Source organism: Pristiophorus japonicus, chromosome 4 (assembly GCF_044704955.1).
Source record: "Pristiophorus japonicus isolate sPriJap1 chromosome 4, sPriJap1.hap1, whole genome shotgun sequence".
In the NCBI taxonomy this organism is placed as follows: domain Eukaryota; kingdom Metazoa; phylum Chordata; class Chondrichthyes; family Pristiophoridae; genus Pristiophorus; species Pristiophorus japonicus.
In genome coordinates, this window is record NC_091980.1 from 198730975 (window position 1) to 198803063 (window position 72089).

Sequence of the window (72089 nt, forward strand, 5' to 3'; positions counted from 1 at the left end):
TATTGCACAAGATAAACGTTCACGGGGTTGGGGGTAATATATTAGCATGGAGAGAGGATTGGCTAACCAACAGAAAACAGAGAGTCAGGATAAATGGTTCATTCTCAGGTTGGCAATCAGTAACTAGTGGGGTGCTGCAGTGTTCAGTGCTGGACCCCAACTATTTACAATCTATATTAATGACTTGGAAGAAGGGACCGAGTGTAACATAGCCAAGTTTGCTGACGATACAAAGATGGGAGGAAAAGCAATGTATGAGGACACAAAAAGTCTGCAAAAGGACATAGACAGGCTAAGTGAGTGGGCAAAAATTTGGCAGATGGAGTATAATGTTGGAAAGTGTGAGGTCATGCACTTTGGCAGAAAAAAAATCAAACAGCAAGTTATTATTTAAATGGAGAAAAATTGCAAAGTGCTGCAGTACAGCACGACCTTGGGGTACTTGTGCATGAAACACAAAAGGATAGTATGCAGGTACATCAAGTGATCAGGAAGGCTAATGGAATCTTGGCCTTTATTGCAAAGGGGATGGAGTATAAAAGCAGGGAAGCCTTTCCAAAGCTATACAGGGTATTGGTGAGGCCACACCTGGAATACTGCATGCAGTTTTGGTTTCCATATTTACGAAAGGATATACATGCTTTGGAGGCAGTTCAAAGAGGGTTCACTAGATTGATTCCGGGGATGAGGGGGTTGATTTATGAGGAAAGGTCGAGTAGTTTGGGCCTCTACTCATTGGAATTCAGAAGAATGAGGTGTGATCTTATCGAAACATGCAAAATTATGAGGGGGCGTGACAAGGTGGATGCAGAGAGGATGTTTCCACTGATGGTGGAGACTAGAACTAGAGGGCATGATCTTAGAATAAAGGACCACCCATTTAAAACTGAGATGAGGAGAAATTTATTTTCTCAGAGGGTTGTAAATCTGTGGAATTCGCTGCCTCAGAGAGCTGGGACATTGAATAAACTTAAGACAGAAATAGACAGTCTGTAACCGATAAGGGAATATGGGGTTATGGAGAGTGGGCAGGGAAGTGGACCTGAGTCCATGATCAGATCAGTTATGATCGTACTAAACGGCAGAGCAGGCTCGAGGGCCGTATGGCCAACTCCTGCTCCTATTTCTTATGTTCTTATGGATTGCTATCTATCATCATGCCCACTTTTTTCTGTGCCAGAGCATTCCTACTTACAGCCTGGCCAGAACTGGAGTAAATACCATTGTGTGAATGGTAGGCAGACAAAAATGATAAATTCCTTTGGAATCAAAACACTTGACCAGTACAATGTGAGGTAACTTTCATAACTGTTGTGCTACCAAAGCACTTGGAATTTAACTGATTCATCCATCTACGTCTAAACCTGAAAACAAAAATCATACAGAATCGAAGTAATTCTTTATTTCATTTTTATTCACTACATGTCCAAAATTTTTATATTAAAAAATTCTCAACTGGTCACAGCTCTTCATAAACTTCCAACGTTTGCACAGTAAAATAATTTTAATAATCACATTCTCATAAAAAAGAAAGTTGCAACAATGAACTTTTTCAATGAACTTGTAAAAAATGATTTTTTTCCCCCGTAGTAAACAACATATATCATCTTAGTTCTTGTATGCATAAGCAGTTATTAAAAAAAAAATCATTTAATTAACATTTATGTACCTTAAATGACAACAGTATGTTGCATTCTTTCTGAACTTGTGTAGGTAAAATAATCATTTACAGTTTCAGGTGAAATCTTCACACATTGTTGCATTAACTGTAATGAGTATAACTAGAAGAGTCCATACTATATACAGTATTTGTAAAAGATTGTAATATCCATTCATTACCATCTAGAACCTCCTCTTCCGCCAAAGCCACCCATGTCTCCATAGCCACCTCTTCCTCCATAGCCACCTCTCCCTCCATAGCCACCCCCCCCTCCATAGCCACCCCCCCCTCCATAGCCGCCACCACCACTTCCTTGGCCTCCTGCGCCACCCCAGCCACCTCCTCCACGGCCACCTCTCCCTCCACCTCCACCACCCCTGCCACCCGCACCTCCTTGGCCACCACCCCAACCACCTCCACCACGACCACCTCTCCCCCCATCTTGTCTCTTCATCCACGGCGGCATCTCTGGTGGTGGTGCTTCTATTTCAGATGGTCTACCTCCTCGATCAGGCACTCTCCCCATCAGGACCTGCCAAAGAAGACACATATTTAAATGTGTGATGAAAACAGCAAAGAGTGGGTCTTTTTAATTTAAAGGATCCAAAGCAAGGCATTACAGTACTGATCAGATACATTATCACTGTGTATCATTAAAACTATGTTCCCATAAGGATTTATTAACTTGGAGCAAGGGAATATAAATCGGAGGCAAAAGGTTGCTGGTAGCTTCAGTGAAGCCTTCAATAGGGAAATAGGGAGGAGAGATTTAAAAAAAAAAGACAAGTGAAGAACCTCCATTCTGGCTCTGGCACAGAAGTTACGGCAGAGACTTATTTAATTGTTACATGATAGTTGCATGCTTTAGCACCCTTATGATGTAGCGACTTGGAGAACTAATTATCTACTAATTGTACAATTATCAAACCTCACAAAGTAACTTTAAAGGCATACAAGGCAGAAGAGTTTTACTAGAATTTAATTCCTTGCAGTCAAATAGCTTCACCTCTATTCTTGCTTTATATGCATTAAAAAGAATCAAGTGCCAAAAGAAATTACAGTCATTATATACTTTCGATCCCAAGTAGAGGGAACACAATTAACAGTGTAAAGAATATGCACTTTAGGTGCCATGGAGGAGGTAAATCGCCAGTTTGAAAATTCCATATCTGCTTAACACAGTAAAAACACAACTAGCTAAGCTATCAATCACACTCATACGTGGGACACATTAATTTAGACTTTGTTTATCAGTACACTAGCACATCAAAGCACTTAATTGATAGTCAGCCCACTGTCAAATACTTGCACATATATAGAGCTTTATCAAGTGGCAGTGTTTCAAAGTGCTGCACATAATAATTTCCTTCAAAGTGCAGTGACCTAAATATAGCAGCATTCTGCACCAATCTCAAACAATAATGAGATGAATCACCAGTTAATATTATTAGTGATATTAATTGAGGTGAAATGTTGATCAGGACACTGGGCAAGGTCCCTGATGCTCGTTGAATGGGACCATCCATCTAAACATGTTTAAAACAAGTTAAACTGAGATCTTATCTGCCAGTTCTGGTGGTGCTGGTTTTATCCTGGTGAAATTACCATAACTGAAAAATGTCTCACTCTCATGACAATGTTTAGCCCCGGTGACATTGCCGATCACAAACTTAATCCCATTTAATCATTTTAGTTAATGTTCCAAATTGGGGAAAAGTGCTGATCCAGTCTCATGGAATACATTTTTTCTGCTTGTAATTCTCCAATCATTTGGATTCGATAGTCATAAAACATAGCTGGGAGAAGAGGCAAGGGGAGGACAAATTGTGCAAGAACGTAGGAAGCTGAACACATATGAAATTTAACACTTAGCTTAAACATATCAGATGATCATAGATTTCAATACAAATCGCAAACCCATCCAGTTATACGTTTATTGTCATGGAACATAGCTGTACAACGAGCACCAATGCATTCTTCATCTTTGGCGGTTAAAGTGGAAATTTTTTTTTTTAAAAAAGGTATCATGTTGGCACGCTACACCATACGGTCTGCTTGCAGACTTTGATGTCCAACATGCTTTCTCCAAGATTCTGCACATAAATTTTGCCAAAAGGCATTCATCAGTTCTAGTAGTTATAAAGTAATCTATTGCACTAAACATGAACACATGTTTACAAAATGCTAACAAAAAGTTCACCAGAAACACGAACCAGTATTTTCTCTTTTCTATTTTTATTTTGCACTTGTACATTTGAAATTTGATATGCAAGATTATATCCCAAATGTCTTGCATAGGTGATCTTTTATATTGTAAATTTATTCCATTACACCAGAAACATTTCTTTAGATCCCAAAAAAGAGTCAGTTCAAGCTGGTCACTCCTCAGCTGCAAGTTTTTTCTCAAGTACGCAGAGGAGCAACTCAGAAGATTAGGATGCAAGAAAGTAGTTAGAAGTTATTTTGTTTAAGTCAAACAAGATGATCCAGAGGTGGGGAAGCATAGCATATTCATCATTTTGTATTTTTATGAAAAGACAAGTTGCACTGATTAAGTTAAATGAGTTGATCATAACTGCTGCTCTGTACGTTCACTTGCTGTCTGAGGAGTAAAGCAACTTAAAATATTTTGTTCTAGCTTCTTTTCAAGTACAAACAACCAATGCTCCCTCTAATATTTTTCCATGCGAGGTCCCTTTAAATTTGCTGCGCGGTTGCTATGCAGCATCCCTTTCAGTGGCAGGAGCTGGTGAACGGCCTGCGCAGAATCACGTGAGTGGTGCTCGGCAGCAGACCATTGCAGAACCCCATATACTGAAAGATTAGAGAAGCACAAGAGGGCACTTCTGAAAGACATACTATCCAGTTCATGTGTCAAAGAGTTCACACATTGCCAAATCCCCAGGGTTCTGCGACCACACAGAGATATTGGGATGTCTGAGACAATGCCAGAATACAAGGTATGTGGCCGACACCATCGAAACAGAGAAGATCTGCAGGAGGCTGAAACTTGTAATCCAGTTATTCTCAAACCTCTCTGAACTTTGCTCTTCACAGCAAATGTTTTGAGACCAGGCCCACCAATATATTTTCATACTATTTCACATCTGACCACCTATAGGGCCCAAGTTTCCACATGATTTGCGCCTGATTTTTAGGAGCAACTGGTGGAGAACGGACTATCTTAGAAATCGCAATTCTCCACATTTTTTTTCCTGCAGTTCTAGTCAGTTAGAACAGTTTCACTTTGAAACAGAATTTTTTCTTCAAAAGGGGGCGTGTCTGGCCACTGACGCCTGATTTCAAAGTTTCCACAGTGAAAACGTACTCCAAGCTAACTTAGAATGGAGCAAGTGAAGATTTTTGTAGAACTGAAAATACCTGTCTACACATTAAAAAATCAGGCGCAGGTTACAAATTTGGCGTCCAGAACGAGGTGGGGGGGCAAGGGAAGTAATTAAATTCTATAATAAATCCTTATTTATACTTATACAAATAAATCCAACCTGAATAAACATTTATAAGTAAAGAAAAGATTAAATAAACCATCTTCCTACCTGTGTGAAAGTGCTTCAGCCAGGGAGAATGCTGCAGGAAGCCTCACAAGCTGAGGCAGCCATTCGTTCCCACGGGGGGGGGGGGGGGGGGGGGGAAGGAGGCAGCCGTTCGTTCCCGCGGGTGGGTAGGAGGAGGCCGTTCCCGATGGCGGACGGGGGGACGGCTGCCTCAACTTTCTGCAGCCTTCTCACTGCTGCAAGAAGCATCAGTACTGATGGCAATGTGCTTTTATTAAAAAAATGTTCAAAAATTAAACATCTACAAAGAACTACAAAAATGGCCGCTTGCCAATGTTTCCTTCACACTGCGCGTGCGCGAACGCTCCAATGCGCACGCGCAGGGTTGCCGGCAGGAAAAAAACTAATTTAAATGGTACCCGCCCCCTCCCACTTACAAAATCGGCGAGAGTGGTAGGCTCCGCCCCCTGGGCGCCGCGCCAAGCAAACATGGAGCTGCAGGGCGCTCCAGAATCGCGCGTTTTTTTCCGGCGCGAAAAATGGGCGCCCAGCTCGGAGGGGCGCCCGTTTTTTATCGTGTGGAAACTTGGGCCCATAGAAACTGGTAGAACTGGGAAAAAAAACTGCTGCAGTAACTGTCTGGAAGTTGAATGGACTACTAATGAGGCCCTTCTCGGTGCTGCACAAGCTGCAGTGCAAAGATGACGGTGTCAGAACCACAAGAAATTGGTCCAAGCGACCTCATTTGTGGCCCCTAAAACAGCTCACCAGTCCTGGGAGACATAAAAATCTGCCAGCTCTCCATGGTTGCAATGAGTATGGTGGGGTGTGAAGCAGTGGGTGGCAGCGTTCCTCCAATTTTATGTGGAGCCAGGAGGAACACTTCTACTACACAATCAGGCAAGTGGAAAAAAATAATTACCTTTCAGCGGTCCTCCAGCTGGTTTAGCTGCCAAGCGCCCGGGAATACTGACCGCAGTATACACTATGCAAATAGGGGCCCAACATCCATTTCAGATGTGCGCCGTTGACATCTATGCAGGAGCCTTTCAAATATGGTGGGTGGCACATTTCCATTATAGAATGAGCCACACATGCCATCTACCATATTGGACAAATTAGGCACATTTTTACACCTGTTAAACAGGTGTGGTGCGATCCAATTTCTAGGCCAGCGATTATTTCGCTGCTCATCCCTCCCCGCTTCTTTCACAATCACTTTTCTTTATTTACTGCTCTGCCTCTAATGCTTCCAGTTCTCACTCTTGAGCCCATCAGTTTCTCTCTTGCTTATCCTTGATATTTTTTTTTCTTGCTGATTCTTTGTCCTCTGTTGCTCATTTGGAGCATTTTACAAGTTGGCTCCCAATGTCCCTTCTTGAGTATATTATGCAATTGCCTTTTTATACAGATATTCAGTCTGTCTATTTTGCCCTGCTCAAAAGACAAATGATACTGGGGAGGATTTGGGTGACCCAATATCCTGCAGAAAAGCAGAGATGGAGATGTAGAGTCCTAGCTAACATTTATGCACTTGCTTTTTAGCTACATGGAACCTCATAAGTGTTCCTTACTGATAAATAATAATCAAAATACCTTTATCTTCAAAAAATATTATGTTGCAAGTATGTAGTGAAATTCTACACATTGATAATTCAACTGCAATCATATTACGTGTTGAATCTTTGAACTTGGCTGAATGCATCAAATGAATTGTCCATGGCATCCTGAGAATAGTGGGCTCTGGATAGCACAATGCATTTAAGATGTCACTCAAATTGTTTTATCACATCAGCAAGTTCTATGGAAAATGTCTCATCCCTGTCTACCTGTAATTAGCAGCTTTAAAATCATGAAACTCAACACAAAGGGGTGATTGAAAGATGCCAATTATACAGGTATCTTCATTTTATGACATTCAGATTCTGTAACTTTAGTACAGTATCCTTTCCATCTTGCATATGAGCTCAAACATCAATTGGGTTTCAAATGTTCAGTCGGTCACAATTACTGATGCACATATAAAAGGTGATTTATTGACCATAACACTGAAATAAAACTGAATATGGTGATTTTATTGGTGTTGTGATTTGAGATTTAAAAAAAAATATCTTTCTATTCAGAAAGAATGTCCCTAAATTCTCCAATGATTTTCCTCTCCCTGTGAGAAAAGCAACTGGCATGTGCTCATTACCTTCTCTGACAATGCAAAAGTCATATGTGAAATTACAAGTGCGAAACTGCCTCTTGTATTTACTGGTTCCACTCCACCACCTGCAGTAATGCATCACTTCAGTGAGTGCTGTCCAAATCTAAAAGTAAGTGTGTGCTCAAATGCAACCAACCCTACCTTATTAACAGCACAGGATGTTCCTTCTCGTAAGGAGCCACTGCTGGTCTTTATGATCTTGGACAAGTCCTCACGAGCAGCCAGGAGATGTGCTAGAGTTACAGTAGATATCAGGGACAAAGTGTGCCTTTTTGGTTGATAGACCTTTGCCAAAAGGTCTGTATTTGCCTAAAAAAAACAAAACTCTAAGTTTTATTTTTCTGTTATTGTGAATTACAATGGTTTGTTTACTGAGTGCCAACATCATTAAACGTATTACTGAAAAATAATGTGTTCGTTCCCGATTAGAATGGTTTCTTGACATTTTGAACGCTGTTGGCTTATGTTTCCTCTCTAATAATCAAAACAATAGCGCTGCTGATTTGAAAGGCTGGTTAGTTAAACTGGAACCAATTTAGCTAAATTTACAGGAAATAAGCATTTTATTGGCCATAGCGAATGCATGGCTCTGGTCTCCATTTTTCCTGAGCTAGAGGTGTAATTTTAATTCATAGAATGGATCCCAGCATCGGAGGATGTGCCTTTTATGAATGCGCAGCATAAAACTGGAAAAAAAGGCCTAATGTTTTAACGGTGAAGTTACAACATGGATAGCTAAAGGATATATAGCATAGAATAGTCAAGTGAACGTTTCTCAGACTGGTGAGATAAAGTCAGTAGTGCACCCCAAGGATCCAAGTTGGGATCTTTCTTCCCCCATATATATAGAAATGATTTGAACATGGAAAAAAATTGGCTGATGATACCAAATTAGGAACAAGACAAACTGTGAGGGAAAACACAAGAAGATATAGAGAATAAAGGAGGAGGCATATGCAGCTCATTAGATAAGTTGAAAATAACACATTCTGGGAAAAGGAACAGCAAATTGAAACACACCAAATCCTCAATGAAATCTTGAAGTGCAGATGTAGAGATTTCAAAACCAAGTATGCAAGAGGCAAATAGGATTTTTGATTTTAAATATGCAGGCAAGGAACAAAAAGTAAGGTGATAATAGGGCTCAGTTGGCCTACTGTGTGCAAGTTTAAGAACCAGAATGTAGAAAATATACTGGGTACAAGAAAAAAGTACAGCTTAGATTCACAAAAAGATAACAGGAATGGGAGGTAAGCGCTTCATTTAATGGAGAAAAGAAGTTTACGGGGAAGCAAATAAAAACAGAAAATGCTAAAAATACTCAGTAGGTCAGGCAGCATCTGCGAAGAGAGGAACAGATTTAATGTTCAGGTCGATGACCCTTTGTCAAAACTGGAAAAAGTAAGAGATATCAGGTTTTAAGCAAGTGCAGAGGAAGGGAAAGAGGGAGGGGAGGAAAGAACAAAGGAGAAGGTCTGCGATAGGATGGAAGACAGAAGCGATTAAAATGACAAAAGGTATAATTGTACAAAGCAAAAGGAGATGGCAATGGAATAAGTAAAGAAAAAGATGGTTCTAGATGAAGTGCAAATGGGAACAGTAGAATCATCCACAGCTGCTATCTGAGAAAATGGGGGCAGAGGTTATGATCAGAGTCTAGAAGGCTTTAAAGTGCCTAATCGAAAGATTAGGTCAGAGTGGAAGTGGAGCGGAGAATTAAAGTGACACACAACCGGATGCTCGGGGTCACGTTTGCGAACTGAACCGGGGTGTTCGGCAAAAGCAGTCGCCCAATCTGCGTTTGGTCTCCTTAATGTAGAGGAGACTGCATTGTGAACAGTGAATACAGTATACTAAATTGTAAGTACAAGTAAATCACTGTTCCACCTGGAAGGAGCGTTTGGGGCCCTGGATGGTGGGAAGGGCAGAGGTAAAAGGGCAGGTGTTGCATCTTCTGCCCATGCTTGCATGGGAAGGTGCTGTGGGAAGAGGAGGGGTTGTTGGGGGTGATTGAGGAGTGGACCAGGGTGTTAGCTGAGGGAACTAAGTTTATGGGGAAATTTGTGTTCAAAATTATGAAAAGGATGGAGAAGATATATAGTGGTAAAGGAGAACAAACCAAGGATTAATACTAAAAGCATAAAAGAGAGGAAGAAATGTTTCATGCACCTTCTGCATGGGAACCCAGAGGACGGGAGCACGCTACTCAGCGTGGGAAGAGCCGGCTCCTCCGGGACCACCACTTTCGGAAAAATTCTCTGGCTGGAGGAGTTCGTCTGAAAGAAGCCTCCGACTGGAATTTCAAGGCCATATTCTCGATCATCATGCCAATAAAAAAGCTATCATCTTCTGTTACTCATGCAGTACTGAAGGAGTGCAGCACCGTCGGAAGTACCGTCTTTCAGATGAGACGTTAAACCAAGGACCCGTCTGTCCTCTCAGGTGGACCTAAAAGATTCCAGGGCACTATTTCGAAGAGGGGAGTTTGTCCTGACCAATATTTATCCCTCAACCAACGCCACTAAAACGAATGATCTGGTCATTTATCTCATTGTTGTTTGCCATATAGGCCCTAATCTGTGGAATCCTCTCTCTAAACCTCTCTCTCTTCTCATTCAAGGCCTTCCTTAAAACCTACCTCATCAACCAAGCTTTTGGTCACCCATTCGAATATCTCCTTCTTTGGTTTGGTGTCAATTTTTGTCCGATTATGCTCCTGTGAAGCATCTTGGGATGTTTTTCTACAGTAAAGGCACTATATAAATTCAAGTTGTTGTTGAGTATTAATCTTTCAGACAAGTTTTGTCTAGGTCAACACCAACCTGTTACCCTACCTTTAAATATTGTAATAAGATTTAACGATTTACAAGATAGCCAGAGAAGGTTGAAACAAATAAAGTTACTTAATTAGATTTATGGTTGTAACATTAGGAATTTTGTACATAATGTGAACTCACTCAATTTAAAATGATCGAGTACAATGTTGCACAAGGCTCTCCTTCACCTACAATGAAGCCTCTATTATCCATTACTCCCATTATTCTTGGTCTCACCTTCTGAGGAATCAGTAGACCACTTAGAAACATAGAAATTTACAGCGCAGAAGGCCATTTCGGTCCATTGTGTCTGCGCCGGCCGACAAAGAGCCACACTTGACCACATTGCAGGGAAAAGCTTTACCTTGGTGCTGACAAAACACGTGGTTTAAGGCAACTCAGAAATACTGTTTTACTCCTGTTAACAGCCTAAGTGGGTTATAATTGAAATTACACTGGTCATAGCTATTTAGCTTTGATGCTTAAACTATGCAGCGACAATGGTCTTCCCTGCACTTGTTTTAAGTATGTTAGTGTAATCTGCATACATTAGCAATGCATGGAAATTAGGGCTATGATAATTGAAACAACTGTTTTAGTTAAAAGGCTATTAATGATGCGTGATCTTGGTTAAAGGCAGTTAAAGAAAATCCATGACACATTCTCCATGAAATTAAAGGATCAGTGTTGCCAAACACACCCCGTGCTCTGGAGGAAATGACCAGTTGGTACAGTAATACGCTATTTAAAATGGCAGTGTGTGGAGCACATTAACTCAAGTGGCAGCACAGCTCCTTCAATCTCAAGCAGCACATTGCAAATAATGGCCTGGAATTTGTGGTCCGGATGCCGGAGAACTGGCAGCGTTTGCAGTCATTCTGCCTTTGAAACTGACCGCAGCTTTAGGATTTGCCACAATGCACGTCCTGAAGTTTTGGTCCGTCATTCACTGTTCCGACACTGGCTGCGCTGTGCCACACCGCTGCCCACAACGAGCCGGCAATCAGCAAAATCTCTCAAATCAGGGAAACTGATGAAAGCTTTGTCTCTTCCGCAATAAATACGCGGTCCAACTATCTTTCATTATGTAAATAAAAATGACAAACATTTCATATATCTTCTCGTATCTGAAGGCAATTTTTGTACAAAACAGCCATTATTTAAATCCTTTTGAGTACTTAATTTTCTTTTCAAATTTTAAAATACATATTTCATTCACAGAATCATTGAATAGTACAGCACAGAAGGCCACCATTTGGCACATCGAGTCTGCGCAAAAAAAACTGTATTTTTGTTTTCAAACAAGGGCTGTCTTTAGAAATGTATTTCATTGGGTTTTCTCTAAATAAACTGAAAATTAATAGCATTGTTGCACCCAAGAAACATTTCACAGTTGATTTTTTTAAATCCCGATGCACATTTCACCCTCCATTTTTCTAACTTTTCCAGACAACATACAAGTGACCTGCACTTATGCCTTTACCAGGGCCGCTCTGAGCCAGTCACTAGGGGTTCAATTTTCCCCAGTGATTTGCGCTGTTTTTTTTTGTTGAGCAGGCTGCTTTTTTGGGCCCAAGTTAAAAAACCACAGTTTCCCCAATCAATTTACACCAATGTAACTCAAGTTAGTTACGATTTTTTCAGGTTAAGTTTTTTTTTCAGCCAAAGTGGGCGTAACCTGCCACCCGCACCAATTCTGGCCATTTAGGCAAGTTTGGCCAGATGGAGAGTTAAAAGAAAATCGGCACAGGTAAGTGCAGCAGATGCCCGGACAGCAGCAGCAGCAGGAAAGGTGTGAGAGATGGAGAGGTGGGAGGGGAGCCTTTCGGGTGTAGTTAGGTGCGGGGACTGGGAGGGAGGAGGCCATTCGGCCTGGGATAGGGATGGGGGAGCGGACCGGGAGGCCACTCGGCCTGGGATAGGGTTGGGGGAGAAGATCGGGAGGCCACTCGGCCTGGGATAGGGTTGGGGGAGCGGACTGGTAAGGTACTCGGGGCCAGGGTCGGACGGAGGAGCGGACCGGCAAGCCTTTTGGCCAGGGCTGGGGGACCAGGACTGGCAAGGCACTCGGAAGTTGGGGGGGGGGGGGGGGGGGGGGGGAGGGGGAGCTGGACTGGCACTGCAAAGGGGCTGGGGCGGTGGTAGAGGGACCGGCTTTAATAATTAGAGGTACGTTATATTTTAATGTGTTTTTAAGTTGATGCCAAGTGTTTTAATGGCCCTGAAATTTCGATGTCCCGTGTCCATACGAAATTCCTACGGACCCGGGAAGGCATTGGAAAAGTTGGGTTTCAGCGCGCAATGCGCATGCGCTGAAAACCGGCTTTTCCGATCTGTCAAGTTTCTGGCTTGACAGATCTCGCGCATATCGGGAGCGAGGACACTTGCAGGGCAAGATTTCCGATATTTACGAATATCTTGCCCTGCAAATGTCCTCAAAAATCTTGCGCCTGAAAAAGCAGGCGTATAGCCCACTTTTACAAGCACAAGTGTTTAAAAATACATGAAAACATTAAAATAAAATAAAATAAACACATATGAAGACATACTTTGTTAAAAACCCTCCCCACTACGGTAAGTTTATTTTAAGGCACCTTAAAAAAAGTCAGGAAAATATTATTTTTTTATAAGAATTTTAATTTAAATGATTCTTAAATATGCTATGTATTTTTCTATTTTTTGCGTATTTGGCTGGGGGGGATTCTCATTCATAATAATGGGAACGCCAACTTACGGAGTTCCCATTATGATGAATGAGAAAATACTGAACCTTGATTGGCTGCCCAGAGCCATGTGACTACAGCTCCAGCCCTGCGCACGTCCCAACGTACACACGCTCCGATGCATAGGAGTGAAGGCCTCAGGCTCGGAAGTTCGAGCGGGCACAGCAGCAACAAGCAAGTGCGCAGTTTTTTTTTACCTTTTTTCTTTAGTTTGCCTACGGGAAGACCTCTAGCGGAATTTCAGGCCCATTGTGTTTTTTAATTGATGCAATGAGTTTTAATGTGTTGGGAGCTGGCTGTATGTTTCACTTAGCAGTCTCAGCTCACATGGTGTCCCTGGTTACCATGACAACCCGATCTTTTTGGCGCATATCAAGGCTCCAGCCCCAAAACTAAAGGACAGGTTAGGCCATGCCAAAATGAAGAAATCCAACAGGGAAACTTAGAACATTTTTTTTTGGCGTACTTGGGCCCCCAAAAAACGGGTTTTGGGGAACATTGACCCTAGGATTGATGAGCAATGTAGCCAAGTAAGCAACTCCTTCCTTAAAATTTCCCGCCTCTCTTTTCCCCTGCCCCACCCCACTCAAAAGGAGGAATCCTGGCTTCTGCCTGTCACTTTAGACAGAAATTGTGAATTCATTGAAGGACTGAATCTGTACAGCAGGGAGCACAATTTAAATTAGTTTTTAAGTAAACAACCCCCTTCATACCTTTCTAGCTTACCCAGAAAGCACTTAAAATTTTCCATAACCACTCTCATGCTGACATGATAGGGCAAAAATATTAAGCATACTTGGGTTTATTTTAAAACACCCTACTTGTGAACATTTATTTAGTACTTATATACTACTTCAATCCACAGTGCATTCCACAGTACACAAAAAACAGGGTTCTCAATTTTAAGTTAGAACGCAGTCACAGATGTCGACTGTTACCTTTGCTTTGTCAGACCACCCGAATGACTGGACAGTCACATCTAAACGTTTGATCAACATTCTTCTGCGGCACTCGTACTCACTGGTGAGAGCAACATTAATTGCCATAATGTTCTCCTGAGCAGAAAAAAGATACAAATACAAGTTACTATCCATATTACACAGGCCCACTAAAGATAGAGGGTCCAACAGCAGTTGAGCTGAACTGTTAAAGCAGCCAAGCAATACTTAAATCTTCTTAAATAATTGGCTTTAAAAAAGATTGTTTCAGGATGCAAGTGATTCTGGCACAACTGTACTTAATACCCATCCATAGACCTCCGAGAAGATGGCCAGGGCTCCTCTTGAACAGCTGTAGTTCTTGTGGCGAAGGTATATCTCCGCAAAGCTTTTTATTTAATAAAGTCGCTCAAACTTGTCACACGTGAGTACAAGAGCTGGTTTTAAAGATATTACAAACTACTCAATCTAAAAATAAGTGATCACAAGATAATTGCAGATGAGGAAGATCATTTGACAATCTTAATTTATCCATCCAGTGAGATGCTAATGACAGCGCCCACCCCCCACCACCACACCACAACATCCAATTTTTAAAAAATGATTCCAAAGTTTTCATCTCCACGACTATCTGAAGTTTATCACACACATTGATTGATGCATGAAGAAGAATTTTCAAATATCATCCTAAAATTACCTTTTCACTAGCTTGAGCACCTGTCCCCTAATCTATGTCTACAATTTAATTTGAATTAATATCTTTGGTTAACTTTTTTTTTACACCCCTAACAACTCTACAAGATCACTTTTTCAGACTCATCCACACTAGGCTGAAAAGTCCAAGTTTCTCCAGTACTTCCTCAGAACTTAGGCCCCTGACACTGGGGATCAACTTAATGGCCAAGAATTTGCTGCAGTAATAATGGCGAGGCTGTCAGCGCCCAGTTATTACTGGGTTAAATTGACAGTAACTTCTGGCGTCCGCACATGCGCAGTTATAAGTGGAAATTTGGAAGTTGCTGTCAGTGATATCCTGCTCCTCCACAGACTGCGCTGTTGCAGTCTTTGCCAATGGAATCACTACAGAAATCATGATTAAGGCATGAACTTAAACTTAGTACCCAGTATTATCGCACTAAAGACTGATAAAAAACTTGAGCCTTGTTCATTACTGCTGAACAACTTTACTGGCCTGAACAATTAATTTTGCAAGTGTAGAGTCTAATTCCCTCAGAAGAAAATTAATTGTAGCAGATTTTCTAAAAAATATATTTTTTTAGTTTGTGTTTTTCTATTTAAGTTTCTCCCTTAATCCCATGTGTATATCCCAATCTTTATTTTGCTTTCTGTACCATAATTTAAAGGTTATTTATATTTCCTGATTTTTACTTCCTACTTTGCCATCTGTGAGGATTCTACAATCTGATTGGTTGAGCAGCCTCCCTGCTGCTTGCCCTGTTGACAGATACCACAGATCCCCTGTAGAAGGTATCAAATTGAAACTGGAAAAGAGGAAGTCTACGCTCTAGAGCCCGCTAAAATTTTGTGAACGGCAAGCCCCATTCCTTCGCCGCTGACCACAATAACATGGATGATAGCCTACTGACAGAGCTTGAAAGTCTCTTATTTCTTGGTGTTCAAAACCAGACACAGTACCCAATATACGGTCTGACCAGAGCATTAGAAAGTTTGCTGCAATTGTCAAGATGTTGGCGGACAATGTTCCCCCTAATTTTTGTTTGGGTGCGTGGTCCCCTTAACGGGCTGTGCAGCCCGTTATTCAAAATTTCGTACATGCAGTAAATCTCTCATTCAAAAGCCGGTAAGCGACCTCCAGACAGCGCGCAGCATAACGGGAACATTGTTGGTGGGTCATGAGCCAATGTAGGCAAATGGGCACATGGTTGATGGGTGAATGGGACGTGCTGCATGTTAGGATACATGCAGCAGAGGTTTGGATGAGCTCCAGTTCATTGAGGGTAGAAGATGGGACGCTGGTCAGGAGAACATTGAAAGAGTTGAGTCCACTAAATAACAACATAAATGTAATATTATGCATGTTGTAACGGCAACACAGAATACGCTCTCATTTAAAAAAAAATTTTATTGACCATCCCTAGATACCCTTCAAGAGAGGGTAGTGAGAAGGCTTTTTGAACCGCTGCTGTCTTGCGGGGGGGACGGGGACGGGACATGATGAAAGTGTAACGGGGGTGGGGGTGGAAGCAGTAGTGTTAGCATTGTGAACTCTGGAGCTGGACTGTCACAATGATGAATTAAATTACACATTGCATCTTAATTACCCTTGAGCAGGCAGGATTAAATGACATATTCCTGACAAACTGTTGAGTGTCTTGTCCTCCAAGGGGACCAATAAGAAATTTGGCCTTGTCCTTCAAGGGTCCAATCAGCAGTTTGCTGTTGAAAATAGACAGGGCCATTACCTCCTGACTTTTATTGTGTTAGCTATGCAGTTCAACATCCTATTGGCCTCATTGATTGCTGCTCTGCCATGGATGGAAATGTTTAGCATTGAATCTACCAAGACTACTCCTTTTAACTTCTTATTAGCTATTTCAACATCATTCACTAAGTATCTGCATTGTGTGTTTTTCACTTTACACATTAAATTTCACCCGCCAATTTTCTGCCCACTTACATATTTTGTCCAATTCATTGTCATCTCTGAGCTGCCTCTTACGATTTCATATTCTCTTTTAATTTGCTATCATTTGCAAATCTGACCACTTTCCATTGTTTTTCTGAATCCAAGTTGTTTATGTAAATGAGAAACAGTCCTCGCCCCAGCACCGAGCCCAGAGGTACTCCACTCTGTATTTCCCCCAACTACAATAGCAAGAACTCATTATTTCCTCTACTTCAGCCAATTTCTTATCATTTCACATAGCTTTGAATTTAATTCGCGTTTTGTGTGGATTATTTTTAAATCAAAACCCCATTGGAATGACATGTTGAACATGTACTTTTACTTTGGTGTGCATGTACTACTAATAATTTTGAACAATGTGATCTGTATATAGTTAGTGATTTACAATTGCTCTGGAAAAGGCAGCAACAAAGAGGATGAAATACAATGAGATGGCGAAAAGGAGACACGGAAACCTGAACTAAAAGATAAGGGAATTAAATTACGACGCCATAGATATAATAAATGGACCAGGTCAATAAATAATAAGACAAGTAGGAGAGAAGGCTGAAGCAAGGACACTGGTTAGATCAGTTTAAGTATTACTTTGTAACCCCACTTAGGTGTGCCATAATGGATATTTGGTACATTAAACAAATGCAATTTCTGCAATAAGGTGGTGCACTCCAATATAAAACTACTGCACGAGGTATTATAGACCAAGCACCATCATCGGCACAATTTTTTTTCCTATCCATTTTACTTTAAACACATTCTTTAATCAATCACTGCTAAATGATACAATTGGAGGGGAGGCAAAAATGGGAAGCAGAGAGAAGAGCAGCTGGTTTGGGAAATCTATTAATGCCACTATGAAAAAGGATTGTGCATGTTAATTTCTCTCTTGTACACCACTGGGTTCAGTAGCTAGTCGATGCCAACACAGATCAACAGTCAGGATTTTATCAAAAATCTTGAAAGAGTTTCATTTTTCATGAGGGAAGCCAGTACAAATACTCATTGTTTTAGCAGGAGTGCAGTGAGGGGGAGAAAATTGATGTCAGATGGTGCAAACTAGCTTGGCAGACAAAGCACATCCAGAATATTAAAAAAATACAGCTACCCCTTGTATCCAAAATAATGTAAAAGAATGCATTGAAACAAGGTTATTTTCCCTATAGAAGCACATTTTTTGTGATATTGCTCAATTGGAGAATATGTTGTTTCATGAAGACAAGGTCGTATGATTAACACAAATGGATGTTGCGTGTGTTCACGACTGAGTCGGAGGTTATGTAGTTTTATAATGACAGGAGAGTTACAGCATGTAACAATGTATAACGAGAACAAATTATACATCTTTCTGTAATTTTAGTCATTTCTTTCCCAATCTGAAGTTATTTTATTAGATGTCTTTGTTTGTTCACCTCTCTCTTATTGTTGTCACATTTATCTCCCTAGTATCTGCACCACTCTGCCTTAATTCCTGTTCTCAATTCCTTTGTCGCTGCTTCCTTTAGTCTCCTCTATTTTCTTCAGTGTCCATCTGGTTCTGTTACACATTGCTTTACTAATTTACTTGGAATTAGAGTTCAAAAGTAGCAGGAAAAAGCCACAGCCTGAGAGAGAGTGGACAGGACCTTGAGATAATAACGATGGTGAAGATGAAGTATAGGAGCATTGGGGCATGGGGAATACTTGGTGGAATTATAGCAGAGTACAGAGAGGCTGGGACTGCTGAATCAGTGCAGCTTCCGGGGGGCAGGGGATGTGCATGTGATTTGGTGCTGGAGGTGGATGAAAGCTGCAACCAGAGTAGTGGAGGTACTGAGGGCAGAGCAAAGAATTGAGCCAAGAGGACTAGAGCACTGATAGGGTCGAGGGAGATATGAAGGGGAGAAATCAAGCTGACACCAGTGAGGAACTGGAAGCACTGGGGAAGGGGAGTGGAATGTGGAGCTAGAAGCAATCGAGGATATGCATAAGCAACGGTGGGTAGGTGAGAAACAGAAAAGCGGGGTAACAGGTGCCACAAAAAGTTGTATTTGAAGAAGCCAAGTTCCGAATATGGCAAATAATTCAGAGTGTCAAGAGGACACCAGCTCGATTGATGTGTGGCCGCCACATGTCTTGAAGGTGCCAATAGTGGGCACGCTTAACTTGGTTGCAGCATTCTAAGTTTGGAGCAAAATAGTATGTATTTTTATGGCTTTCTTTCTTAATGGCTTTTTGTGCAGAATGAGAGAAAAAAAACTCATCTTCTTGTGCCACTCTAGCTACAAATATTAGTAATGTTAAAGCTGTAAAAAAAAGTTTCTATCTCAACTTCTTTTTGCCTCTTTCTCCCTTCCTTTCGAGCTCATGCCTTCAAACTATACCTGGTCAATAGAAGTGTATGCATTTAACAACTATAAATCATGGATAAGATGCATTCGCCCATAAACTCATTGCCAAAATTCCCTGGATTCTGGGGAGGTCCCAGCAGATTGGAAAACTGCAAATATAACGCCCCATTTTAAAAAAGGAGGCAGGCAAAAAACAAGAAACTATAGAGCAGTTAGCCTAACATATGTGGTTGGGAAAATGTTGGAGTCCATTATTAAAGAAGCAGTAGCAGGACATTTGGAAAAGCATAATTTGGTCAGGCAGAGTCAGCATGGATTTATGAAGGGGAAGTTATGTCTGACAAATTTGTTGGAATTCTTTGAGGATGTAACGAACAGGGTGGATAAAGGAGAACCAGTGGATGTGGTGTATTCGGACTTACAGAAGGCATTTGACAAGCTGCCACATAAAAGGTTACTGCACAAGACAAAAGTTCATGGGGTTGGGGGTAATATATTAGCATGGATAGAGGATTGGCTAACTAACAGAAAACAGAGAGTCAGGATAAATGGTTCATTCTCAGATTGGCAATCAGTAACTAGTGGGGTGCCGCAGGGATCAGTGCTGGGACCCCAACTATTTACGATCTATATTAAGAACATAAGAATTAGGAACAGGAGTAGGCCATCTAGCCCCTCGAGCCTGCTCCGCCATTCAATAAAATCATGGCTGATCTGGCCGTGGACTCAGCTCCACTTACCCGCCCGCTCCCCATAACCCTTAATTCCCTTATTGGTTAAAAATCTATCTATCTGTGATTTGAATACATTCAATGAGCTAGCCTCAGCTGCTTCCTTGGGCAGAGAATTCCAGATTCACAACCCTCTGGGAGAAGAAATTCCTTCTCAACTCGGTTTTAAATTGGCTCCCCCGTATTTTGAGGCTGTGCCCCCTAGTTCTAGTCTCCCCGACCAGTGGAAACAACCTCTCTGCCTCTATCTTGTCTATCCCTTTCATTATTTTAAATGTTTCTATAATATCACCCCTCATCCTTCTGAACTCCAACGAGTAAAGACCCAGTCTACTCAATCTATCATGAGGTAACCCCCTCATCTCCAGAATCAGGCTAGTGAATCGTCTCTGTACCCCCTCCAAAGCTAGTATATCTTTCCTTAAGTGAGGTGACCAAAACTGCATGCAGTACTCCAGGTGCGGCCTCACCAATACCCTGTACAGTTGCAGCAGGACCTCCCTGCTTTTGTACTCCATCCCTCTCGCAATGAAGGCCATCATTCCATTCGCCTTCCTGATTAACTGCTGCACCTGCAAACTAATTTTTTGGGATTCATGCACAAGGACCCCCAGGTCCCTCTGCACCACAGCATGTTGTAATTTCTCCCCATTCAAATATTCCCTTTTACTGTTTTTTTCCCCCCCCCAAGGTGGATGACCTCACATTTTCCGACATTGTATTCCATCTGCCAAACCTTAGCCCATTCGCTTAACCTATCTAAATCTCTTTGCAGCCTCTCTGTGTCCTCTACACAACCCGCTTTCCCACTAATCTTTGTGTCATCTGCAAATTTTGTTACACTACACTCTGTCCTCTCTTCCAGGTCATCTATGTATATTGTAAACAGTTGTGGTCCCAGCACCGATCCCTGTGGCACACCAATAACCACCGATTTCCAACCCGAAAAAGGACCCATTTATCCCGACTCTGCTTTCTGTTAGCCAGCCAATTCTCTATCCATGCTAATACATTTCCTCTGACTCCGCGTACCTTTATCTTCTGCAGTAACCTTTTGTGTGGCACCTTATCGAATGCCTTTTGAAAATCTAAATGCACCTCATCCATCGGTACACCTCTATCTACCATGCTCGTTATATCCTCAAAGAATTCCAGTAAATTAGTTAAACATGATTTCCCCATCATGAATCCATGTTGCGTCTGCTTGATTGCACTATTCCTATCTAGATGTCCCGCTATTTCTTCCTTAATGATAGCTTCAAGCATTTTCCCCACTACAGATGTTAAACTAACCGGCCTATAGTTACCTGCCTTTTGTCTGCCCCCTTTTTTTTTTTTTAAACAGAGGCGTCACATTAGCTGCTTTCCAATCCACTGGTACCTCCCCAGAGTCCAGAGAATTTTGGTAGATTATAACGAATGCATCTGCTATAACTTCCGCCATCTCTTTTAATACTCTGGGATGCATTCCATCAGGACCAGGGGACTTGTCCACCTTGAGTCCCATTAGACTGTCCAACACTACCCCCCCGAGTGATAGTGATTATCTCAAGGTCCTTCCTTCCCACATTCCCGTGACCAGCAATTTTTGGCATGGTTTTTGTTTCTTCCACTGTGAAGACTGAAGCAAAATAATTGTTTAAGGTCTCAGCCATTTCCACATTTCCCATTATTAAGTCCCCCTTCTCATCTTCTAAGGAACCAACATTTACTTTAGTCACTCTCTTCCGTTTTATATATCGGTTAAAACTTTTACTATCTGTTTTTATGTTTTGCGCAATTTTACTTTCGTAATCTATCTTTCCTTTCTTTATCGCTTTCTTAGTCATTCTTTGCTGTCGTTTAAAATTTTCCCAATCTTCTAGTTTCCCACTAACCTTGGCCACCTTATACGCATTGGTTTTTAATTTGATACTCTCCTTTATTTCCTTGGTTATCCATGGCTGGTTATCCCTTCTCTTACCGCCCTCCTTTTTCACTGGAATATATTTTTGTTGAGCACTATGAAAGAGCTCCTTAAAAGTCCTCCACTGTTCCTCAATTGTGCCACCGTTTAGTCTGTGTTCCCAGTCTACTTTAGCCAACCCTGCCCTCATCCCACTGTAGTCCCCTTTGTTTAAGCATAGTACGCTCGTTTGAGACACTACTTCCTCACCCTCAATCTGTATTACAAATTCAACCATATTGTGATCACTCATTCCAAGAGGATCTTTAACTAGGAGATCGTTTATTATTCCTGTCTCATTACACAGGACCAGATCGAAGATAGCTTGCTCCCTTGTAGGTTCTGTAACATACTGTTCTAAGAAACAATCCCGTATGCATTCTATGAATTCCTCCTCAAGGCTACCCCGTGCGATTTGATTTGACCAATCGATATGTAGGTTAAAATCCCCCATGATTACGGCCGGTCCTTTTTCACACGCCTCCATTATTCCCTTGATTATTGCCCGCCCCACTGTGAAGTTATTATTTGGGGGCCTATAAACTACGCCCACCAGTGACTTTTTCCCCTTACTATCTCTAATCTCCACCCACAATAATTCAATATTTTGATCATTAGAGCCAATATTATCTCTCACAACTGCCCTGATATCATCCTTTATTAACACCTCCTTTCCCTTCTTGTCTATCTTTCTGAATTGTCAGATACCCCTGTATGTTTAATTCCCAGTCTTGGCCACCCTGCAACCACGTTTCTGTAATGGCCACCAAATCATACCCATTTGTAATGATTTGTGCCGTCAACTCATTTACTTTATTTCGAATGCTGCGTGCGTTTAGATGGAGTGTTTTAATACTAGTTTTTAAACCATGATTTTTAGTTTTGACCCCTCCTGCAACCCCTTTATATTCATACATAGTCATTTCCTATCTCCTTATGGTTTACACTTATCCCAGTGCTACTCTGCTCTGTTGCCTCCTGCCTTTTGCATTTTTTCTTGGGGTCCTGTTCATCAGAGCTCTCACCCACTCTAACTAGCTCAGAGCCCTCCCCCGGGTTCCGAATACTCCTCGCACTGAGGCACCGAGCTTTCAGGCTTGCCTTTTTATTACACTATGACCCTTTAGAATTTTGCTATACAGTGGCCCTTTTTATTTTTTGCCTTGGGTTTCTCTGCCCTCCACTTTTACTCATCTCCTTTCTGTCTTTTGCTTCTGTCTCCATTTTGTTTCCCTCTGTCTCCCTGCATTGGTTCCCATCCCCCTGCCATATTAGTTTAACTCCTCCCCAACAGCACTAGCAAACACTGCCCCTAGGACATTGGTTCCGGTCCTGCCCAGGTGCAGACCGTCCGGTTTGTACTGGTCCCACCTCCCCCAGAACCGGTTCATATGCTCCAGGAATTTGAATCCCTCCCTGCTGCACCACTGCGCAAGCCACATATTCATCTGAGCTATCCTGCAATTCCTACTCTGACTAGCACGTGGCACTGGTAGCAATCCAGAGATTGCTACTTTTGAGGTCCTATGTTTTAACTTAGCTCCTAAAATTCATCTCGTAGAACCACATCCCTTTTTTTACCTATATCGTTGGTATCAATGTGAACAACAACTGGCTGTTCACCCTCCCTTTTCAGAATGTCCTGCACCCGCTCCGAGACATCCTTGACCCTTGCACCAGGGAGGCAACATATCATCCTGGAGTCTCGGTTGCGGCCGTAGAAACGCCTATCTATTCCCCTTACAATTGAATCCTCTATCACCATCACTCTCCCACTCTTTTTCCTGCCCTCCTGTGCAGCAGAGCCAGCCACGGTGCCATGAACTTGGCTGCTGCTGCCCTCCCCAGATGAGTCATCTCCCTCAACAGTACTCAAAGCGGTGTATCTGTTTTGCAGGGGGATGACCGCAGGGGACCCCTGCACTACCTTCCTTGCACTGCTCTTCCTGCTGGCCTTCCATTCCCTATCTGGCTGTGGACCCTTTACCTGCGGTAAGACCAACTCGCTACACGTGCTACTCACGTCATTCTCAGCATCGTGGATGCTCCAGAGTGAATCCACCCTCAGCTCCAATTCCACGGATACACTTCCCGCACACGTAGTCGTTAACGACTTGGAAGAAAGGCCCAAGTGTAACGTAGCCAAGTTTGTTGACGATACAAAGATGGGAGGAAAAGCAATGTGTGAGGAGGACACAAAAAATCTGCAAAAGGGCATAGACAGGCTAAGTGAGTGGGCAAAAATTTGGCAAATGGAGCATAATGTTGGAAAGTGTGAGGTCATGAAAAAAAAAAATCAAACAGCAAGTTATTTAAATGGAGAAAAATTGCAAAGTGCTGCAGTACAGTGGGACCTGGGAGGTAATTGTGCATGAAACACAAAAGGTTAGTATGCAGATACAGCAAGTGATCAGGAAGGCCAATGGAATCTTGGTCTTTATTGCAAAGGGGATGGAGTATAAAAGCAGGGAAGTCTTGCTACAGTTATACAGGGTACTGGTAAGGCCACACCTGGAATACTGCATACAGTTTTGGTTTCCATATTTACGAAAGGATATATTTGCTTTGGAGGCAGTTCAGAGAAGGTTCATTAGGTTGATTCCGGAGATGAGGGGGTTGTCATGAGGAAAGGTTGAGGAGATTGGGTGTCTACTCATTTGAATTCAGAAGAATGAGAGGTGATCTTATCGAAACGTATAAGATTATGAGGGGGCTTGACAAGGTGGACACAGAGAGGATGTTTCCACAATCTTAGAATAAGGGGCTGCCCATTTAAAACTGAGGTGAGGAGGAATTTCTTCTCTCAGAGGGTTGTAAATCTGTGGAATTCGGTGCCTCAGAGAGCTGTGGAAGCCGGGACATTGAATAAATTTAAGACAAAGATAGAGTTTCTTAACTGATAAGGGATTAAGAGGTTATGGGGAGCGGGCAGGGAAGTGGAGCTGAGTCCATGATTGGATCAGCCATGATCGTATTAAATGGCGGAGCAGGTTCGAGGTCCCGTATGGCCTACTCCTGTTCCTATTTCTTATGTTATGTTAAACCCATCTGATCTCAGCACATTTGAATATTATTCAATCGATCGTGAAAGAAGAGATTCAGCATCCCCAGGAACTTTCTGGATTAACTCTCAATCTGTATTTAAGGAAGACAGATCAACTGCTCATAAGCTGTTCGGCAGAGGATTGTGCGCATACACATAAATCATATGTCTCATATTCATGGTACACAAGATCTGCAGTTGTATATGAAAATGCAGAGCTTGAAGGTCACTAACTACTCTTGATCTAGTCATTCATTTATAGAAGAACTATTGGCCATCCATCAGCTCTTGGGTACAGTAATTAATACAATTTGCCCACCATCCATTTATGTCTTTGTAAAGTAACCCCAGCAATCCAACAAGCTACTTATTGATAACTGGTCTATAATTGAGTGTACAGTCAACTTAACATCGCTAGTAGGAAAGAATAATGCAATGCCCACTAAAAGAGAGAACAGAAGAACATCTGGAAACAAAAAGTATAATACAGGTACAACGTCTCGAATCCAGAATTCCGAAAACCGGAACTGACTGAAAACCGGACATTTTTGAGGCGGCCAAGATGACGACATCGGGCAGAGAGGGACGAGGAATCCGGTAAAAAAAAATGCAGCGCCCGGGGAGGGCCATGAGAATCGGAGGGCGGCAAGGGGCGGAGGGAATCAGCGGGCAGCGAAGAGAATCGGCTGGTGAGGTCCGAAATCCAGAAAAATCCGAAAACCAGCTCGGTCCTGAGGTTGCCAAATGTTGTATCTGTAATGAATAGTCTGCATGGGTTTCAAAGGTGAAAATCTTGCTTGAACAACCCTATTGAATTTGTTGGTGGTAACAGAGAGAATAGACAATAATAATGCAGATGATAGAATTTATCTAGAATTTCAAAAGCCCTTCAATGAGGTTCCCCATAATAAACTAATGAATAAGGTAAGAGAATGCAGAGTGAGGAGACAAGTAGCAGAATGGATCGCTAGCTAGCTTCAAGACAGAAAGCAGAGAGTGGGAGGAAAGGGCAGAAGGCAGAAGTGGTGTTCCACAAGGATCAGTGCTGGGACCACTGCTGTTCACAATTTACATTAACGATTTACACTTTGGAATCAAAAATACAATTTCTAAATTTGCAGATGACACCAAATTGGGGGGCGGGGGATAGTCAATATTGAAGAGGACGGCAATAAACTTCAGGAGGACATTAAAAAGCTTGCAGAATGGGCAAATAATTGGCAAATTATGTTTAACACAGATAAATGAGGTAGCACATTTTGGTAGGAAGAATAGGGAGGTCACTTATTACTTAGAGGTTGCGAGTCTAGGTGGGGTAGAGGAACAAAGGGATCTCGGAGTACAAATACATAAATCACTAAAAGTTGTGCCACGGGTTAGCAAGGCCATTAAAAAAGCAAACCAAGCACTAGGGTTTATTTCTAGAGGTATAGAATTGAAAAATAGGGAAGCCATGCTAAACCTATATCGAACCTTGGTTAGAGCACATGTTATAAAAACGATATAGAAGCCCTGAAGAGGGTGCAGAGAAGATTTACAAGGATACCAGAAATGCGAGAGTTTACATATCAGGAAAGAATGAACAGGCTGGGTCTCTTTTCTCTTTAAAAAAAAGGCTGAGGGGTGACCCAATAAAGGTCTTTAAAATTATGAAAGGTTTTGATAGAATGGAAAGAGAGAGAATGTTTCCACTCGTGGGGAAGAGCATAACTAGAGGCCATCAACATAAGATAGTCACCAAGAAATACAATAGGGAATTCAGAAGAAACGTCTTCACCCAAAGAATGGAACTCGCTACCACAGGGAGTGATTAAAGCGAATAGTGTAGATGCATTTAAGGCGAGGCTGGACAAGCATATGAGGGAGAAAGGAATAGAGGATTACACTGATACGAGTTAGATGAGGAAAGACGTGGGGAGGCTCGTACAGAGAATAAACTCTGGCATGGACTGGTTGGGCCAAATGGCCTGTTTCTGTGCCGTATATTCTAAGTATACAGAGGCAGACAAAAAGCAGGAAACTATAGATCAGTTAGCCTCACATCTGTGGTTGGGAAAATGTTGGAGTCCATTATTAAAGAAGCAGTAGCAGGACATTAGGAAAAGCAAAATTTGGTCAGGCAGAGTCAGCATGGATTTATGAAGGGGAAGTCATGTTTGACAAATTTGCTGGAATTCTTTGAGGATGTAACGAACAGGGTGGATAAAGGGGAACCAGTGGATGTGGTGTATTTGGACTTCCAGAAGGCATTTGACAAGGTGCCACATAAAAGGTTACTGTACAAGATAAAAGTTCACGGGGTTGGGGGCAATATATTAGCATGGATAGAGGATTGGCTAACTAACAGAAAATAGTCGGGATAAATGGTTCATTCTCTAGTTGGCAACCAGTCATCACAGGCAGTCCCTCGAAACGAGGATGACTTGCTTCCACGCCGAAAACGGATGAGTTCACAGGTGTTTCAATGATAGTCCGGATCCCGAACTACATCCTGAAGGATGGAAGATGCCTGTGCGTGGATTTTTTTAACGTGTGGTGGCCGTTGCATCCCAGCCACCACATAGGCTTGACAGAGCTAGGTCTTGGTCCAGTGGCAAGGATTAACCAAGACGACTGTAGACCAGCTCTGCTGCACGGATCTGGTGCGCACACATATTGCAGTGTGGGTAGGCCCATGCTGTCCCTGGGCCCTCAGCTCTTCTGGGTCCCGAACTCACAACACTCCTGGGCTCCAATCACATCCCTCTGCCAACTTTTGCTGCTCCTTCGCCCCGACTTGGTCGCTCCTGTTGTACCTGCCCACGCTGCAATCAGCACACGCTGATCCCTGCAGTGGTCATCATCATCATTATAGGCAGTTCCTCGAAACAAAGATGACTTGCGTCCATGCCAAAAAGGGATGAGTTCACAGATGTTTCAATGAAGGACCTAATATTTCAAATCCTGAACTACATCTTGAAGGGTGGAAGATGCCTGTGCGTGGATTGTTTTAACGCGTGGTGGCCGCTGTACACCAGCCACCACACAGGCAACCAGTAACTCGTGGGGTGCCGTAGGGATCAGTGCTAGGACCCCAGCTATTTACAATCTGTATTAACGACTTGGAAGAAGGGACCGAGTGTAACGTAGCCAAGTTTGCTGACGATACAAAGATGGGAGGAAAAGCAATGTGTGAGGAGGACACAAAAAATCTGCAAAAGGACATAGACAGGCTAAGTCAGTGGGCAAAAACTTGGCAGATGGAGTATAATGTTCAAAAATGTGAGGTCATGCACTTTGGCAGAAAAAAAATCAAAGAGCAAGTTATTACTTAAATGGAGAAAGATTGCAAAGTGCTGCAGTACAGCGGGACCTGGGGGGGTACTTGTGCATGAAACACAAAAGGATAGTATGCAGGTACAGCAAGTGATCAGGAAACCCAATGGAATCTTGACCTTTATTGCAAAGGGGATGGAGTATAAAAGCAGGGAAGTCTTGCTACAGCTATACAGGGTATTGGTGAGGCTACACCTGGAATATTGAGTGTAGTTTTGGTTTCCATATTTCCGAAAGGATATACTTGCTTTGGAGGCATTCCAGAGATGAGGGGGTTGACTTATGAGGAAAGGTTGAATAGGTTGAGCCTCTACTCATTGGAATTCAGAAGAATGAGAGGTGATTTTATCGAAACGTATTTAAGATTATGAGGGGCTTGACAAGGTGGATGCAGAGAGGATGTTTCCACTGATGGGGGAGACTAGAACTAGGGGGCATAATCTTAGAATAAGGGGCCGCCCATTTAAAACTGAGATGAGGAAGAATTTTTTCTCTGAGGGTTGTAAATCTGTGGAATTCGCTGCCCGAGCGCACCATGGAAGCTGGGACATTGAATAAATTTAAGACAGAAAAAGACAGTTTCTTAAAATAAGTGGATCAGGAGTTATGAGGAGCGGGCAGGGAAGTGGAGCTGAGTCCATGATCAAATCAGCCATGATCTTATTGAATGGCAGAGCAGGCTCGAGGGGCCAGATGGCCTACTCCTGTTCCTATTTCTTATGTTCTTATGTTCTAATCAATAAATCCATGGTCCAACTACTGTAGCTATTTCCAAGATGATCAACATTGGTATGGGCAATAGGTCCGGATATGGTAACTGACATGTAATACTTAAGTCAGATTCAGAAGAAAAAAATCTACAATAGAGTACCTATTGATTTAGATAGGTTAAGCGAGATTTAGATAGGTTAAGCGAATGGGCTAAGGTTTGGCAGATGGAATACAATGTCGGAAAATGTGAGGTCATCCACCTTGGGGGAAAAAAAACAGTAAAAGGAAATATTATTTGAATGGGGAGAAATTACAACATGCTGCGGTGCAGAGGGACCTGGGGGTCCTTGTGCATGAATCCCAAAAAGTTAGTCTGCAGGTGCAGCAGGTAATCAGGAAGGCAAATGGAATGTTGGCCTTCATTGCGAGAGGGATGGAGTACAAAAGCAGGGAGGTGTTGCTGCAACTGTGTAGAGTATTGGCGAGGCCGCACCTGGAGTACTGCGTGCAGTTTTGGTCACCTTACTTAAGGAAGGATATACTAGCTTTGGAGGGGGTACAGAGACGATTCACTAGGCTGATTTCCGGAGATGAGGGGGTTACCTTATGATGATAGATTGAGTAGACTGGGTCTTTACTCGTTGGAGTTCAGAAGGATGAGGGGTGATCTTATAGAAACATTTAAAATAATGAAAGGGATAGACAAGATAGAGGCAGAGAGGTTGTTTCCACTGGTCGGGGAGACTAGAACTAGGGGGCACAGCCTCAAAATACGGGGGAGCCAATTTAAAACCGAGTTGAGAAGGAATTTCTTCTCCCAGAGGGTTGTGAATCTGTGGAATTCTCTGCCCAAGGAAGCAGTTGAGGCTAGCTCATTGAATGTATTCAAATCACAGATAGATAGATTTTTAATCAATAAGGGAATTAAGGGTTATGGGGAGCAGGCGGGTAAGTGGAGCTGAGTCCACGACCAGATCAGCCATGATCTTTTTGAATGGCGGAGCAGGCTCGAGGGGCTAGATGGCCTACTCCTGTTCCTAATTCTTATGTTCTTATGTTCTTATGTTCTTATTATCTTCATAAAAAATAAAATTACAGATTAAATTCTAACTACCGCAGCTGAAATTACCATTAAAAAAAATTAAAACAATGACAATTCCCAAATTCATTACCACAGCAACACATTTCTCTGACTTGGTATAATCAACCATTCCTTCATCTTGATACCTACATTTGCTTTTCTATAATTTATGTTTATATACTCTACTCAAGAATTCCAGGCACTTGTGAAGAGTCAAATTCTAATTAAATTTTATTACATGTGATTTTGGATTTGTAACCAAATTATTTAGGATACCAAGCTTTTCTTGAAAACAAGGTGCTGTCCACTCCCTCTAGCATTTCTATAACAAATATTCAAAGGAAACACTGGGCCAAACATCGTGGCCTCTACGAGTGCGGACGCACCCATAGAGGCCCCACAGGTGCAGGTTCTCAGCACGCGAAGCACATGCGCCAAAAAACGGCACTTGGGAACTGTCAAAATGTCTTTCGACAGTTCTAACACATCCCCGGGAGAAGGGCCTTCGCGGGCTGTGATTTGGGCTATTTGCCCAATGAATGTCCTTCAAACTCTTACCCCTGGTAAAAGCAGGCAGCATAGGAGTTTTAATAGATAGAAAAATAAAATGTTAATAAGTTTTATATTTAAAAACCCTGTCCATTAAGATAATTTTATTTTTACCCCTATTAAAACATATTTTAAAAATTTCAGAAAAATAAATATTTGTCTAAAATATTTAATTAAATTCAATGTATTTATTATTTATTTAAAATGTGTGTTTTGGGGTTTCCCCCATTCATAGAAATGGTAATCAAATGGAGATCACCATTACTATGAATGGGGATACGCCATTTTCATTGGTTGGTCCAGCCCATGTGATCCCAGGCTGCAAATACGCTCCTGGAATATTTGGGCCCCTACACTGTACTGTGAATGGAGGCCTCGGTGTGCAAGTCTACATTCCTCCGGGATCACCTGGTACTTCCGTTAAAAAAAAATGTGGTCGGAGGCGTCCGCCCACGGGAAGCCTCCGACTGCAATTTCTTAGCCAATGTTCGTGTTCAGTCACCGGATACCTGAATACCAGACAAATTCAGTTGTTATGACATGGGATTCTGTAATCTTACAAGTGTCTGGGGATAATATTCTGTTTCTTTTTCCATGAAACCTAAAAGCATTATTACCAAGACAACGGTTTTGTTTTCTTTTATTATCCAATAGTCTTCGTAATGCTTTAATGAAAAACTCAGCCCTCTTATCAACCCTGCCACTAATATTTTAAAAATCATTTAATTCATATACTAAAAATAGATTTCAAACTAACATCTACAAGACACCAAGAAAAAGTCAGCTCAGAAGGGCTATATTAAAAATCAGACGTTAAAAAAATCTTTGTGTTAATGGATTTCATTGCAATTTTATTTTGCTCCCAATATTCTTTCCTGAAGGTACTACTTCATACAGAGCTATAGTTCCATGGGAGCAAGTGCCAGTGCTCTCCTACAACACACAAGATCCCATTGTGCATATGCAATTTTAGAAATTTTTGGGAGTATTTTCTTCTTTCAAGTTCAGTAAATTTGAGCTTGAGTGCAAACATTGAAAGACAATTTTCCCATATATGGTCACGCAAACATCCAGTTCCTACCATGTCACACAGATACTGTACATTACAGGCCTCGGCTGTTCCTGCATATTACACTAAACTGTTACTTCTTCAGAGTTTAACAGCAAACCTAACAATATAGTGACTTAACTCCTCAAATATAAATTTTAGCCAACACCCACCAAAGCTAAACTCTACTGGGTCTTTGTACTGGTCCTGCTGCTTAATATCGTTGAATAAAAAAGACATATATAGTTAGGCTCAAGTGTCAGTCTGGCTCATTGGTAACTTGAATGTCAAATCTTCAGCATATAATTTAGATTGGCACTTGTAATGTTTGTGTGATTTATGTGGATGCTAAAAATCCCATAGCCTTATGCAAAAAGGCAGTTGCCAGTGTCCGAGCCAATATTCTGCCCTGAACCCAACACCATCAAAAGCACATTAATGATCATTCATCTCATTGCTGATTGAGAGATGTTGCTGTGCACAAAATAGCTACAATGTTTACCCACAAAACAGCAACTGCAATTCAAAGTAAATCATTCTATGTGAAGTATTGTTTTCTTTCCTAAAAGCAGTCTCTTACCCAGTGGTCAGGAGTTAGTGTTAGCTTCAACAATGGTTCTCCCACATGGTTTTTGGGAACTTTGGAAGTAATATTTTTCACCTGGGAAAACAAGATATATTTAGAAGTAACTTCAATACAGCAAATATACATCTGGACTTGAGATAAACAAACTGTAGCACCAACCTTTTTCTCCATAGACTGAAATAATTGTGCATCTGCAGCACCAGATTCAGGACAGGGTAAACCGAGTGTTGCACAGATAGACTTAATTTCCTGACGAACGTCTTCATTGTCTACAGCTTTAGACACTGGAGGAGATTTACAGTGCAGAATCCTGGCAGTTTGAAGCTCAGACGACAGATATACTGGAAGCAAACAGATATAAAGACAGGAGGCCTTGTGTATTTGCATCTTTTTAACAGATCTATAGTTAACAAATTTTAAAACTTAGATAAAAACAGTCAATGTTCTTTGGAGAGGAAATTAAGCAGCTAATTTACTTATCTTTGTGCATTTTATTTATTAAAGCAACAAAGCACCTCATCAGTTGCTCTTCAATAAGGCAGAAGACTAAATGCTCAAAACAAAATTCATCTTGTGCCGAGAAAGAAAGCAAAGTTCTGTTCATTATCACAACCACATTTCCAACACACTGTGCCATACTGCGCGAGCAAATCATCAATATTTAACAGACACTCAGATTTTAAAAAACATCCAGTTTGGTGCTAAAATTAACAATTCTAGGTAAGGTTTATTTAGAAGTAATTCTGTTTTTAAACTTAGAAGGATTAGCATTTATTATAGCCTTTCATGATCTCAAGACGTCCCAAAGGAACATAGGAACAGCAGTTGGCTATACAGCCCTTCAAGCCTGCTAGGCCATTCAGTTAAATCATGCCAGATCTGTATCTTAACTCCATCTACCCACCTTGGTTCCATAACGCTTAAAACGCTGGTCGAACAAAAATTTATGGATTTTAGATTGAGGAGGAGGAGGCGGCGATGACAGTGGTTTTGAAAAGGAGGGGGGACAACAAAGAAGAGGGCACCATTTACAATGTTGGCTAGCACAGGGGCCAGGAAGGGAAGTTGGGTGGTCAGCAGTTTAGCAATAATGGAGTCAAAGGAGCTGGAGGTGGGCCTCATAGACATAAGCTTGAAGAGGATACGAGGGGAGATAGGAGAGAAACTTGAGAAAAATGCAAGTTCACGGCTATGGGGTGGGGGAGTACCAGCATAGGCAGCCAAATAGATGGACTGAATCTTAGTGAAAAGATGTCCACGAGCTCCTTGCACTGTTATTGGAGATGAGGGTGGAAGGGTTTAAGCAGAAGATTGGTCATGCAGCAACAAAGCCAGGAAGATCCTTAAGTAGTAGGTATTTAAATTAGCAATATAGATTAGGATATCTCAAGTTTGATTTAGTTTTTGTTGAGTTAGCTGACCGCAGATCTTCTGCGCTCCTTGACTGAGAACGGCATGGACGAGATAAAAGGAAAAATCAACAAGGTTTCCCATCCTGATGCAGTAGAGTGACTCCTATTGGAGAGCTTGCGTTTGAATGGTGAGAGGACATGATTAATATTGGGCACGATACCTCACAATCAAACAATGGCCCGGATTTTGCGGTGGTAATGACAGCGAACTGTCAGTGTTCACCTCCATTACCCCTCTGAAACTGACCGTAACTTCAGGATTTAGCACATGTGCAGATATATACAGAAATCCTGGTGTCGCCATCAGTCATTCCCTGCTCTGTCACATGTGGAACTCCCCATAGTCAGCAATCAGTGAAATCAGATGAACGGACAACAACGCAAGCTTTTCCGATCTGCCATCGCTGTTAAACATCCCATAGAAAGTTAAGCCTTGTTGGAATAGGTATATGGAGTTTTAACAGCATATTGACTGCTGAACTGTTCTGGCCCTGAAAAACTAATTTTATAATTGTGGAATGTCAAATTTCTCTATTATGATAAAAATTATTAGATTTTTAAAATATAATTTTAAAAAAATGTTTATGATATTTCAGCTTTTAACTTAACGGCATGTGTGTGTCCCAATCTTTATTTTGCTCTCTGTAAAAAAAAAATTTAAGTGAATTGATAATCAGTACTTGATATTTCCTGGTTTGTTGCCTGTGACAATTCTTCAATGTGAATGGCTTTTAGACAGCTTGATGACATCATTGCTGCTCTACGCCAGAGATCGCCTTTTGATAGCGCTACAATCAAATCAATGTCGAGAAAGCTAAAGTTGTCGCCACAGAGATCATGAGATCTTTGTGGGCAGTGGTGATCGCTGTTGCTTCACCGCTGACTGCAATTTCCAGGCCAATATGTTGACATTCACTATGGGGAAGACTTAATGGGCCAGCTGGTGTTTTCCTACCCGTCAATTTCGCATGCTCGTATTTAGGTAACCGAGCAAAGAATATCCACTTTGAAAACGTGCCATGGGGCTGCCTATGCCAAAGATCCTTCAAAGCTCCAGTCACAGACACCACTGAATTCCTGTAACAAGGTATTTTGGGGACACCTTGTGGTGAATGGTGGCGAGTCAAACACCGTCTTAAAACACTTTAGATGAAAGTACCACATAGTACTGCCAAACAATACTACTACTTCTAAAACTTACTTTGTACATTAATTTCTTTGCAATATGTTAGAAACAATTTTACATTTTAAATCTAACAAAAGATTACAGTTGCAACTCCTGCAACAAATTCATAGAAATCATCAGCTATAAGAATTCTACCACGCTGGAGTATAAGAATGTAACTTACACAGAAGTTTTAAGCAGTCTTCTTTCTTTTTTAGTCTCTCTTTAAAATCTCCTGTGAGAAGTGCTGAATAAGGGCAAGACATCTCTTTTAGGAAGCCATTAATCTCCAGCAGAAAGCTTTCAACATCATCTGCACCTTAAATAGCAAGAGCCATTAGAATTAAAAATGTATTACAAAATACGTAGAGAAAAACATATTGCATATATTTCCTTTAATACTGGTTGTCAAGCTGAATCTACCCAAGAAAACAGGATATTCTACATCACAAATCTCTCTCTCCAATGCTAAAGCACCATACAACCAAAGCAATGCATCACATGAGCAGACAAAAGTCACTCAGAAATGGCAGCTGTATAAAGCACAAGAGGCTCTGATTCCAATATATGCCAGTAAATCAGACTGCTATCAGATCACATAGTTCGCATTTCACTAACTAACAAGGATGTTCAACAACGGACTGCCACAGGGGTCGTGCTCACATCGGCAGCAGACATCCCTGCATCAAATCCCGGGAGTTCGCCTATGCCGATGACATAGCACTGCTGGCGTAGGTATCAATGCTACAGGAAGAATGTAGGATGCTCATAAGCGACCTGGACCTACAGGAATGCGACTTCCGGACATGGCACCTCCGGCCCAATCCAGAGAAGAGTTGCGTCGGTGAAGAACTCAACGTTTCCTTCCGCGGAAGGTGACTTACCCATGACCATCCAAAATACCTGGGCGTCACGTTGGACAGGACTCTCACCTATCGGCCTCATCTCACCAGCCAAAACGTAAAAACCAGGGTGAACCTAATCTGGAAACTCACTGGAACATCATGAGGAAGCCCAGTGGCCCCAATCTACTCTGCTTCAGAATACTGCTCTGCCTCATTGTCCTGCTGCTGCCACACTAAGATCGTGGACGTGCAGCTAAATGCTGCCATGAGGACCGTGCCAAGGATGCTCAAGTCCACTCCAACTGAGTGGCTTCTGATGCTGTCCTACATTGCCCCGCCTGCCATTCGCTCCGTGACAATGAAAAAATCATGAGCAACATCAACCTTCCCTTTCACAAAGACTTGAAAAACCCACCATGAAAGGCACTCAAAATCGCACCGGCCATTCTGGGAAACAGCAGTCAATATTCATGCAGCTGATATCAACCCACTATCCAGATGACGGAATCGTGAGACGCATGCAACATAAAGAACCAACACCTCATCACTGACCCAACAGCAGAGGTCCCTGGCTTTGACTTTCCTCATAGACAGTGGACAGCGCTCAACCGAATCTGCACAGAGCATGGGCAATGTGGCCACCTGCTCCATTAGTGAAAGATGACCTGAAGTGTGACTATGGCCATGAGTCCCAGACCATGGAACACATCACACCAACCTGCCCACTAAGATCTGTTGTAAGAGGCATCTCAGGAGGCCATCGAATTGAGTAGCCAAACTAGACATCCAGTTATAAGCTGTTCCCGTCATATGAAAGTAATACAATTGAACCTCCCTTATCCAGCACCCTCGGGACCTGGCCTGTGCCGAATAAAGGATTTTGCCGGATGAGAGGAGGTCAGCGGCCGGAGGTGGGGGGGGGGGGGGGGGGGAAGTGAGAGGGGGAGAGGGGGTGAGGGTAAAGTGAGGGGGGGGGGGGGGAAGGAGGTCAGCGCAGCCCAAGTGGCCCGAGGATGTGGCCCACCAGCCCGAAGGGAGCGCTGTAGGGAGGAGCGGCCGGCCCGAGGACTGTGGCTACAGGAGTTCCAGAGGGCGACGAGGAGGAGGCAGCCGATAACCCTGGCATCGAGGAGAGAGATCATATTGGTGAGAATTTTACGAATTAAAAAAAAAATGTATGCTCCCAGACTGGTCGCGGGAGTCCAGCGGTGTTTCGGGGCTGGCTGGCTGGGGGCTGGAAGTGTGGCAACAAGGAAGGCCACGGGAGGGTGGGGGGAGATCTGCAACAGAAACCTAAACCTGCAAAAAAATTATAAACAACAGAAAAATAGATCATCATTTAGAAAAATAGATAATCACAATCGTAGGAGTCAGCAGGGAAGGAAGGATTTTGACCGGCCGTGTTCTGCGCATGCGCCACCCGGCGGCTGGGAATGGTGCCAGATGAGAAGTGTTGCCGGATAAGGGAGTCCCAGATAAGGGAGGTTCAACCTTTAGTACTAACTGATTTAACGTGACTGCCATGTACTGAAAATTTGCAGCATTTCTTCAATTAAAAATAGTGACAAGCTGAGACCCCAGTACAAATCCTTAGGGGCCAGCACAAGTTACATCCTGCAAATTTGAGTACATACCCATTATGCCTACTCTTTACCTCTTACTTCCTAACTAATTCCCTCCCCTCGTCAAATGTTGCCTGCTATTTCATGCGCTTTCATTTTTGTTAACAGTCTGTTATGTGGAATCTTATCGAATGCCTTCTGGATGTCCATATAAATAACATCCATAGACACTCCCTTATCTAACACATCTGTTACCTCCTCAATAAATGCAACTAGGTTTGTTAAACATGACTTAGCCTTTTCAAATCCATGAACTCTGATTGGTTCATATTTGTCCAAGTGCTCTTTGTTCCAAGAGGTAGCACAAAAAAAAAGGAGGGGGGCGTAGAGATGGAGGGGAATTCCAGAGCTCAGGGCCAATGCAGCTGAATGCATGACCGTCAGTGGTGGAACGATTAAAATCTGGGATGCACAAGAGGCCAGAGCTGCAAGCGCAGATATCTTGAAGGCTCTCCGCCTCTCTCTCCTCCTTTAAGACATTCCTTAAAACCTACCTCTGACTAAGCTTTTGGTCATCTGTCCTAATATCTCCTTATATGGCTTGGTGTCAAATTTTGTTTGATAACACTCCTATGAAGCACTTTGGGACATTTTATTGCATTTAAAGGTGCTATATAAAAGCAAGTTATTGTTGTTAACAGATTCTCGTAACTTCCTAACAACAGGCATTAGACTAATAGGCCTATCATTTCCTAGTTTACCTCTTCTTAAATAATAGAGTAACATTGGTAATTTTACAATCCAAGAGGATAATTCCTGAATCCAGACAGCTCGGGAAGACCATGACTGGAGCAGCTACAATTTCCTCACTTACTTCTTTCAATACCCTCGGGTGGAAACCATCAGGTTATAGAGATTTGTCTGTCTTTAGACTCCATTACCATTTTAAAAACTTACTACATCTAATGAATTATTCAGCTCTGCAAACTCCCCCCCCGGAAAGGGGATTCACTGGGGGTAGTAAATTGACAAAATCTCTTGCTTCCTGTAACAATTAATTTAAAATCACATTTAAGTTGCTTTCATCTATCCAATGTTGCTGGGTGTAAAAACTGTAGGGGTAAATTGATCAACAACAACTTGTATTTATATAGCACCTTTAACGTAGTGAAACATCCCAAGGCGCTTCACAGGAGTATTATGCGATAAAAATTTGACACCGAGCCGCATAAGTAGAAATTAGCGCAGGTGACTAAAAGCTTGGTCAAAAAGGTAGGTTTAATGAGCGTCTTAAAGGAGGAAAGAGAGGTAGAGTGGCAGAGGGGTTTAGGCGGGTAATTCCAGAGCTTAGGGCCTAGGCAACAGAAGGCACATCCACCAATGGTTGAATGATTATAAATCAGGGATACTCAAGAGGACAGAATTAGAAGAGCGCAGATATCTCGGTGGTTGTGGGGCTGGAGGAGACTACAGAAATCGGGAGGGGCGAGACCATGGAGGGATTTGAAAACAAGGATGAGAATTTTGAAATTCTTAACCGGGAGCCAATGTAGGTCAGTGAGCACAGGGATGATAGGTGAACAGGACTTGGTGTGAGTTAGGACATGTGCAGTTGAGTTTTGGATGATCTCAAGTTTACGTAGGGTAAAACGTGGGAAGCCAGCCAGGAGTGCGTTGGAAAAGTCAAGCCTAGAGGTAACAAAGACAGGGATGAGGATATCAGTGGCGGATGAGCTGAGGCAAGGGTGAAGATGGCCAATGTTACAGAGTTGGAAATAACCGGTGTTAGTTATGTTGCAGATATGTGGTCGGAAGCACATTTCAGGGTCAAACATGTTGTGAACAGTGTGGTTCAACTTCTTGGGGAGGGGGTGGGGGGGATAGAGTCAGTGGCTACGGAACGGAGTTTGTGACTGGGACTGAAAGCAATGGCTTCAGTCTTTCCAATATTTAATTGGAGAACATTTTTGCTCATCCAGAACGGGATGTCGGAAAGGCAGTCTGATAATTTAGAGACCGTGGAGGGGTCGAGAGAATTGGTGGTAAGTAGAGCAGGGTATATGTGGAAACTGACATGATGTTTCAGATGATGTCGGCAAGGGGCAGCATGTAGATGAGAAATAGGAGGGGGGTCAAGGATAGATCCTTGCGGGACACCAGAGGCAACTATGTGGGGGTGGGAAGAGAAGCCGTTGCAGGTGATTCTCTGGCTACGATTAGATAGATAAGAATGGAACCAGGTGAGTGCAGTCCCACCCAGCTGGATGATGGTGGAGAGGCATCGGAGAAGGATGCAAAGGCTGCAGACAGGTCAAGAAGTACGAGGAGGGATAGCTTACCTTTGTCAGTCAAAAAATATGTCATTTGTGACTTTGAGAAGAGCTGTTTCAGTACAGTGGCAGGGGCGGAAACCTAATTGAAGGGATTCAAACATGGAGTTGCGGGAAAGATGGGCATGGATTTGGGAGGCGACAACACGTTCAAGGACTTGAGAGGAAAGGGAGGTTGGAGATGTGGCGGTAGTTTGCAAGGACGGAATTCATGTCATCTTCCGCCTGTATTTAAATATGGACTAACAGTATTATTTCTAGGATAATTTTCTACTCAGAATTTCTGATATAGTTTTGCCAAAATATTAATTGAATTTCCCAATTAAAAGCCATTACAAGAATACATAAACCACTATGACACAGATTCTTACCCAGGATTTCATATATAATGAGAAGTAATTATTTCTCCTCAGTGACCAATGGAGCAAAACTTCAAGCTAAACATAGGATATACAGCACAGAAACAGACCATTCGGCCCAACCAGTCCATGTCGGTGCTAATACTCCACTCAACCCTCCTCCTGTCTTTCCTCATCTAACCCTCTTAGCATAACCCTCTATTCCCTTCTCCCCCATATGTTTATCTAACCTCCCCTTAAATGTATCCATACTATTCGCTTCAACCACTCCCTGTGGCAGCGAGTTCCACATTCTCACCACTCTCTGGGTAAAGAAGGTTCTTCTGAATTCCCTTTTGGATTTCTTGGTGACTATCTTATATTGATGGCTTCGAGTTATGCTTTTCCCCAAAAGTGTAAATTCTCTCTCTCTATCTACTCTATCAAAAACCTTTCATAATGCTAAAGACCTCTATATAGTCACCCCTCAGCCTTCTCTTTTCAAGAGAAAAAAAAAAAGAGACCCAGCCTGTTCATCCTTTCCCAATAGGTGTACTCTCGCATTTCTGCTATCAATCTTGTAAATCTTCTCTGCACCCTCTCCAGTGCCTCTGTATCCTTTTTATAATATGGCGACCAGAACTGCACTCAGAACTCCAAATGTGGTCTAACCAAGGTTCGATACAAGTTTAGTATAACTTCACTACTTTTCAATTCTAGCCCTTGAGAAATAAACCCAAGTGCTTGGTTTGTCTTTTTACGGCCTTGTTAACCTGTGTTGATACTTTGTGATTTGTGTATTTGTACTCGAGATCTCTTTGCTCTTCTACCCCATTTATATTTTTATTTTCCAAGTAATACGTGATCATGTAATTTTATGCTTTCATCGACAATGCCGCCTGTCTTTGTGTCAAATGTAAATTTGGATATATGACTTTCTATCCCATCTTCTAAGTCGTTAATAAATACCATGACTGGTTGAGGCCCCAACATCGATCCCTGCGGGACACGACTAGTCACATCCTGCCAATTTGAGTACCTACCTATTATCCCGACTCTCGTCTCTTACAGCTCAGCCAATTTTCTAACCCTCAATTCCATGGACATCTACCTTAGTTAACAATTTTTTTATGTGGGACTTTATCAATGTGGGCAGGACTAGAACTGATGTCCTAGGGGTAACATTTGCTAATGCAGTTTGGGAGTGTTTAAACTAATATGGCAGGGGGATGGGAACCTATGCAGCGAGACAAGGCGAAGTAATATGGAGTCAGAAACAGATGGTAGAAAGGTAAAAAGCAATAGTGGAAGGCCGAGTAAACAAAAGGCAAGAAACAAAAAGGGCCACACTACATCTAAAAGGATAAAGGGTGTTAAAAAAACAAGCCTGAAGGCTTTGTGTCTTAATGCAAGGAGTATCCGTAATAAGGTGGATGAATTAACTGTGCAAATAGATGTTAACAGATAAGCTGTGATTGGGATTACAGAGACGTGGCTCCAGGATGATCAGGGCTGGGAACTCAACATCCAAGAGTATTCAACATTCAGGAAGGATAGAATAAAAGGAAGAGGAGGTGCGGTAGCAGTGCTGGTTAAAGAGGAGATTAATGCAATAGTTAGGAAGGACATGAGCTTGGATGATGTGGAATCTATATGGGTAGAGCTGCAGAACACCAAGGGGCAAAAAATGTTAGTGAGAGTTGTGTAGAGAGCTTCAAACAGTAGTAGTGATGTTGGGGAGGGCATCAAACAGGAAATTAGGGGTGCATGCAATAAAGGTGCAGCAGTTATCATGGGTGACTTTAATATGCATACAGATTGGGCTAACCAAACCGGAAGCAATACGGTGGTGGTGGATTTCCTGGAGTGCATAAGGGATGGTTTTCTAGACCAATATGTCGAGGAACCAACTAGGAGGGAGGCCATCTTAGACTGGGTGTTGTGTAATGAGAGAGGATTAATTAGCAATCTCGTTGTGCGAGGCCCCTTGGGGAAGAGTGACCATAATATGGTGGAATTCTACATTAGGATGGAGAATGAAACAGTTAATTCAGAGACCATGGTCCAGAACTTAAAGAAGGGTAACTTTGAAGGTATGAGGCGTGAATTGGCTAGGATAGATTGGCGAATGATGCTTAAGGGGTTGACTGTGGATGGGCAATGTCAGACATTGAGAGACTGCATGGATGAACTACAACAATTGTACATCCCTGTCTGGCATAAAAATAAAAAAGGGAAGATGGCTCAACCGTGGCTATCAAGGGAAATCAGGGATAGTATTAAAGCCAAGGAAGTGGCATACAAATTGGCCAGAAATAGCAGCGAACCCGGGGACTGGGAGAAATTCAGAACTCAGCAGGGGAGGACAAAGGGTTTGATTAGGGCAGGGAAAATAGAGTACGAGAGGAAGCTTGCAGGGGACATTAAGACGGACTGCAAAAGCTTCTATAGATATGTAAAGAGTAAAAGGTTAGTAAAGACAAATGTAGGTCCCCTGCAGTCAGAATCAGAGGAAGTCAGAACGGGAAACAAAGAAATGGCAGACCAATTGAACAAGTACTTTGGTTCGGTATTCACTAAGGAGGACACAAACAACTTCCGGATATAAAAGGGGTCAGAGGGTCTAGTAAGAAGGAGGAACTGAGGGAGATCCTTATTAGTCGGGAAATTGTGTTGGGAAAATTGATGGGATTGAAGGCCGATAAATCCCCAGGGCCTGATGGACTGCATCCCAGAGTACTTAAGGAGGTGGCCTTGGAAATAGCGGATGCATTGACAGTCATTTTCCAACATACCATAGACTCTGGATCAGTTCCTATGGAGTGGAGGGTAGCCAATGTAACCCCACTTTTTAAAAAAAGGAGGGAGAGAGAAACCAGGGAGTTATAGACCGGTCAGCCTGACATCGGTAGTGGGTAAAATGATGGAATCAATTATTAAGGATGTCATAGCAGCGCATTTGGAAAGAGGTGACATGATAGGTACAAGTCAGCCTGGATTTGTGAAAGGGAAATCATGCTTGACAAATCTTCTGGAATTTTTTGAGGATGTTTCCAGTAGAGTGGACAAGGGAGAACCAGATGATGTGGTGTATTTGGACTTTCAGAAGGCTTTCGACAAGGTCCCACACAAGAGATTAAAGTGCAAAGTTAAAGCACATGGGATTGGGGGTAGTGTGCTGACATGTATTGAGAACTGGTTGGCAGACAGGAAGCAAAGAGTAGGAGTAAATGGGTACTTTTCAGAATGGCAGGCAGTGACTGGTGGGGTACCGCAAGGTTCTGTGCTGGGGCCCCAGCTGTTTACATTGTACATTAATGATTTAGTCGAGGGGATTAAATGTAGTATCTCCAAATTTGCGGATGACACTAAGTTGGGTGGCAGTGTGAGCTGCGAGGAGGATGCTATGAGGCTGCAGAGTGACTTGGATAGGTTAGGTGAATGGGCAAATGCATGGCAGATGAAGTATAATGTGGATAAATGTGAGGTTATCCACTTTGGTGGTAAAAACAGGGAGACAGACTATTATCTGAATGGTGACAGATTAGGAAAAGGGGAGGTGTAACGAGACTTGGGTGTCATGGTACATCAGTCATTGAAGGTTGGCATGCAGGTACAGCAGGCAGTTAAGAAAGCAAATAGCATGTTGGCCTTCACAGCGAGGGGATTTGAGTACCGGGGCAGGGAGGTGTTATTACAGTTGTACAGGGCCTTGGCGAGTCCACACCTGGAGTATTGTGTACAGTTTTGGTCTCCTAACTTGAGGAAGGACATTCTTGTATTGAGGGAGTGCAGCGAAGGTTCACCAGACTGATTCCCGGGATGGCGGGACTGACATATCAAGAAAGACTGGATCAACTGGGCTTGTATTCACTGGAGTTCAGAAGAATGAGAGGGGATCTCATCGAAACATTTAAAATTCTGACGGGTTTAGACAGGTTAGATGCAGGAAGAATGTTCCCAATGTTGGGGAAGTCCAGAACCAGGGGTCACAGTCTAAGGATAAGGGGTAAGCCATTTAGGACCGAGATGAGGAGAAACTTCTTCACCCAGAGAGTGGTGAACCTGTGGAATTCTCTACCACAGGAAGTTGTTGAGGCCAATTCACTAAATATATTCAAAAAGGAGTTAGATGTTGTCCTTACTACTAGGGGGATCAAGGGGTATGGCGAGAAAGCAGGAATGGGGTACTGAAGTTGCATGTTCAGCCATGAACTCATTGAATGGCGGTGCAGGCTCGAATGGCCTACTCCTGCACCCATTTTCTATGTTTCTATAGCTTAATTTTACCAGCGTAAGAGTTTTAAAACATATAAAAATTAAATTTATACACTCATTTTTAGATTAAAAACCATGTCCATTAAGATAAGTTTATTTTTAACACTATTAAAACACGTTAAAAACATTCCCTTAAATATTTTTTTTTTCTAAAACATTTAAATTTAAATATGTAAGGTTTTTTATTTATTATGCTGTGTTTCAGTGTTCAGGGTTTTTTCTCGTTGATAGTAAAGGGAACTCGCACAGAGTTCCCATTTTTATCAATGAGAATACTACATAGTGATTGGTGGTCCAGACCCACGTGACTCCAGCTTGTACGTACGCATGTACCTTGAAGTCATCTCCCCATAAGCTACGCAGCGAATCTAGGCCTCCGACTGGGATCTTGCGTTCCTCCGGTACCACCAGGTACTTTCGTAGATTTTTTTTAGGGTTGAAGGCATTTGTACGAAGGAAGCCTCTGACCGCAATTTCCCCCACCCCCGTTATGTACGTTATTGGATAAACGTTCATACACAGTTTGGCTGTTAAGTAAATCTGACTCATTACTCATTACTAAATCTAATATGGCTTTCTCCCCTTTGTTGCCTCTAGGATGTGTTGTTGCTGAAAACTATCCCGGACACACTCGAGAATCGCTACCTTTCCAATGGGTACTTATCCCAATGTATATGAAAGTTACAATCCCTCATTAAAACCACTCTGACTTTGTTACATGCTTGTCTAATCTCTGCATTTATACAATTTAGCACTTCACAGTTGCTACCAGGAGGCCAATACACAACTCCCACGACAGTCTTAAAATCCCTTTGCTATTACTTAATTCTATCCATAAAGTCTCCACTGCATGCTTCCCTCTCTTTATATCCTCTCATCATTGAAGTCATTTAATCCTTAACCACTGAGGGTGCTCCTCCCACTCTGCCATTTTCCATTCCTGTAGACTTTATAACCTGGAAAATTTAGTTCCCAGTCCTCACTGTCTTGCAGCTATGACTCCATGATGGTTGCCATGTCATGGCTTCCAATTTGAATTCGCGCCTGCAGTTCAATCAATTTATTCCTTATACTCTGTCTGGTTGTATAAATAACGCTTATTTAGGCCACACACCGCAGTCTGTCTTTCAGTTCTAATGTTTTACTCACGTTTCTTATTTCTCTCTCCTGGTTCAATCACTTTACATCGTTTAGCCTAAAGCACAATGTCAGACTGTTACTCTACTCTCTTCCCTTTAGTTTGTTTTTGAACCATTTTGTACTTCAATTTCCACCTGAGCCCTCCCGACACCCTCATTTGAGTTTAAAGTCCGTGAGTGACCACCCTATTTATCCTTTCCGCTAGAATGAGCTGACGGCACAAATAGATACAAATGGGTATGATCTGATGGCCATTACAGAGATGTGGTTGCAAGGTGACCTGGACTGGGAACTAAATATTTTGGGGTATTTGACAATTCGGAAGGACAGACAGAAAGGAAAAGGAGGTGGGGTAGCAGTGTTAATAAAAGTGCATTAGTGAGAAACGATATTGGCTCAGAAGATCAAGATGTTGAATCAGTTTGAGTGGAGATAAGGAATAATAAGGGGAAAAAGTCGCTGGTGGGTGTAGTCTATAGGCCCCCTAACAGTAGCTACAATGTTGGATGGAATATAAATCAAGAAATAATGGAGGCTTGTAAAAAAGGAATGGCAATAATCATGGGCGAACCTTCCTATTGATTGGACAAAGCAAAAGGGTAGCCTTGAGGAAGAGTTCAGAGTGTATCCGGGATAGTTTCCTTGAACAGTACATTGCGGAATCAACCAGGGAGCAGACTATCTTAGATCTGGTACTGTGTAATGAGACAGGATTAATAAATGATCTGAGAAAAGGATCCTCTAGGTATGAGTGACCATAACATGGTTGAATTTCAAATTCAGTTGGAGGGTGAAAAAGTTGGATCTCAAACCAGTGTCCTGGCTTAAACAAAGCAGACTGCAAAAGTATGAAGGCAGAGTTGGCTAAAGTGGACTGGGAAAAATAGATTAAAGTATGGGACGGTTGATTAGCAGTGGCAGACATTTAAGGAGATATTTCATAACTCGCAACAAAAATATATCCCACTGAGAAGGAAAAACTATAAGAGAAGGGATAACCATCCGTGGCTAACCAAGGAAATAAAGGATGGTATCAAATTGAAAACAAGTGCTTACAATGTGGCCAAGACTAGTGGGAGGCCAGAGGATTGGGAAACGTTTAAAAACCAGCAAAGAACGACTAAAAAAAAATGATAGAGAGGGGGAAGATAGATTATGAAAGTAAACTAGCATGAAATATATAAACAGATAGTAAGAGTTTCGACAGGTACATAAAAAGGAAAAGAGTGGCTAAAGTAAATGTTGGTCCCCTGGAGGATGAGACTGGGGAATTAATAACGGAGAACAGGGAAATGGCAGAGATGTTGAACAAATATTTTGTATTGGTCTTCACGGTGGAAGACACTAAAAACATTCCAATAGTGGATAATCAAGGGGCTATAGGGAGGGAGGAATTTAATACAATCACTATCACTAAAGAAATAGTACTCAGTAAAATAAGGGACTAAAGGCAGACAAGTCCCCTGGACCTGATGGCTTACATCCTAGGGTCTTAAAAGTGGCTGCAGAGATAATGGATGCATTGGTTGTGATCTGCCAAAATTCCCTGGATTCTGGGGCAGTCCCAGCGGATTGGAAAACCGCAAATGTACGGCCCCTATTTAAAAAAGGAGGCAGACAAAAAGCAGGAAACTATGGACCAGTTAGCCTAACATCTGTTGTTGGGAAAATGCTGAAGTCCATTATTAAAGAAGCAGTAGCGGGGCATTTAGAAAAGCATAATTCAATTAAGCAGAGTCAGCATGGTTTTATGAAAGAGAAATCATGTTTGACAAATTTGCTGGAGTTCTTTGAGGATGTAACGAGCACGGTGGATAAGGGAGAACCAGTGGATTTGGTGTATTTGGATTTCCAGAAGGCATTCGATAAGGTGCCACATAAAAGGTTACTGCTCAAGACAAAAGTTCACGGGGTTGGGGGTAATATATTAGCATGGATAGAGGATTGGCTAACTAACAGAAAACAGAGAGTCGAGATAAACTGGTCATTTTCCAGTTGGCAAACAATAACTAGTGGGGTGCCGCAGGGACTCTAACTATTTACAATCTATATTAATGACTTGGACGAAGGGACAGAGTGTAATGTAGCCAAGTTTGCTGATGATACAAAGATGGGTGGGAAAGCAAGTTGTGTGGATACAAAAAATCTGCAGAGGGATATTGACAGGCTAAGTGAGTGGGCAAAATTTTGGCAGATGGAGTATAATGTGGGAAAATGTGAGGTTATCACTTTGCAGAAAAAAATATGAAAGCAAATTATAATTTAAATGGAGAAAAATTGCAAAGTGCTGCAGTACAGAGGGACCTGGGGGTCCTTGTGCATGAAACACAAAAAGTGATTATGCATAGAAACATAGAAAATAGATGCAGGAGTAGGTCATTCGGCCCTTCGAGCCTGCACCACCATTCGATAAGATCATGGCTGATCATTCCCTCAGTACCCCTTTCCTGCTTTCTCTCCATACCCCTTGATCCCCTGAGCCGTAAGGGCCATATCGAACTCCCTCTTGAATATATCCAATGAACTGGCATCAACAACTCTCTGCGGTAGGGAATTCCACAGGTTAACAACTCTGAGTGAAGAAGTTTCTCCTCATCTCAGTCCTAAATGGCCTACCCCTTATCCTAAGCCTGTGTCCCCTGGTTCTGGACTTCCCCAATATCGGGAACAATCTACCCGCATTTAACCTGTCCCGTCCGGTCAGAATCTCGTATGTTTCTATGAGATCCCCTCTCATTCTTCTGAACTCCAATGTATAAAAGCCCAGTTGATCCAGTCTCTCCTCATATGTCAGTCCAGCCATCCCGGAAATCAGTGTGGTGAACCTTCGCTGCACTCCCTCAATAGCAAGAATGTCCTTCCTCAGATTAGGAGACCAAAACTGAACACAATATTCCAGGTGAGGCCTCACCAAGGCCCTGTACAACTGCAGTAAGACCTCCCTGCTCCTATACTCAAATCCCCTAGCTATGAAGGCCAACATACCATTTGCCTTCTTTACCGCCTGTTGTACCTGTATGCCAACTTTCAATGACTGATGAACCATGACACCCAGGTCTCATTGCACCTTCCCTTTTCCTAATCTGCCACCATTCAGATAATATTCTGTCTTTGCGTTTTTGCCACCAAAAAGTGGATAACCTCACATTTATCCACATTACACTGCATCTGCCATGCGTTTCCACTGATGGGGGAGACTAGAACTAGAGGGTATGATCTTAGAATAAGGGGCCGCCCATTTAAAACAGAGATGAGGAGGAAGTTCTTCTCTCAGAGGGTTGTAAATCTGTGAAATTCGCTGCCTCCGAGAGCTGTGGAAGCTGGGACATTAAATAAATTTAAGACAGAAATAGACAGTTTCTTGAGTGATAAGGGGATAAAGGGTTGTGGGGAGCAGGCAGGGAAGTGGAGCTGAGTCCATGATCAGATCAGCCATGATCATATTGAATGGCAGAGCAGTCTCGAGTGGCCGTATGGTCTACTCCTGCTCCTATTTCTTATGTTCTTAAATTGTGAACAACAGTGGTCACAGCACTGATCCTTGTGGAACACCACTTCCCATCTTCTGCTTGTCGGAAACCTATTTTAGAGGAATTTGCAGGGCCATGGAACAAACAAACCTGTCTGGTTTCAGTAACTTTTTTCTTGGGAGAGGGAAAGATCAAGGGGGAAAGCAGTGTTCTGATTCTAGATGGTACTTACTGGTAGTAGCGTTTATACTTTCTTCCAAATTACACAACATTTTAATCTGTGAAGATAACCACACGCAGAGTTCAGTAAATTCAGGAGAAGACGGCCCAGTCTCAACTGCTTTCAAAAGAGCTTCTTCTTCTAATAAGGGTCCACTGTACCTGTATCAAAAATAAATTGGAGATACCATTTAATGATTAATAGAGTAGAAAGTGAATATCAAAACGTGGGTCTAATTGGACAAATAGAAACATTTATAAAGCAGGAATAATCGCGGGCAGACGATTAGGAGACCTGCAAAAGTAAAGTCAAATTGATCTTCAAAATCCAGATGAGACAAGAAAATTGGGCAAAGGGAACACAGGCATTCTCTGGTAATGTTCACAATATTTGCAAAACCAAGGTCCAATGAAAGTAACAAAGGAGGAAAGGAGGAAAGCAAAGGAGGAAAATGTCACAAAATTTTAAAAGATTTTTCTAAATTTTCACTATAGAGTTTAGAACAGATCCAAATTAAGGGAAATAGAGCTCAGTCGCTAACAAAACTGTGAGTGTACTTGAATACTCATATGGCATCAGGACCAACACAAAATGCATTGTAGTACTGCATACAAAGTCATTACATCCAAATCAAAGGGAAAAACATTGGCAGCATAAAGTACATCAGTTAATTGTAGGTGTTCAAACATTTTTTCAAAAAAAAAATCGAACTTGTAGGAAAAATCTAAATTCCCCCAAATTGTATTTTCATGACCTTCTATAGACATGTAACTTTGGATGTCAAGTACGCCACTCAAACCGATCTTAGCTATGGGCTCCATAACCAAGCGTTCTTCAACATCTGTTTGTGCCCTGAATGTCAAACACTGTTCGATTGTATGATGCACATTGTATGATGCACATTGCTGACATCAGTTGAAGGGATTTATAAACTGAAATATACAGTCTCTAGAATACTATAGGAATAATTTTGTTTAATTTTCCCAGGGACTTAAAAATTCCACAACTAGATGGGATTATACACTACAGGGAAGGAACTTACCTTCTTCTGTAAGGAAGTTAGGGTAGAAGTATATTGGGACGTTTTACTACATTAAAGGCGCTATATAAATAAAAGTTATTGTTTAGAAGTAAGTAGAGCTGTAGCAGAAATTTTCACAAGTTATTTTAACTAGGATACCAGAAACGTATGTAGTTACTCTGAACTTTTTTACAAAAGGTTAGAATCACAACACTGGAAATTACAGCCTTATGCACTCTATCTTATAGTGCATATAATACTGCAATCTTTACTGTACATAACTGAAATCTACTTGAGATTAAAGGTGGAAATTACAAGCCCCATTATCACTGCAACTTCAGTAAAGAGTAATGGTGGATATAAAATGTTCATGCATGTTTTTTTAATGCCTTTTAAGGATTTCAGTAGAACCTCATGGTGGGTGAATAAAATTCTTACATTATGGCCATTTAATTCCTGAAAAGCATCAAGTAATACAATTAGAGAGTGTGCCTATCCTGACCTGGTTTGTGTCTCAAGGGACCATTTTGAGTAATGTTGGCAGGGTGAAGTTATAGATTATTATTACAACAGTGACTACATTGTACATTCATTGGCTGTGAAGTGATTTGGACATCCGCGGAGGGTGGTTGTGAAAGTTGCTATATAAATGCAAGTCTTTCTTTCCATCAGTCACAGCTGATTTAAAAACAAGATGCAGAATGATTTTTTTTCACTGAACCAAATTTCACATTTATGAACTGCTTAATTGTGGCGGTGGGGCCGGGGGATAGGGTGCAAGGGGAATAGAGAGTGCATGAGCGCAAACAGAACAAACAAGTGTAGAGAGCAAGAGTAAGAGAAAAGGGAGAGCAAGAGTAAATAGAGGAAACTGATTTTTTTTTAAATTAGGCGTCAGCCTTGGATCAGTCAGTTGTGGAATCAAGCCCCACTGGTTACTAGAGAAAAAAAATTACAGCTGACACTTCTCATCCAAAAGATGGCACCTCCGACAGTGCAGCACTCATCAGTAAGGCACTGAAGTGTTGGCTTAGATTTTGCACAAGATCCCAGACATTTTATAGTACTGAACGAACTTCTTTGCTCAAGAGAGTGGTGAGAATGTGAAATAAAAACAGAAAATGCAGCAAATACTCAGCAGGTCAGGCAGCATCCGTGGAGAAACAGTCAACATTTCAGGTCAATGACCTCTCCTCAGAGCGAAAGGTCATCGACCTGAAACTAAACTGTTTCTCTCTCCACAGATGCTGCCTGACTTGCTGAGTATTTCCAGCATTTTGTGTTTTTATTTCAGATTTCCAGCATCCGCAGTATTTTGCTTTTGTATTGGGGAGAATGTGGAACATGCCCCCATTAGTAGTTGAGGCGACTAGCATAGATGCATTTAAGGGGAATTGAGATAAACACATGGGGGAGAAAGGTTTAGAAGGATATGTTGATGGGATGAGATGAAATAAAGTGGCAGGAGGTTCAAATGGTGCACAATACACCAGCAGAGACCACCTGGGCCGGATGTAAATTCAATGTAATTCTATGAACTTAGTGCTCTTAAAAAAAATAAAATGAGCGTCATTCTGGGGGTTATCACTCACTCGATTTCTTTTCATCTTCATTTTTATCAATAAATTAAACCCCAACACACCGGCGCCCGGCAAGAAGTTGCCAGTAACGGTCAAGCGGGCCCTCTTATTTGGGAGTGAAATGGAAGCGCCACACACTTACCCCAGAGCATCCAGCATGTCCAGAACGTCGCCCTCCATGGCGAGCAGTAGCGAGTTAACTGAGCGGCCTCAGGCCCGGTCCGACTAAATACAACTAAAGTGCGGTCTTGGGGGCGGACTCAGCCTCGCCGCCAGCTCCCGCTCCTGCTCAATTCACCGCGCCCGCTCCTTTGTTTCATACAAAGGGAAAGGGCTGCCCGTCCTCTGGAAACCTTTTGCCTTCCCAAAACATCGCCTTCCTGGAGGCGGGAAGAAGGTACTGCACATATATAATATATATATGCCATATACATACATTCCAACATAATTACACATATATGCATATATAATATATAACACACGCGTATATACATATATAATATATAACAACATACATAACCTACATGTATATATTATATATACATAACACATACATGCATATATTACATATACATAGCACACATGCATAGATAACATACATAGCATACATGCAGATAACATATACATAACACGTCCATGCATATATACATATACACAACACATACATGCATATACACAACACATACATGCAAATATACATATATCTATACACAACACTTACATGCATAAATACATATATACACATAACACTTGCACGCATATATACATATATACACATAACACTTACACGCATATATACATATATATGCATAACGCATACACACATAAATACATAACATACATGCATATATATACATACGGCATACACGCATATATATATACACGCACACGACATACACGCACATATATATGTACACACACATGACATACACACATATATATACACTCATGAAATACACGCATATATACATAAATATATAACACATACACGCATTTTTACATAAATATAGAACACATACACACATTTATACATAAATATATAACACATACATGCATATATACATAAATATATAACACATAGACGCATATATACATAAATATATAACATATACACGCATATATATATTCAAACATATAACATATACATGCATATATACACAAACATATAACATACACACATACATAACCTACATGTATATATTATATATACATAACACATACATGCATATATTACATATACATAGCACACATGCATAGATAACATACATAGCATACATGCAGATAACATATACATAACACATACATGCATATATATATATACACAACACATACATGCATATACACAACACATACATGCAAATATACATATATCTATACACAACACTTACATGCATAAATACATATATACACATAACACTTGCACGCATATATACATATATACACATAACACTTACACGCATATATACATATATATACATAACGCATACACACATAAATACATAACATACATGCATATATATACATATGGCATACACGCATATATATATACACGCACAAGACATACACGCACATATATATGTACACACACATGACATACACACATATATATACACTCATGAAATACACGCATATATACATAAATATATAACACATACACGCATTTTTACATAAATATAGAACACATACACACATTTATACATAAATATATAACACATACATGCATATATATATAAATATATAACACATAGACACATATATACATAAATATATAACATATACACGCATATATATATTCAAACATATAACATATACATGCATATATACACAAACATATAACATACACGCATAGATACATAAATATATCACATATACATGTATACATACATAAATATAGAAAACATACACGCATTTATACATAAATATATAACACATACACGCATATATACATAAATATATAACACATAGATGCATATATACATAAACATATAACATATACACGCATATATATATACAACCATATAACATATACATGCATATATATACATAAACATATAACATACACGCATAGATACATAAATATAACATATACATGCATATATACATAAATATATCACATATACATGCATACATACGTAACTATATAACATATACATGCATATATACATAAATATATAACATATACACACATATATACATAAATATATCACATATACACACAAATATATCACATATATATATTAGCATGGATAGAGGATTGGCTAACTAACAGAAAACAGAGAGTCAGGATGAATGATTCATTCTCTGGTTGGCAACCAGTAACTAGTGGGGTGCCACAGGGATCAGTGCTGGGACCCCAACTCTTTACAATCTATATTAACGACTTGGAAGAAGGGACTGAGTGTAACGTAGCCAAGTTTGCCGATGACACAAAGTTGGGAGGAAAAGCAATGTGTGAGGAGGACACAAAAAATCTGCAAAAGGACATAGACAGGCTAAGTGAGTGGGCAAAAATTTGGCAGATGGAATATAATGTTGGAAAGTGTGAGGTCATGCATTTGGCAGAAAAAAATCAAAGGGCAAGTTATTATTTAAATGGAGAAAGATTGCAAAATGCTGCAGTACAGCGGGATCTGGGGGTACTTGTGCATGAAACACAAAAGGATAGTGTTGAAGGGCATTTTCCATAGAGCAATGGCACCAGTGGCATAATGTTAGAATTAAATATATATGTAATGTTAGAATTAAATATGTGTGTGTAAAATGGTGGCAGGATATATATAAAGATAGCTGCCAGTGATTCAGCAAAGCACTAAGGAAGTACAGCTAGCAGAATTGACCACATTCCTAGTTACTGATAACTGTCATTTCTCACACAGAAAAGACGAGCTCAGCAGATGTGTTTAATCAACAGGCTTCCAGGCCCCAGACAAGATGTCCCGGTAGAAGGATAGAACAATAGTATTCCTGTAACAGGATTGAGATAAGGAAACTACACAAAGACAGCACCCAAGGACAGTAAGATAAGGGTGCCTGGACAATGTCACAAGACCATGAGTAACCCTTAGTAACACATGAGGCGATCATGCAGCCACCTGATGTTTAAAGTCCAATTCTATTGGCCAAATTGAATCTATATGTAATCTATAATCAATATGATTGGCTATGTCCAGCCGAAATGGGCTGATGTAACTGTAGTAAACTGTTGTAAAACATATAAATATCCATGAAATCCTTTGTTCAGTGGAGAGAGGTGCCTGGATGAACCAGTGGCTTCATCGCCCCACCGGCGTAATAAACCGTTTTTATGTATGGAACCGACCCGGAGTGACGAGTGATTCTTCCAGAGAACATTCGCGCTAAGATATGGTGTAGTCAGCAGGATATTGCAGAGGCCGTTGGGACACCCCTGGAAAATCCGAGTGCGTATAAGTCCGAGTAAAAAAAATATAGCGGGGTGCTGGAGGTGAATGCACAGGTTGATCAACATGGATGGATGGTCCAGTCTCACACACCCAGCCTGAGCCTGAATTAAGAGGACTTAGTCCCACGTGATGGCCAGGATCAAGTAGGCATAGAGAACCCACCTGAGACCATAGGATCATGAGATCGAGCGACACCTCCTGGACCCAGTAAGGGAAATGGCAGTAGATCCCGGGGGGAAGGGACCAGGTGGTGTCCAGAGGCCGACGCAATATCCAACCTGTGAGAAGGGTCGGACCAACAGGCAAAACGGTGGTAGGTAGTCGTTAAGGGGGCGTAGGGCACTGCAGGAATTGCTTAAACCTGCTTCAAGAATTGTATACGTTTGTGGAATAGCAGACTTGTGACCTGACAGTAGCTAGAGTCAGTCTACTACAAGTCGCGCTGGGTAAAAGCGGACCTCTGAGAGTAAGATTCCTAACGAGCTAATCATACCCAACAAAACTCGAGTGGGGGTCAGAAAGGTCCCTTACCCGCCACCTGGCGGAGAAACAAAAGAAAGTAATAGAAAAGGCCTCGGTTCTGATTCTTCGAGCCCATGTAAAATTAACAGAGAAAATAAATCAATCATGTATTAATCTAACATCATGTATTAATTTATTAAAAAAACCTGATAGTGACTATCTTAAGTGATGTATGGGTCCAAAAATAGAGCCGGCCAAACAATAAGCTTTGTTGAATGAAGAGAGACTTTTGTGAATGTCTGTCTTTGAGTGAGAGTGCTTGTGTGATTTTTGACTGCGGAATGAATTTTTCATGTGTCTGAAAGCCTGTTTGGAAAAGAAATGGAGCTGTCTGCTTTAGCTCCACCCACTTTTTCAAAGAGAGTGAAAGTTTTTTTTAACCCTTTGCAGTTTTGTCCTGTATGTAGGAAGTTTTAAGAATGTGTGAACCTAGAATTGAATTACATTTTAAGTTAGAAATGCAGGTGTGTATTTATTTAGATGGTAAGTTACAGAGCTAGGAAATGCACAAAGGATAGGTTTGTTGAGCAAAAGATAAAAAAATACATGGTCCCAGTGGTTTTAAAAAAAATTATTTGACACGCTCACTTACTTGTCGAAAGAAAACACGCAATCATTGATTACATTGGGTTGAAAGACATAAATTTAGTCTAGGCATGAGATAAAGAATGGAGAAGGGAAGATGTAATGCCTTTAAAAAAAGCCTGCGTGGGTCTCTCGAGGCTGCGGGCTGGGGAAGTACGCTCCCATTTTCCTTTGTGTAAAACCTTGATGCGAAAGCTTCTAGCTCAGTAAAAAGAGTTTTAAATAAAAGATTGGCAGTACAAAATTTGAATTGGGATTTTGAAATATTAAGAGAAGGCACAGCAAAATACTGAGATAGATTCAAACTAAAAAAATTAAATCTGATCTCTTTAAAAAAAAGAGAAATAAAACTAAAAGATTTGGAAACAATCTAGAAATGCCTTCAGGGATCACGTCAAACTCCTGGGGAGTGGTGAGCTATCTGCGAAAGTGTAAAAGAGACTTTGAAAAAAAAAATTTTAAAACGGCAAGCTTTAGCAGTTTAGAACAAAGCACATTGTAATGGTCTTGAAACTGGAACATTTGAGATAACGAAAAGCAGCTTTCAAAGCCTACGTGCTAGATTCTGTTCTAGTTATGGAAAAGACGAAAAAAAGATAAAGGCGCAATCTTGAAAGAAAACAAATTGAACGAATTTGAAAGAAAAAGTGTTTTCGATTGTCTGATGATTTTAAATTAACAAATTTACGGAGACATGAGCCCTCTGTGTAAAATACAACACCTAATTTGAGGAAAGGAGATCTGAATGAAAAAAAAGACGAAACGTACTAAATAGGTGCTGAAAAAAAAATGTTTGCGATGGAAAAAGACATAACTTACTAAATACTAGTTGATATTGGCTGTGAAAAAGATATTGGTTTAATTGGAAAAAGGAAAAAAAATTGGAGAGGTAAAAGACACTCTCCATTGATAATGATTTTAAATTACGAGAAAGTTTCACTGCCGTTTGAAAAGATTTCCAAAATGGACGTTGTTTATCAAGAAAAGTCCCGAACGGTCTAAACAAGCAGGAGGGTTTTGAAAATAACGAGGAGAAAAGATCTAAGCTATGCGAACTCAGCACAGAAAGAAAAAAAAACTGAGAATTAGAAAATCTTACTGAATTTTAAAATTCTTATAGAAAATGGAACAGGCACGGAAGTTTAGATTTTGTGCCGAGAGAGAAATAAAACACAAGATTTGCCTAGTGAACAGGACCGTAAAAAAACCCGAAATGTTGGAATGTATCCAGCTTGTGTGAAAATTGGATTTCAGTAAACAAAATAGCCATTAAAAATGTGTGGTCTTGTTTTAAAGCAATTAAAAAAAAAATCTTTGGCAAGTACTTGAATTAGAAGTTTAGAAAAAATTGGAGTTTAATCTAAAATGTTGTCTTTCCTGATGAGAAGACTTTTATTATGACGGCTTTACTAATGATTTCTGCTGTTTTAACGGATTCGTAATTTCTAAGCAAGTTTTGAAGGTACAAAGACTTGGAAAAAATTTCGGATGATTACGCGAAGTCACGTAATGACATCAGGCCTTCTTAGAAACCTGTAAAGGAGTTAACTCTTCCCATTGACAGCTGTTTTATGCTGAACATTATTAATTTGGATTTCTTAATAGAATACTCACCTGACAGATAGAGGAAATGGTAGGATAGTCAGAATAAAAATAAAATAGAACTAGCCTATGTAATAATACTCGCCTGATACAACTAAAGAAATAGATACACAAACAAAACAAATTCAAAAGTTAAAAGCTAAGATAAATAAGCTGGAAGAGATTTTTTTAAATGGGACCAGACGGACAGTGCAGTGCGCAGCCATAGCACCATCACCGATGGCAATAGAGCCAATGTACCCCACGGTGGGTAAGTGGCGTCCACAAACCCAACCTAACCCTTACCTCCGATTTCACAGAGTGACCTCGACATGCATGGATAAAAGATGAGTAGACCAGAACCTCTAACACTTGGTGACGACCAGAATCTGTTTAAAATTTGCAGATAAAACACTCACCGAGATGGGACCGCAGCAGCTACTTCGACTCTGGAGACTCATGATACTGGGAACCTTAAGGCCCACGCAAGCACTGGATAATACAGACGGACTATTATAGCACATGCAGGAAAGACATAACTACATGAACTATGGGGCTTTGTTTAATTTAACTGATGGAATATGTATCTCAGCAACAAAGGACTGGAGCAAGGACAGAACTTATTTTAATGTATAATGTTAAGCATGAAATTGTGCTGTTCTGATCAATATCTTAGGCATACTAATGCCGGAATATTGTACGGAACAGGCAAGGAATATGTATAATGTATTAAGTAAGGTTGTAATGCAGCACGCTGCCGATGCCATGGGCGCCAGTAGGTTTCGAGGACAAGAGCAAGTGCATAGGAATAAGAGAGGAATAGTTAATGATGCTGCTACCGGTTTTAATACCGGGACCTCCATAGTAAATTCACTGGATATACAAGGGCTGAATGAAAAGGTGGAACAATTTAAAGAGGTGATGAGGGAACTGTTAGAGTGTGCAGAGCAGAATCAGAAAGACCAAGCCGACCTAGGAAGAGAAGGCATGGAGATACAGCTAGATGGAATTTCAATAATCGAGACACATGCCAAAACAATTAATCGCCTAATTGACAGAGAAAAAGAAGATGCCGGAAAGCTCCGACAGGGGTAACTCTGTCACGCCTATCGTTTATGGATGGTGGGACAGATACGACACAACCTCGATCAGATCCAAAGGGGGGAGTACCAGACTGGATAGACAGCTCACAAGCTGAAGGGGACACTGGATAACTGTACTCTAAAGGGACTAACGAGAGTATACCCAGCGATCCCAACTGCCAAATGGGCAAAGCTGTCGGAGTGGGGATCATCTTGATGATCCCTATAGTCAGGTCCATTTCCCCTTTATCAACTGGAGAATATCGGGGTCGTACGCGACAATGCCTCCCTCCGTTACTACTTAACCGCAGTCTCCGCTATCCGTAAAGATAACACGCTATATGGCGTCTCCCTGACAGGGTGCAAACAGAGGGGCGAGATCACGGTGCGTCTCCACCCGGCGGGACAGGGAGGATTAGATAAGTGTGGTTTTAATTGAACCGATGGATGCGTTCTGTAAATAGTACCTGCCCCCACACATTTTGCCTGCGACGGGTATGGAGGCAAAGGGAGATACTGTGTCTCTACCATGGAACGCTCCTAGCAGTATAACAGCTTGCAATGCCAGATCCCTCAACCAAACTTCTGCTTTACACCCCTATGACCCGTTACTATAGGGCAAGCCTGCATTATCCAAGTTAGATGGCAAGGTACCGAAATCATTAACATTACCAATCAGCTCCATGATCACCTGCAGGACTATGACGAGCCAGAGCAGGCCCCTATCCCCCATTTAGCTGAAGTATTAAGGGAACTAAGACGCAGAGTCGGCCAGTCTGTCAAACTCTACCACCAACTACGGACAAAGATTGAGATACTGGAGAAAGACACCCACACAGAGCTGCAGGATAAGAGTTGGTGGAGGAGGGTTTAGAACTGGGGGATGAATGTCAACATCCACCCCTGGATTCAAAATATATCACATATACTGGTCAGAATACAGCTAGTTCTAGCATTAACATGGGGTGTCATGGCTTGCCGGTCCTGCAGATATTATGCACAACTACGGAGGTTTAGCACCAAAGCTCAGATAAGCAAGGAAGTCTGTGTGACAGGCGAAAGGGGCGATTCGAACTATATCAATTTGATCTAAGCAACTGGGACTCCTGAATTCGCTTGACTGGCCAGCACGTTGAGGCAGGGATTACCGGGTGATACGAAAACATAAACAGTATAAATTAGTGTCGGTTTAAGGGGCCTACAAGGGGGGATTGTTGAAGGGCGTTTTCCATAGAGCAAAGGCACCAGTGGCATAATGTTAGAATTAAATATATATGTAATGTTAGAATTAAATATGTGTGTGTAAAATGGTGGCAGGATATATATAAAGATGGCTGCCAGTGATTCAGCAAAGCACTAAGGGAGTACAGCTAGCAGAATTGACCACATTCCTAGTTACTGATAACTGCCGTTTCTCACACAGGAATACACAGAAAAGATGAGCTCAGCAGATGTGTTTAATCAACAGGCTTCCAGGCCCCAGACAAGATGTCCCGGTAGAAGGATAATAGTACTCCTGTAACAGGATTGAGATAAGGAAACTACACAAAGACAGCACCCAAGGACAGTAAGATAAAGGGGCCTGGACAATGTCACAAGACCATGAGTAACCCTTAGTAACACATGAGGCGATCATGCAGCCACCTGATGTTTAGAGACCAATTCTATTGGCCTAATTGAATCTATATGTAATCTATAATCAATATGATTGGCTATGTCCAGCCAAAATGGGCAGATGTAACTGTAGTAAACTGTTGTAGAACATATAAAAATCCATGAAATCCTTTGTTCAGTGGAGAGAGTTGCCTGGATGAACCAGTGGCTTCATCTCCCCGCCGGCGTAATAAACCATTTTGATGTATGGAACCGACCCGGAGTGACGAATGATTCTTGCAGAGAACATTCACGCTAACAGATAGTATGCAGGTATAGCAAGTGATCAGGAAGGCCAATGGAATGTTGGCCTTTATGCAAAGTGGATGGAGTATAAAAGCAGGGAAGTCTTGCTACAGCTATACAGGATATTGGTGAGGCTGCACTTGGAATACTGCGTGCAGTTTTGGTTTCCATATTTACGAAAGGATATACTTGCTTTGGAGGCAGTTCAGAGAAGGTTCACTAGGTTGATTCTGGAGATGAGGGGGTTGACTTATGAAGAAAGGTTGAGTAGGTTGGGCCTCTACTCATTTGGCATTCAGAAGAATGAGAGGTGATCTTATCGAAACGTATAAGATTAAGAGGGGTCTTGACAAGATGGATGCAGAGAGGATGTTTCCACTGATGGGGGAGACTAAAACTAAGGGGCATGATCTTAGAATAAGGGGCCGGCCATTTAAAACGGAGACATACACACACACATATCTATACATATATATAGATATATATATATATATATATATACACACATATATACACACACACACTCATACACTCATACATATATACATACACAGATACATATACATACACTCATACATACACGCATACATATATACTTACATACATAGTTTTTAAACTGAAACTACACATCAGATCAGAGAGTAAAAAAGCCATTTGGGGTGTAATACTCCCTCAGAAGTCCATAGGGATTTTTTTTTTAAACACAAAGGTAAAATGCTGCGGATGCTGGAATCGGAAATAAAAACAGAGTATGCTGGAAATCTCAGCGGGTCAGGTAGCATCTATGGCGAGAAAAACAGAGTTAACATTTTGAGTCGACTTTTTTCTCTCCACAGATGCTGCCTGACCTGCTGCGATTTCCAGCACTCTCAGGATTTTTTTTAATGTTGAAGGCTAAGAATATTAGAGGTCCACAAAAACAGAGGTTAGGTGAGTGGTGCTTTGTACGAGATAGGATGCAGGTGGCAGAATTCTGAAAGTTAGAGTTTGTTACAGGTTATCTGGTCACTTACCTCATTGCTATTTGTGGGACCTTGATGTGTGCAATTTGGCGGTCACATTTACTTATATTCCAACAGTGACCACACTTCAAAAGTACTTCACTGACCGAAAAACATCCCGAGGCTGTGAAAGGTGCTATATAAGTGAATGGAGTGATTATGTGCACGAACATTTTTGTGTCTTTCTGCGCCTGCTCACCGTGGACTCGCCCCTTTTTGCGCAAGTGCACTCAATCCGGTTGCGCATGCGCAGTTCGATATATGAGGAAGCCAGAAGTGAGGTCGAGCTTGGAGCTCGTGTCTGAGCCTGCTACTGGGGCTTTTGGGTCACCTGTCGGAAAATTAATGACTTTACTAAAGGAGCCTCCAGGACTTTTGCCTAGAATATCGCTGTGATTATCTACAAGAACATTTTCGTGGATTTCTGAGAGAGGAAATCGGAGATGGGAGAGAGAGTGGGATAGAGAGGGAGAGAGAGAGGAAGAGTGTGGGGGAGAGAGAGAGAGGAAAGGGGGTGAGGGAGAGAGGAAGAGTGGGGCAGGGGAGAGAGAGGAAGAGTGGGGTGGGAAGAAAGAGTGTGGGGGGGAGAAAGAGTGTGGAGGGGGAGAAATAGTGTGGGGGGGGGAGAAATAGTGTGGGGGGGAGAAATAGTGTGGGGGGGAGAAAGAGTGTGGGGGGAGAAAGAGTTTGGGGGGGAGAGAGTGGAGGGGGAAGAGAGAGTGGGGGGGAAGAGAGAGTGGGGGGGAAGAGAGAGTGTGGGGGGAGAGAGAGTGTGGGGGGAGAGAGAGTGTGGGGAGAAGAGAGAGTGGGGGGGGGAAGAGAGAGTTGTGGGGGGAAGAGAGAGTTGTGGGGGGAGAGAGAGTGGGGGGGAGAGAGAGTGGGGGGGAGAGAGAGTGGGGGGGAGAGAGAGTGGGGGGGAGAGAGAGTGGGGGGGAGAGAGAGTGGGGGGGGAGAGAGAGTGGGGAGGAAGAGAGAGTTGGGGGGAGAGAGTGGGGGGGAAGAGAGAGTTGTGGGGGGAAGAGAGAGTGGTGGGGGAAAGAGAGAGTGGAGGGGCAAGAGAGAGTGGGGGGGAAGAGAGAGTGGGGGAGAAGAGAGAGTGGGGGGAAGAGAGAGTGGGGGGGAGTGGGGGGGAGAGAGAGTGGGGTAAGAGAGAGTGGGGGGGGAAGAGAGAGTGGGGGGCAGAGAGAGCGAGAGAGAGATTGGTTGAGAGAGAGAGTGAGAGAGTGGATGAGAGAGAGAGCGAGAGAGAGACTGGGTGAGAGAGAGAGACTGGGTGAGAGAGAGAGAGACTGGGTGAGAGAGAGAAAGAGAGAGAGAGAGAGACTGAGTAAGAGAGAGAGTGGGTGAGAGAGAGAGAGACTGGGTGAGAGAGAGAGAGATTGGGTGAGAGAGAGAGAGGAAGAGTGGGTGAGAGAGAGAGAGAGAGAGAGAGAGAGTGAGTGAGAGAGAGTGGGTGAGAGAGAGAGAGAGAGAGGAAGAGTGGGTGAGAGAGTGGGGCAGAGAGAAAGACTGAAGGAGAGAGGAGCAGAGAGAGATTGGGAGGAAGCAGAGAGAGGGGAGGCAGAGAGAGGGGAGGCAGAGAGAGAGGGGAGGCAGAGAGCGAGAGGGGACAGGGAGAGAGGAGGCAGAGAGAGGGGAGGCAGAGAGAGAGGGGAGGCAGAGAGAGAGAGGGGACAGGGAGAGGAGATCGGAGGGGAGAGAGAGAGGGAACACGGACCAATTGGTAACAAGGATCACGTTCTTCAAACTCCACCCCCTTTACGCCCGCACCACGTTCTCCCTCTCCTACCTCTATACTTGTTTGATTTCTCGGAAAGCTCAGTGTGTGTGTCTGTGTGGCAAGTGACATTATTAGACTGGACAAAATTCAGAAGTCACGTCACTGTCACTATTCACTTTACACCCAATGAACCTGTTAACAATCCGTGACCCACACACATTGCCCCATCTCCAGAGGTGAGGAACTTGTTGGGTGGAGAATGTCATGAAACTGTGCGGGGGAGGCGGGGGCTAAATGGGCAGGGAGAGAAAGTGAGGAACTCAGGCAGGGGGAGAAGGACAGGAACTCGGGGGGGGGCGGTGGTGGAGGGGTGGAGGGGATGAGATCAGGAACTTGGGCAGGGAGTGAAGGAACTTGGGCGGTGGGGAGGGGGGTGGAGGAGAAGGACAGGTGTTGGTTAGGGGGGTGGGAAGGTCAGGCACTTGGGTGTGTGGGGGGGAATGTCAGAAAATTGCGGGGGGGTGGAAAAGAAGGTTAGAATCGTGGGCTGGGGAGGGGGGTTGTGGGGAGGCCAGGCACTTGGGCGGTGGGGTCAGGAACTTGTTTGGGAGGGGTGGGAGAAGGTCTTAACCTGTAAGAGTGAGCCCTGTCTGCTCCATGTCAGCTCTATTCTGTCTGAAGTAGGCAGTCAGAATGGCTCGAATTACACTTTGCAAAGTCACTGATTACGTAGGCAGGGCTGTTCTAATTACGCATTCCAGCGAAACTGCTGGGTATATCTTATCCTCCAATGGGACCAATCAGCAATCAGGTCTTGTGATCAAGAGGACCCAATCAGAGCTTTAGGTGTTGCAAACTAACACGTCCATAATGAAAGTTTTTTCAACTTTCCTGATGTAGGATGTAGCCTATGGGGTCAGTGAACAGGTCATTAAAACAGTTGAATCTGGCAGTGACAAAGTTAAGGAAGACATTTTCGGTGGCAATGAGGGTGATGTTTTAGAAATGGAAGAGGGCAACCTTGGTGATGGATTGGATGTGGAATCGAAGCTCAGCGTGGGGTCCTGAGGTTGTGTACTATTATGTTCAACTTTAATGGGCTTTCTCTGGCTTATATTCTACTGCTTTGGCTATGTCGTTAAATATTTTATTGGTTAGGATGAGGATGGTGTCACACCTAGGACAAAGCCAATAGAATATTTAACTACATATGCAAAATAGTAGAAAATAAGTCAGAGGAAGGATTAATCAAACAGTACAGCAACTGGTCAGACTGCACCTCAAGTGCTGTGTCCAGTTCTGGTTGGCAAGAAACAAGAGATATACACAAGCACTGGAGGCAATGCAGATAAGAGTCAAGAAGTTGATCCCAAATTTTATGGTCTGATGTATGAGGAAAGACTAGAGAAACTTGTAAAGGAGGCATCTATAGAAATGATTTTATAAGGGTATACAAGATAGAAAGTTAAGGGACTGGAAATGATAAAATCTAGAATGTATTCTAAATTATACTGCAAGAGTTGAGTAAAGGAACACAGACTCAAACTAGCAAAGGTAAATTTGAGGCTGATATCAGAAAGTACTTATTGACACTAAGAGAAACACTTTTAATGGATTTCCAGATAGAGTACTGGAGGCAAACATCCTGGAGTCTTTTAAGCAACAATGTGATGTTGCATTTGGGGGACTTTTTGGATGGATGAATTAATATGGGCCAAATGGCCTTCCTTATCCATAAATATCTTGTCGTGAGGGCTAAAATAGTTTCAGTCTTTCTGATGTTGAGCTGCTGAAAAATATTCTGGTTCATCCATAACTTGAGGTTGCTCAAGCGGTGTAACAGTACTGCGACCATTATGGAATTAAGGGTGGTAGTGGAGATCGTATTGTCATCTTACATGTGAAAATTGACTTGATGTTTACAGATGTTTACACATATAGATCAATAGGAGGGAGTCAAACAGGGAATCTTGGGGAATACCAGAAGTTACTAAGCATTCAAAGAAAAGCCACTGCGGGAGATGTGCTGGCAATATTGTGGAACCATAAGATAGTGCCACAGGAGTGAATATGGAGGAAAGGCATTGGAGGAGGATGCTTTTTTTGATGATGTCAAAAACCATGGAGGGTTTGAGGAGAATGAGTAGTAATAATACACCATGGTCATAATGATACAGCATAGAAGGAGGCCATTCTGCCCATTGTACTTGTGCCAATTTTTTGAAAGATCTATCCAATTCATCCCATTTCCCCTGCCCTTTCCCCATAGCCCTGTAAGTTTTCTCCCTTCAAGTATTATCCAATTCCCATTTGAAAGTTATTATTGAATCGGCTTCAACTACCTTTTCAGTCAGTGTATTCAAGATCATTACTCGCTCAATTCTCCTCATCTCGCCTCTGATTCTTTTGCTAATCACCTTAAATCTGTTTCTTCTGGTTACTGGTCCTCCTGTCACTGGAAACACTTTCTCCTTATTTTCTCTATCAAAACCTTTCATGATTTTGAACACCTCTATTAATTCTCCCCTTAACCTTCTCTTCTCTAAGGAGACCAACCCCAGCTTCTCTAATCTCTCCACATAACTCAAGTCCCATATCCCTGGTACTATTCTAGTAAACCTCCCCTGCATCCTCTTTAAGACCTGGACATCCTTCCCAAAGTGTGCTGCCCAGAGTTGAACACAATACTCCAGCTCGGGCCTAACCAGTGATTTATAAAGGTTTAGCTTCCTTGCTTTTGTACTTCATGCCTCTGTTTATAAAGCTAGTTCTTGTATGCTTCTTTAAAGAGCCTTCTCATGTGTCCTGTCACCTTAAAAGATTTGTGTACGTACACCCTTAGGTCTTTCTGTTCCTGTACCCATTTTATCATTTAGTTTATATTGCCTCTCCTCATTCTGCCTACCAAAATGCATCACTTCACACTTCTCTGCGTTAAATTGCATGCGCCACATGTCTGCCCATTTCACCAATCTGTCTATGTCCTCCTTAAGACTGTTATTATCCTCTTACCGTTAACTACATTTCCGAGTTTCATGCCACCTTTGAAATTATGCCCTGCATACCAGGTCATTAATATATATCGAAAAGAGCAGTGGTCCTAATACCGACCCCTGGGTTCACTTCCCTCCAGTCTGAAAAATAACCATTTACCACGACTCTCTGCTTTGTCTCTTCACCAATTTTGTAACACTGCTGTCAGTGCTCTTTTATTCCCTAGGGCTTCAATTTTTCTAACAAATCTATAGTGTGGTTTTTTGTCAAATGTCTTTTGAAAATTCATGTACACAACATCAACCACACTACCTTTATCAACCCTTCCCATAAACTGCATCAAAAAACTTAAGATAGTCATACATGATTTGTCTTCAACAAATCCTTGCTGGCTATCATTTATTATCCATATTTTTGCAAGTGACAATTAACTTTGTCTCGGATTATTGTCTCAAAACGTTCCCCCACCACCAACGTTAGGCTGACTGGCTTGTAGTCACTGTTATTTTGTAGGCAATGTCAGTGATAATGTAGTTACTGTTGGTGAGCACTGGGCTGAGGAAGGATAGTCGAGTGGTTAGGATCTGAGTTGGGAAGGTGTCAAGGAAGGTCCCACAAAAAAGAGAAATGTGGCGATGGTTGAGAGAAGCATGGTTCTGTTCTGAGGCTTCCCTTGCTGATCAAAATTCATTGAAAACTTATGATTTAATGCCTTCACATCATAAGACACAGAAAGGAGGGAAGCAAATTAGACGTATTTATTATTTTAAAATTGTATACGTTGGCTTCTGGACAACTCATTCAAAAGCCAGACAGGTGGGAGCCCTACAGGCAAAGTCTATTCTACTATTTTATTAGGAAAATATAAGAGGCCCTGTGTCAATTCAATGAACTAATTACAATAACAACAGTTTCCATTTGATCCCTTACTACGTTACCTTGAGAAGTTCTATTGGGATACTGGAAAATAAAATGTGTCGTCCAGAGTTGAACAAAGTTTATCAAATTAAAGTGATGTTTTCCTGGACGTTAGACACAATTTGTGCACAGCAGAACTTTTTTTTAAACCTTGAATTGATTGTTTTCAGGACAAAGCAAGCAGTCTATTTTAAGTGGTTTCTAAAATAACAGAAAATACTGGAAGTACACATTAGACCAGTCAGTACCTGTAAAAGAAAAATGAGGAGTTTTGATATTTAACATGTGTATCCTTCAAATGACTACACATAGGAACATGAGTAGGCCATTCAGTCCCTCGAGCCTGTTCTGCCATTCAATGAGATTATGTCTGATCTGTGATCTAACTCCACATACCTGCCTTTGGCTCATACCCATTAATACCTTGGATTAACAAAAAGCCATCAATCTTTGATTTAAAATTAACAATTGATCTAGCATCAATTTCCATTTGCAGAGTAGAGTTCCAAACTTCTACTATCCTTTATGTATAAAGTGTTTCCTAACTTCACTTCTGAAAAAACTGTCTCTAATTTTTAGACTATGTTCCATAGTCCTAGAATCCAGAACCAGCAGAAATAGTATCTAATCTCTCTGTTCCCTTTAATATCCTGAAAACTTCGATCAGATCACCCCTTAACCTTTTAAATTCTAGAGAATATAACCCTAATACGTGTAATATCTCCTTGCAACTTAACCCTTGAAGTCCAGGTAGGATTCTGGTAAACCATGTGTTACCTCTGGTGTCCCACAAGGATCTATCCTTGGCCCCCTCCTATTTCTCAACTTACATGTTGCCCCTTGGCGACATCATCCAAAAGCACAGTGTCAGTTTCCACATGTACGCTGATGACTGCCAGCTCTACTTCACTACCACTTCACTCGACCCCACCACAGTCTCTAAATTGTCAGACTGCTAGTCCGACATCTAGTTCTGAATGAACAGAAATTTTCTCCAATGAAATATTGGGAAGACCGGCGCCATTGATTTCGGTCCCCGCCACAAACTCCGTTCCCTAGCCACTGACTCCATCACCCACCTGAACATCTGTCTGAGGCTGAACCACACTGTTCGCCACCTTGGTGTAATATTTGACCCTGAAATGAGCTTTTGACCACATATCCGCAGCATAACTAATATCGCCTTTTTCCATCTCTGTAACATCGCCCGTCTTCACCTTTGCCTCAGCTTATCTGCTGCTGAAACCCTTTGTTACCTCTAGACTTGACTATTCCAAAGCACTCCTGGCTGGCCTCCCACATTCTACCCTGCGTAAACTTGAGGTGATCCATAACTCGGCTGCCCGTGTCCTAACTCGCACCAGGTCCTGCTCACCGATCACCCCTGTGCTCACTGATCTACATTGGCTCCTGGTTGAGCAACGCCTTAATTTCAAAATTCTCATTCTAGTTTTCAAATCCCTCGATGGCCTCGTCCCTCCCTATCTCTGTAATCTCCTTCAGCCTCCCCCCGCGCCCCCCCACGAGATATCTGCGCTCCTCTAATTCTGCCCTTGAACATCCCTGATTATAATCGCTCAACCATTGATGGCCGTGCCTTCTGTTGCCCAGGCCCTATGCTCTGGAAATCTCTGCCTAAACCTCTCCGCCTCTCTACCTCTCCTTCCTCCTTGAAGACGCTCCTTAAAACCTACCTCTTTGACCAAGCTTTTGGTTACCTGCCCTAATTTCTCCTTATGCAGCTCAGTATCAATTTTTTAATCTCGTATTACTCCTGTGAAGTGCCTTGGGACATTTTACTATATTAAAGGCACTATATAAATATAAGTTGTTGTTGTAAACCTACACTGCACTCCCTCCAAGGCCAATATATCCTTCCCAAAGTGTGGTGCCCTAGACTATTCACAGTCCTCCAGGTGCAGTCTAACTGTATAACTGCAGCATAACTTCTGCCCTCTTTATTCTAGTCCTCTAGATATAAAGACCAGCATTTCATTAGTCTTTTTGATTATTTTCTGTACCTGTTCATGATATTTTAATGAACTATGTACCTGAACTCCCAAGTCTCTTTGGACTTCCACTGTTTTTGGTTTTCACCATTTAGAAACTACTCTGTTCTATCCTTTTTAGGTCCAAAGTAGATTACCTCAATGGATTGCTTACATTGAAATCCATTTGTCAGTTTTATTCATTCATTTAATCTGTCAATATTGGTTTTCTAATTTTATGCTTTCATCTACACTGCCTACAAAGCCACCTATCTTTGAGTCATTGGCAGACGTATATATGGCTTTCTATGCCATCATCTAAGTCATTAATACTGTGAATAATCGAGGCCCTGCGGGACACCACGAGTCCATCCTGCCAATTAGAGTGCCTGCCCATTATCCCTACTCTCTGTCTCCTGCCGCACAGCCAATTTCCTAACCAGGTCAATAATTTGCCATCAACTCCGTGGGCTTCTACCTGAGATACCAACCTATTATGAGGGACTTTATCAAATGCCTTCTGGACGTCCATATAAATAACATCCATAGACATTCCCCTGTCCACTACTTTAGTCACCTCTTCAAAACATTCAATTAGGTTTGTCAGGCATGACCTACCTTTCACAATTCCATATTGGCTCTCTGATCAACTAAAAATATTCAAGATGTTCAGACACCCTATCCTTAATTATAGACTATAGCAATTTCCTGACAACAGATGTTAGCTAACTGGTCAATAATTCCCTGGTTTCTCTCGGTCACCATTCTTAAAAAGCAGAGTGACATGCACAATTTTCCAATCGAAAGGAACGGTTCCTGAATCTATAGAACTTTGGTAGATTATAATTATGGCATCTGCAATCTGTTCACCTACTTCCTTTAAAATCCTGGGATAGAAACCATCTGGCCCTGGGGATTTGTCACTCTTTTGAGCCTTTATTTTCTTTATTACTATTATTTTACCAATATTAATTTTATTGAGTCCCTGTCCTCGACTCAATATTAGTTTCTTTGGGATTCTGAAGTGGAGTAATGATTAAACATGTCCGTCATTTCCCTATTGACAATATCATCACTTTCCATTTTTAAGGAGCCAACATTGCTCCTGACCACCCTCTTTATCCAAATGTAACTCTAAAAATTATTTATATTGATTTTAATATCACTTGCAAATTTCTTTTCATACTCCCTTTTGGTAGCACTTACTAGCTGTTTTGTGACCCTTTGCTGTTATTTGTATCTTCTCCATTCTCCAGGATATGTGCTATTTTTTGCATTTTTGTATGTCCTTTCCTTTAGGTTTATGCTGTCCATTACCTCTAGTTGTCCACGGCTGTTTTCTTTGGCAAGTAGAGCTCTTTCCCCTCAGGTTTATAAACTGGTTCTATAATCACGTTCTTTTTTAAACATCTCCCACTGATCTTCTGTCGTTTTACCCATTAACAGATTTGCCCAGTTTACTGTGGACAGTCTCTGCCTCATCCCATTGAAGTTGGCCTTACCTAAATCTAGAATCTTAGTAGCTGTTTCGCGTTTCTCCCTTTCATTACATTGAACTCAATGATGTTATGATCACTATTGGATAAATGTTCACACACACTAACAGGCTATTAACTAAACCTGACTCATTACTTATTGCTAAATCTAATATGGTTTCCCCTCTTGTTGCCTCTAGGACATATTGTTGTAGAAACCTATTCTCAAGAAATTCACTACCTTTCTGACAGATGTTGCTTTTCCCGATCTATATGAAAGTTAAAATCTCCCATTAAAACCACTGTCTGTACTACATGCTTGTCTACTCTCTTCATTTATACAATTTAGCACCAGAGCTACTAACATGGGGCCTATGCACAACTCCCACTAGTCATAGATCCTTTCCTACTCCTTAACTTTACCCTTAAGGTTTCCATTGCTGCTTACCTCTCTTTAAATCCACTAATCATTGAAGTGATTTCATCCCTAATCACTAAAGCTATTCCTCCCCCTCTGCCATTTTCCAGTAGACCTTATAACCTGGTATATTTAGTTCTCAGTCCTCACTGTCTTGCAGCCACGTCTCAGTAATGGCTGCCATGTCATGCCTTCCAATTTGTATTTGCGTCTGCAGTTTATTCAATTTATTCCTTATACTCCGTGGGCTTGTATAAAGAATGCTTATTTGGGCCACACACCCGAGCCTGTCCTTCAGCTTTGATGCTTTATTCACTTGTTTCTTATTTCTCTCTCCTGCTTTAATCACTTTACATCTTTTAGTTTTCCCTTTACCTATCGTGCCTAAAGTACAATTTCTGACTGCTACTCTATTCTCTTCCCTTTCATTTGTTTTTGAACTACTCTTTGCACTATTTATATTGTAACTTATCCCTGAGCCCTTCCCCCCCCCCCCATCCATTTACAGTTTAAAGTCCTTGTGACCACCCTATTTATCCTTTCCATAACATGTAACATCAGAGCCAGTCTTTTCTCTATACAGGTACTAAATAATCTACTGTGTAATTCCAGTATATTTTGTTTCCTCTTTTTACTTTAAATTACTTCTTCTTGCTTTACAAACAAAATATATTAAGGCTAACTAGTCTCATTGCAGTAATCTCTAATCATACCATCTGTGGTGCAGGTTTTCTCATTCTTTGCCTACTAGTTAACTCCCAAGGAATAGTTAGACCACTTTATTAAGCTGCAACCAGCAGCTGATGAACAGAAAATAAGTGTATACCAGTTATTCAAAATATGCTATACAATACTGTAGAACTTAATAAGTGACCAGTTAAAAGTATGATTGAGTTCTGTAGTCAGTGGGCTATTTTCTATGTTCAAATGCAGGTTCATTGTTTATTATTTCTACACGTTCATATAAAAGGGAATTTATCAACACAGATGCATTTGCGATTGTATATCGTTCCAGTTGAATGTGCCATGTAAGTTGGTGCTGCTATTGATGCATGCATTTCCATTTGGACGACTGATAAAGCTCAGATTAAAGCATAACTGATAACAATGTTTATATCATAAAAAGACTGTGACTCGATACATGGTATCCTGGAATTTGTACCAGTGTTGGGAAAACATTCCATGATGCGAATGGTTATAATTAGGTCCCCTTGTTTAAGGTGATAATTTTATTATGTGGAATTCTATAGCCTATTTCCTC

At 41.8% G+C, this 72089-nt stretch overlaps 1 protein-coding gene across 1 annotated transcript; it reads right to left on the minus strand.

The window, feature by feature from the left end:
- Positions 1-1393: 1393 nt before the first annotated feature.
- On the minus strand, positions 1394-51573 carry fam98b (family with sequence similarity 98 member B). The gene is made up of 8 exons (XM_070878988.1): positions 51366-51573; positions 48635-48783; positions 34624-34758; positions 32022-32203; positions 31857-31937; positions 13862-13978; positions 7526-7693; positions 1394-2192 (listed from the first exon to the last, which is right to left on the minus strand). The coding sequence occupies exons 1-8, from the start codon at positions 51401-51403 to the stop codon at positions 1836-1838; spliced, it is 1227 nt and encodes a 408-aa protein (XP_070735089.1). The 5' UTR covers positions 51404-51573; the 3' UTR covers positions 1394-1835.
- Between the last annotated feature and the right edge of the window lie 20516 nt (positions 51574-72089).

What these genes read in the sequence shown, in the direction of transcription:
- fam98b (XM_070878988.1), bottom strand. Translation starts at nt 51,403, where the DNA reads ATGGAGGGCGACGTTCTGGACATGCTGGATGCTCTGGG. An exon ending in AAGTATAAACGCTACTACCA is followed by an intron (nt 34,759 to 48,634) that starts GTAAGTACCATC and finishes TTGCTATTTAAG; the next exon opens with GTGCAGATGATGTTGAAAGC. An exon ending in CACTAACTCCTGACCACTGG is followed by an intron (nt 13,979 to 31,856) that starts GTAAGAGACTGC and finishes TTTTCTGCTCAG; the next exon opens with GAGAACATTATGGCAATTAA.